Here is a 72,089-nt window from a genome sequence, read left to right as displayed (position 1 = left end):
TGGGCACTACCTTGAGTTTGAGTACTGCATATCACCCAGAGACTGACGGTCAGTCAGAGAGGACTATTCGTACTCTTGAGGATATGGAGATCTTGTGTGATGGATTTCGGGCTAGCTTGGCAGGATCATCTGCCACTGATAGAGTTTGCATACAACAACAGTTTTCATAGGAGTATTGGTATGTCTCCGTTTGAAGCATTGTATGGTCGACGTTGTCGTACTCCTCTGTTCTGGGAGGAAGTCGGAGAACGACAGGTCGAGGGTCCAGAATTGATTCAGCAGGCCATGGACAAAGTTCTTGTGATCAAACAGCGGATTAAGACTGCTCAGGATCGACAAGCGAGTTATGCGAACACCAAGCGCAGACCTCTTCATTTTGATGCAGGCGAGAAAGTGTTTCTCAAGGTATCACCTTTTCGGAGGATTCTGAGATTTGGACTCAAGGGTAAGCTATCTCCGAGATTCATTGGTCCTTTTGAGATCTTAGAATGTGTGGGAGATTTGGCCTACAGATTAGCTTTGCCACCGTATCTGTCTAGTGTTCACAATGTGTTTCATGTGTCTTTGTTGAGACGATACGTAGCGGATGAGTCTCATGTTTTGCATCCGACAGAAGTTCAGCTGAATCCGGATTTGTCTTTTGTGGAAAGACCGGTTTCGATCTTAGACCGGAAGGATAAGGTACTGCGGAATAAGACTATTCCTCTTGTCTTAGTGCAGTGGCAGCGCCGAGGTACTGAAGAAGCTACTTGGGAACTAGAGAGTCGCATGCGGTCAGAGCATCCAGAGTTGTTCTAGTTGTAGTGTTTTCAGTTATGATTGTAATTTCAGTTGTACTTTCAGTTGTAATTCATTCTTAAGTTGAATGTATTGTTGTTCAAAATTGTCATTTTTCAGACTCGATTTCGCGGACGAAATCCTTTTTAGGGGGGGAGAATGTAGTATCCCGATGCCTAATTTGAGTTAATTATTGGATTAAATATTATTTCGGTGGGTTCGGATCGTCCGATCAGGGTTCGGATCGTCCGAAGACAGGTGGCTGGACATGTGGAAGACATGCAAGGTTCGGATCGTCCGATCAAGGTTCGGATCGTCCGAAGACAGGTGGCTGGACACGTGGAAGACATGCAGGATTCGGATCGTCCGATCAGGGTTCGGATCGTCCGAAGTGTGCCGGATCGGATCGTCCGAAGTGGGTCGGATCTACCGATCGTTGTCTATAAATAGAGGCGCGAGGCTTCATTTGTTACTCGCCAATTCCGAGTGTTCCAGAGCGTTTTAGTCGTTTCTGATGGGTTTCTAGTCTTTTCCCGAGGTTTAGGCACTAGCGGGGAGCTACTGGTTTTGAAGCGGAATTGTGCTCTAGTTGGGAGCTAGCGGCATCAGTGGGCTGACTACGGACGCAGGCTTGATTCTAGGGCTGATTGCTAGGATCTACTGGTTTGAGGTACGAAAGTACTATCCGAGATAGCAGGATTGAGTATACTTTGCTATGTGTTGCATGTTTATATGTTGCATTATTATCTGTCATATGATGCATGGTTTATTATGCGGCATTTGCATAATCATGTTGAGCCTGAGATAGCCTGTTGAGAGGGTGCTCAGCCCTCGTTTGTTGTGGATGGTTGGACCCCGTTGGCCGACGGTGGTCAGGTCACCGGTATAACCACAGGTTTATTTTGGTATGGGAGCCACCTCCTGGTGCGACGGCGCAGAGTGCTACATACATTGACGTCATTTACCTGAGCAGTATTTCGCTATACCCAGATCCTGGTATCCAGTACATTTTGCATACATGCATGTCATAGTCTTGTATACTCATGCTTTCGGTGCTGAGCGTTTTATGCTCACGTCCTCGGTTTATCTCTGTTTTGGACACCCTATTCGATGAGGCAGGTCTCAGGTTGGACGGTCCAGGAGGGAGTGGACAGGGAGCTGGCAGAGGTTGACTTGTAGTTATTGGTATTCGTTCTTGGTATTTAGTTCGATCTGGTTGTTTAAGTATTTTGTACTTACAGATTCGATTGGGTTGTATTACTGTTTTTTTTCCGCTGTATTACCTGATTCAGTTTTAAATGTTAATTTTGCATGCTTAAGTTCTGATTAGTAGGTGATTCTGGAACGGGTCACTACAATTATACTAGGAACCTATTTAGAATATACAATACACTTCTTAATGAGTTTCATTATCTTATGTTTATTGGCATACCTCATGGTCTTTTATGCATATTTAAAGATTTATACTGCTTGCATGAGTATACAAATAAAGTAAACATCATAATTAGATAAAATCGTAAAATGTTATTAAAATAAAGATTTTTTTTTACATAAGAGTCAATAAAACTCAAACTACAAATTAGCTCGCATCTAAAAAATCCGAATGCTTTAAACTTTTTGATGATGTGGAAATCCACAGTCGTTATCATTAGATGCATATTTGGTAAACTTTCGGACAAACACAATAACTAACAAACCACTGTACTAAAACGAGTCTTTCCAACGTGCTTATGTCCTAGCTCGCTGGACACACGTATATATAATAAAAGATATCTAAAAAATCCGAATGCTTTAAACTTTTTGATGATGTGGAAATCCACAGCCGTTATCATTAGATGCATATTTGGTAAACTTTCGGACAAAAAACAATAACTAACAAACCACTGTACTAAAATGAGTCTTTCCAGCGTGCTTATGTCCTCACTCACACGTACCCTAGAAAACTTCTCAGGGCGTCACCTATCTCAAAGTTGCCCTAAGTCAAGCACGCTTAACTTTGGAGTTCTTATGTGATGAGCTACCGAAAATAAGATACACTTTCTTGATATAGTAGTACCAATCAAATCTTTTAAGTAATTTTCAACTGTATAGTTCCATACCTGAATAGTTTTGGAATCCCTCTTCTTCCGGTGTAAGATCGGTTCATTTATGTTCTTTCCGCCTAAAAACCTGTCAGGAGTCGTTCATTGTTCGTGCAACCTCATGGTACCGACAATCACTCCCTGCCCTCTTCGGCCCTGGACCTCATAACGTTATGCAATTTTTCAACTTTTTTTTATGACGCGAGAACCCATATACTGATACACTAAGTAAATATCTGAACTAACACAATAACATACCAACTTCGTTAATGAAATAAGCGATGCACGGGATAAATTATGTATGTCGTACTTCGCTTATGCTTTGACCATTTTATTTGGGTAACATGTTGTTTTGACCATTTTAAACCCATTAAAGTTGCAAATGCCACGTTATAAACTGTTAACTCAACCTCGGTGTAGATGTCACCAAAACCAAAAAAACAAAAAAAAAAATGGTAAATAAATTAAAGAAGACAAATCCCTTGCAAAAATTACACGTTTACCATTTAAATGGGGCATCAAATTGGATTAATGATATAATTATATAAATGACGAGTTTCTTTATAATATTTCCTCGTTAGCTTTAATCTTTATACAGGAAAAGGATTTAATTGGGTTATTAATTTTCCTTTCAATTCCTAGTTGACTTTATTATGTTTCTCTTGACGTCCCAAAACAACCATTTATTGTTTGAATCCAAAAACGGCATACACCACACATTTATTTATCACAAAAACTTTGGTAAGACGGTTTGTTAGATCAATCTTATGAGACGAATCTTCTATTTGAGACACTCATTAAAAAAAATTATTTTTTATTCTAAATATGAACAATGTTAACTCATCCCACGAATAAAGATTTGAATAAAGATTTGTGAGATCGTCTCACAAAATACTTACTTTTTATTTATATATATATAAAAACATATACTTGAAAAAATATATTTCAAAATAATATATAATATGACAAGGGCTATATTGATTGAAATAAATATTAAAATAATCTAATAAAAACCAATTTTCGGATACAATAAATGTTCTAACATAGCATGTAAAGCATATACATACATATAGGTACGTACACAAACTTTATATCTTTAAAACAAGAACAAGTCTAAATGGTAATAGAGTAGGTTTTTTGTGAGACGGTTTCACGAATATTTATTTGTGAGACGGGTTAACCTACCGATATTCAAAATAAAAAAACAATAATTTTTCATAGATGACCCAAATAAGAGATCCGTATTATAAAATATAACTCGTGAGACCGTTTCACACAAGCTTTTGTCATGATAATAAAACTAGATCATATATTACATTAAACGATGAAATTAAGTATGATTTAATATTTAATTATATATTATTTAAAATGATAATGGGGCAATGCGAGAGTGACGATAGAAATGGAAGGCGATTAGAATTTAGAAGAAGGGATGAATGCAAAACCCAAACACAATATTTTATTATAAATAACACCTTTTCCACCATTATCCTAAATTATTAATTGAGATTTGGGTTCAATCCGCCTCGATTCTGCGTTTGCTGCGTATGTAGCCGCGTACAGTATCGACCACCTCAACCGCATAAGCCATTGGATCGAGTTTAGAGGAGATACATAACGGGCTTTGATCAGATATTTTTGAGGATTGTTGTTGAATTTCAAATGGTGATGGAAGATAACGAGAGCTGTGGAAGTAGGGCGGTGGAATCGTCGCCGTCGGAGACCCGACAGCAGCGGAAGAAGGTGGAGGTTTACAATGAGGTTTTGAGGAGACTCAAGGAAGCCGACCACCCGGAGACGCGGGAGTCGGCTTTCGAAGATCAGCTGTGGGGGCACTTTAATCGCCTTCCGGCGAGGTCGGTCGCTTTTCTCCTTGTTTTTAATGGATGACACTTTGATCTTGTATTGTTTATAGCTCCATGTATACACTTTTTGCGCACGGGCGTGTGTAAAAGAAAAGAAAGTAGAAATACATTTGTATGGAGATTTTGTGCTTTTCTTTTTTCTCGGAGAGGAATACGAAAGCTTTTTATTTACTTGTTACTGGTGTAGTTGTTTATGTTTTGATGTTGTTGATTGTTATTGTGACGTGTAAGCGTGTTTTTCAGATCTAATCACTGTACATGTTCTGGATTGAAGATGTATCTTTTTTGTGATGTGTTGCATGTGGATGATTTTCGTTATTTTTCTGTGTATAACGTACTTATTAGCTATTTGATATGTAATTACTTTGTGATTCATGGTTTGGTTGTTTCGACATTCAAGGTATGCGATGGATGTGAACGTGGAAAGGGCGGAGGATGTAATTACTCACAAGCGATTACTGCATCTTGCACGTGATCCTGCTGAACAGCCTGCATTTGAAGTTCGCCTTGTGCAGGTCGCACCAGTCACTGAAGGGAATATAGGAGATTCAGTCCATTCACAGTCACCAAAAAGGGGGAGGTAATGGTTTCGGTTTAGAACAATCTCGAATGGCACCATTAATGATGTCTCATTTGCTGTTACATCCATTCAATTATTTACAGTAGTTAGTGCTTTATCTTTTATTTGATGTGCTGATTTACCACCATTTTTCGGTCAGTATCCATCCCCCACCTGCTTTTGGTTCTTCACCAAATCTTGAGGCTCTTGCACTGGAAAGTAGCAAATCAGAAAATCCAGATGGAGACAGTGCTGTAAATGGTGAAGTCAAGTTTCTAAGGTATACTCTTTTTGAGCTGTCACTCTATCAGTCTTGTACGCATATACTTGCTCAATCCTTGGTGTCAGCATTGGGAAATAATTTTCTAATTGGGTTTTTGATAAAATTAATCTGGAATTTTTTCCAGTCCCTTGAGTTCTTTCTCGCTACAATATTATTTAGCTTTGATTCGACTCTTTCTATGCTTGTTTGCAACTGTTCAAGCATACATGCCAATGAATCTCTAATGCCTTGTGCTCTATCTGGATTGACCTCTACGCGTTTTCTTAAACTGTTGATAATTGATCTTAAAGGCTGTACCATTTCATTGAAGTGACCAGGCATGTTTTGGAGTATGTATATTAGAACTTACTTCTCCTTGTAATCAATAATGTAGGCCCATGCATGAGATTACTTTCTCAACAGAAGATAAACCAAAGCTTCTGAGTCAGGTAATTAATACCACTTTGGCATGATCACTCAATGTTTGTAGCACTTGACTGAACTATTCACTTGTGGGCCTTGCAGCTGACAGCTTTTTTAGCTGAAATTGGGCTTAACATCCAGGAAGCACATGCCTTCTCCACAGTGGATGGATATTCACTAGATGTCTTTGTTGTTGATGGCTGGCCGCTTGAGGTATTCAATCGCCAGTTCAAACCCCTTCCTTCACTTTGCCTATCCAAATGCGTTTTTCCGGTTTAATCATCTTCACATTTTATGCATCCATTCATTTTCACGAACATTGTACTTTCTCGGAGATATGTTGTTTATAAATGCCTTGAACATTTTGAAGCTATCAGTCGTGAAGAACTAGTGATTGAAAGCGTTGGTTATCTTCTTGGTTTGGACTTTGCTTTATTTATATTTTCATTGATGCTTTTTGTATAATAATCTTAGATGTCTGCACATGTATAGTTTCTCCTTTAAAAGAATATAGTAGGTTTGAGAGTGTGTAATTTTTCTAAAATGAACTTTATGGAAGATCTGAAGTGTGCTTTTAATGCTGTTAGCCAAACTCTATCATAGGTTCTAAAAACAAAATGGTCTTCTCAGCGCCTTCTATTCATGAAGTGGTAGAATTTTGACCGACCTTTTAATATGTTCACTTTTCAGGAGGTTGAACAACTCCGAACTGCCGTGGAAAAACAAGTTTTAAAGTTTGAGGTAATTTTCTCTTATTCTTGCTTTGCTCATGGTTAGGCTACTATGAGAGTAAAAATACTGCAACTGTCATTTAGATGAATTGACTTTGCTTCTGTTCATAATATTTAATTTTGTATTCCTATTCATGTGCTGTTCAGTTATGTTTGCTACTAAAGATAGGGGATGAATGAAGCTTGTATTTGATTTTTAAACTGCAAGTCTTCTCTGATGCTGTTATCATGAACTATGTTTTATATTCTTGCAGAAAAATTCATGGCTCATTCCACAGTCTTCACCTCCTCTTGGTGAGCGTCAGAAAATGGAGATCAAAAGTGAATCTGATCATTTGGAAATACCCACCGATGGCACTGATGTCTGGGAGATTGATCCCCAGTTTTTGAAATTTGAATCCAAAGTAGCATCAGGCTCATATGGTGATCTGTAAGTACAAGATATGCTTCTTTTAAAGCTTATGCTTGCAGGTAAGCGCTCATTCATTTGAAAATTTCTTTCAGATACAAAGGTTCTTATTGCAGTCAGGAAGTAGCAATCAAAATTCTCAAGACAGAGCGATTGAATGCAGAATTGCAGAAGGAGTTTGCACAAGAAGTATATATAATGAGGTTATTTCTGAATCTTGCGATATATTTCTTGATTCGTCGTTCAACACTAATTTTCTGAAGTTTACGTATGGTTATGAGTTATTCTGAATTGAAGCCATTACTTTCATGGTCATTTTCCTTCTGGCTTTTTCTTTTATTCTCACTTTATCAGCATGTATTTCTTGCAGAAAAGTTCGGCACAAAAATGTTGTTCAGTTCATAGGGGCATGCACTAAACCTCCAAACTTGTGCATTGTGACAGGTACGTTTCAAACCATGACTTTCCAAAATGTAGATTTTATGACTTTTCAAAATGTTAATTTTGGATATGTTTTTGATTCTTGCAACTTGGAAGCTTGTCTAAAAAATATATTGTTTTGTGCTTCTTTACTTGCAGAATTCATGTCAGGAGGGAGCGTTTATGATTATTTACACAAGCAAAGGGGTACTTTTAAGCTTCCATCTTTACTTAAAGTAGCGATCGACGTATCAAAGGGGATGAACTATTTGCATCAGAACAATATCATTCATAGAGACCTGAAGGCTGCAAATCTGTTGATGGATGAAAATGAAGTAAGTGTTACGCGCTTCAAATGCATTGAATCTTCTTGACACTATTAATCTTAATTCTTATGACCATAATTTTATGTGTAGAATTCTGCTTGTTCACCTCACAAGTTCGTCCATGTCAATGCTGGGTCTTTGTGAAGAAATCTGCATAATATATTATGGGTCTTTGCATGATAACTTTTGTTTTATTGGTTTATCCTCAACTTGAAACAAAAAACCATTTGAGCTGAATATGATGCATGTAGAACGGAAAAAGCAGTTATTTTGATAATTTGTTTGTGACCTTGTCTACGTCTCATTTATTAGCTTTTCCAGTTAATTAGGCATTTCATCTTCTAAAAATTAAAATTGTGAAAAAGCTTTTGTCGGTACACATGCATTGTGTGGATTATCAAGTTTGGTGATGTCTTTTATGCTCTGTAGTTGTAAAGATCTCAAAGCAGCTTTTGTTTTAGGTCGTCAAGGTTGCTGACTTCGGGGTGGCCAGAGTGAAAGCTGAAACTGGTGTTATGACTGCTGAAACAGGGACATATCGGTGGATGGCTCCTGAGGTGTGCTATTCTTTATGCTTTTTCAACTCCACGATTTTCTAATCATTATTGTCGCACTCGTTCTGGTTGGATATTTTTGTGTTTTTGAATTCACTAACTAGTAATTATTCTCTTGAAGGTCATAGAACACAAACCTTACGACCATAAGGCCGATGTATTTAGCTTTGGCGTAGTTCTGTGGGAATTACTCACAGGAAAGGTACTACCTTGTTTTTTGAAATCTAGGAATCAGTATTTTTCTGGCATGCTCGGGGCTTAGTGTTTTTGTTTTGGCTTGCCAGCTTCCATACGAATACTTAACACCTCTACAAGCAGCAGTTGGAGTGGTCCAAAAGGGCCTGCGGCCAACTATTCCGAAGCAGACTAATCCAAAGCTTGCCGAGCTGCTTGAGGGATGCTGGCAGCAAGATCCAACTTTGAGACCCGACTTTTCTGTTGTAACAGAAATCTTACAGAAGATATCTAAAGAGGTAATTATTTCATTCAGTGCAGCCAACATGAATATTTGTGCTTGGTCACACGTTTCACTTGAGATCTTGCTTGAATGGTATTTTAGAGAATTTAGTCTGAGAGTTGAAACTTCAACTTGTTAAAAGAAATACAGGTAACATTTAGATTTTTTAGGAGGTTTAGATGTCATTCAATGGTGCATTCTTGTGTAGCCAACTAATTTACGCGCACAATGAGCAGGTGGGGGACGATGGAGAAGGCCGAAAGGAGAAATCTGGAGGATTCTTTTCTGCTCTTCGGCGAGGACATCACCATTGATGAGAAAACTTGAATTTAGAGTCGTTACCTATCTGATTTAACTCTATTTGCAATGTACAGAATGCTTCTTTCCATTTTATTAGATGTTTTTTCCTTCAAAGTAGAGGTTCCCAACGAATTTTTCTTTTAAATTTTCTGATGTTTTATCACCGAGGCTTGAAGATAAAATTTATCTTAGTAAAAAGGCTTCATGACTAATGTTCTGTTTTCGATTTTTCTTTTGTTTAACACTAAACTACTTTTTTATTATTTTGTTTACGGCTAATGTTTTTCTAAAATAAATGAAATGTTCCAAAAATTCTTTTCGTGATTGGATATATATCTATTTGTTTTGAATAGTGGAAATATAGGTGAGATATGTTTTATCCATCATTTAAGATTTCTATTTATAGAATATATTTACGGAGTTTGAATAGTTGATAAAATAATGAAATATAATATTTTATCTATTATACTCTTCTTAAGATGAATATCGACTCAACAAATTATTTATGAGAGATGTGGGGCTTAAATGTTCGTTAAAATTTTGACAGTAAAACTCAATGGAAAAAAACTGAACGAAAGAAAAAGAATACGATAATAAATAATTTTCATGACATCAATCATCTAAGATAGATACTCCATCATATATCAATCATCTAAGATATCTCAATTGATGCATCTCTATCGTGTGTATCAATTTCTTGAATGTTGAAGTTGGCAATGCATTTGTGAATAACTCAATTACATTCTCACTTGGGCAAATTTAATGGACATCAATATCACAATTTAGCTCATGTGTATAAAAGAATTTTGGTGAAATATGCTTTGTTCTATCACTTTTTATATAACATCATTTTAACTGTGCAATTCGAGCTACATTATCTTCGAACTGTCAGTATATTTTTGGTTGTTGGCAAACCATACAATTCTTGAATACGTTATGTCATGGAACTCAACCACACATACTCCCGACTTGTTTCATGTATTGCAATGATCTCATAGTTATTTGAATATGTCGCTGTTAAAGATTGCTTCACCGACTTCCATGATATAGCGGTGTCTCCTCGTATTAACACATAACATGTCTGAGATTTAGCTCTATGTTGATCAGAAAGATATCATGCATCTGCATATCCAACTGAAGAAGACTTTGATTTTGTCGAATAAAATAATTTCATATCAGTTGTACCATGAAAGCAACGAAATATGTGTTTACATCATTCCAATGTTTTCGGGTTGGACACAAGTTATATCTTGCTAAGAGATTAACAAAAAATGATATATCTGGGACAATTTGCCAGATATGATAATGCTCCAATCACACTTAGATATGATACTTTTGGACCAACAATTTTTTCTCCATTTTCAAGTGGTCGAAAATGATCTTTGTTATCATTAAGTGATCGAGCAAACATTGGTGATGCTAATGAGTGTATCTTATTCATATAAAAGTGCATTAATATTTTTTATGTATATGAAGATTGATTAACAAATATTTTTTCTTATAAATGTTCAATTTGCAATCCGAGACAAAATTATGTCTTTCCTAAATCTTTAATCTCAAACTCATTTTTCAAGTAATTGACAGTTTTAGTAAGCTCTTCTGGAGGGCCAATAAGATTTAGATCATCAACATATAATGCCACAACTGCAAACCCTCATATGCCCTTTTTAAAAAAACACATGGACAAATAGCATTATTTTTGTATCATTTTTTCAACAAATATTCACTAAAACAATTGTATCACATACAGTGGCGTAGACAAAATTATTTTTTCCGGTGGGCAGAATATTTTTAAATATTAACTTCATATAATAGAAATAAAAAAGAAGTTAAAGAAACATACTGAATTCTTATTTAAGCCAAATTCTGCGATTTTTCAATACATCAAACTTGTTTATGATAAATTCTGTATCAATACCCAGAGCAATATCCCTCCCTATATAAACAACCATGGTATTGGCCAAAAGGTCATTTTCCATTTTATTACGAAGTGGCGTCTTAATGAGTTTCATCCCTGAAAAAGCTCGTTCTGTAGTTGCTGTAGAAACTGAAAGAGTCAAAACCAATCGAACCAACCTATCAATCAAATGATAGATAACCGACTTCGTTGTTCTGGCCAATGTTTGGCACAAATGATGCAAAGAATCAAGATTCCGAAACTGCGCATAACGCGATACATCAAACTTATAATGATCTAATTCTCTCATCAAATCTTCTCTTTCTTCTTTGAAATTGCTTTTTGTTGCCGATAGTTCTGAAATAAAAGGAGATGTGTTATTTGGCCCATTTAAATCACTTGTTGAAGCTGATTTGTCATTTTTTTTTTGAAGAAATCAAATATTTTATGATTCTTCATCGCAATATTTCAAATGTAAATTGTAATTAAAATTAAATTTATAAGTTATAATTCAATTTAAATTGCAAATTCTGTATTTTTTAATCACAAAAGTTTAATTTTAAAATTTCAGCATAGTTCAACTTAAATTATGTGGATTTTTTTTAAAAAAAATAAAAACTTCACAAATTTTTCTTCTTTGAACAAATAAAAAATAGATATTAATTTCAATATTTACACATTTTCAACCCTAAATATGAAAGATCTTAAAATCCTCAATGTTCACTTTCAACCTTAGAAAGTTAAAATCCTCAATGTTCACTTCACAACTTGTACTCTTGTTCCACTTTGTATACTTCTGGGGCTAGTTTTCTACATACTTCACATCAATCTAAATAAAACTACACAACAGTAGGTTTCCCATTTGATAGAGAACAACAGAAGTTGAAGCATCAATCATCATATTAACATAATATTTACAAATCATGATCTATATTATTAATAAAAATAAATTTGAAATACAAACCTAGAAGAAATTTTGTTTCTTCAATTTTTTCCCAAGCTTTCTCGTCTAAGCGGCTGTTTTTTTTCTTCCCAATAATGGTTTACAATCTACACCTAATAACCCTTTGAATTATGCTTTAAATCTACATATTTAATTACACATTTAAAATTGGGCTTTAAACATTAATTGAACTTTAAAATTCAATGCATTTTTTAAAGTTTTTTTTTGTGAAGTGAGCTTTAAACATGTACACCTAAGCTTAAAATATAAAAAAAATCAGCTGGGCATAAGCCCAGATTTGCCAATGTTGTCCTACGCCCCTGATCACATATGATCAGATTGCTTTAATCCACATAAAGATTTATGCAGATTTATTGATAACATAGCCTTGAGTGCTTCATCATTTTCTTTCGATAGTTTGAAAGTGAACAATGAAGATAAGCAGTACCAAATCTATAAGTCGTATATTAAGACTTTCTAATACTACTAAAGTGATTAGGAACCAAAAATTAGTGGCATCCATCACAGGTGAATATGTTTCCTTATAGTCAATTCTAGGTCTCTGCAAGAAACCTTAGACTACGAGTCGGGTCTTGTATCTTACAATTTCAACATTTTCATTCATCTTTCATACAAAAACCCATATGTATCATACTGGGATCACTTTTTCAGGTGTTCAAACTACAGATCCAAACGCTTTATGTTTTTCTAGTGAGTCTAATTCAGTCAGTATGGACTTCTTCCATTTCTTTGTTGACAATCCTTAACGGATTATGATTTTGAGTATTCATTATGTATGATGTTAAGGGCGACATTTAGAACAAAAAAATTGTTAATAATTATATTATTTTGATTTCACAATTTTAGAGTTGATATATAATTTGTTGAAATCTCATTATTTTCATAAGAATTTGATTATTGAATAATATTATCCAAGTTTGGTTAATTGATTTATCTTATTATATCATCCAAGATTGCTTCTTCTGGAGCTTTTGAATTTTTTTTCTCTTGTACTTTTGTTTTGAGATACAGTATCCTTAGAACCAATTGGTCGACCACTTTTCTGGTGTATTTTAGATTTATTTGCAGGTTAAATAGTAGATGGTCTTACGAGAACATCAATTTTTACAAGGACATTCTCTGCATGTATATGTAACTTAGTCACATTTTTTTATTAACAAAAGCATCGGGCAATTGATTTGCAATTCCTTGCAAGTGAATGGTTCTTTCAACTTCTTGCTCGCATTGATTACTTGGACGATCATAATGAGATAATGTTTTCTCATTTCAACAATATTTTTTGCTCTTCGGGATACAACTTTATTTCTCCTAGATTTGGAAATTCCAACTCATCGTAGCGGCAATCTGCAAATCTCGTAAGAAACAAATATCTTGTTAAAAATTCTAAATATCTAATAATAGATGGTAAATCATATCTCATATAAATATTAAGTCTACGTTGTGGACCCATTTTGATTCATCGTGTAGGAGGGAAAGAGACTTATACTGCACAACCAAATACTCAAAGGTGAGATTGGAATGGTGAATATTGGTGATAACTAGTACGCCTTATACGAATAAATGATGCAATATGTATTATGACAAGGGCCCACACAGATTATGGAAGTTTTGTTCTCGTCAATAATGGTCTATCAATTAATTATAAACTCCCAATAAAAGACTCTGATAAGCCATTTTGTGTAACATATGGATCCCAATGCTCAACTAAAATTCCTATTGACATATAATAGTGTCATTAAATGTCTACGATTTAAATTCAGCAACAATATCAGGACGAATTTTCTTGATTGAATGATATGAGAATTGAGCTCGTAAGTTAATAATTTACGCAAATAATCTAGAAAAAGCTATATTTCGAGTAAAAAATAAACAACATATGACCATCTAGTAAACATATCAATCAATACTATGATATATCAAAATATTCCAAATGATGGGTGTATAGGCCCACAAATGGACTCCTGAATTCTCTCCAAGAAGATTGGGATTTCAGCATCAACCTTTGTAGGAGAATGCCTTATAATTATTTTACCTTGTGAACAAACTATACATAGGTAGTCATTGTGTAAAAGAATCTTCTGGTTATTTAGAGGGTCTATGTGAGTTAATTATTATTTTGAGCGTCATTGTTGCCCCAAGGTGACCAAGTCGACTATCTCATAATTTGAGGCTTTGTTTGTCAACAAACTTCTGGTTTGTGACAATGTTTTTTTCAACTATTTTTATTCTTATAAAATACATTCAAGAAGGGAGTGCACATAATTTTTCTTTCATCTACTTCTGGCCAGATATAATAGATGTTATGCAAATGTATTCAAAATTATTTTCATTAAATGTTTTAATATAATATCTATTTCGGTAGATATCTTTAAAGCTAAGAAAATTCCTACTGGATTTGTTAGCATAAAAAGCATTTTCAGCGTATAGGCTTGTATCGTTTGGTAAAATGATTTTTGCCTTTCCATATCCTTCGAAAATATTTGATGCACCCGATATTGTTGTAACATTATTTTCAGCTAATGTTAACTCCAAAAATACCTTTTATTTTAAGAATTTATCATGACATTTCAACATTAATTATTAAGAATGGTATGTGTTGTACAACTATTCGCTAAGCATCTATCATGACATTTCATCATTAATCTAAAATAAAATATAGCTCAATAAGCTAAATATGATATATAATATGTAAGACTTTCAAAAAAATATTTTATTAAATAATAATAAAAACATTTATTGAATAACAAAATAAACTTCCACGACAAATCCAAAACATGAACCGAACTTCAAAATAAAAATGATACCACAATAACATAAGAAACAATAGAAATCCAAAGTAGAAGCAAGACCAATAAAAACAATTATTCATTGTTTTCTAACACACAACCACCAATCAAATTATCTATGTTTCTATTTGGATTAGCAAAGAAATCAGAGACGTTCAAGTGAGTTATATTAATTGGATTATTATTGTCCACAAAAGTTATCTACATTTTTCGTTTTTCCTTGATTGAATTTTGGTAGAGATCAACAAGATGCTTTGTCGTACAAGAGGTACGAGACCATTGTCCTTCCACTCTAAATCTATAACATTTTTTTCCATACACTTTGGAACTTTTCTTCTTTGCTTCTTCATTATTGAAATTCCACTGCTGGTGACTTGTTTTATGTTTCTTTCCATTTTGGTGCTGATAATATTTTTTTTGGCCATGCCCAGGTCCATGTCCTTGAGTTGAATTAACATTTGCTTCAGGAAATGTAGTTTCATTTGTTTCAAGAAATCATGTGGATCCATCTGGGCGCATTTGGTGATTTTTCATAAGCAAATCATGGTTTTGTTCAACAACTAGTAAGCACGAGATGAGTTCAGAGTACCTCTGAGATCCATGTTCATGATATTACTGCTGCATGAGCATGTTCGATGCATGAAAAGTGGAGATTGTCTTTTCTAACATATCTTGATCAGTGACTTTCTCTCTACAAAGTATCAATATGGAACTAGCTTTGAATAATACAAAGTTATAATCACTTACAAACTTAAAATCTTGTAAGCATAGATGTTTCCATTCATATCGGGCTCTTGATAGAACTACAGTTCTCTTATGGTCAAATATTTAGATTTTTCCAAAGTTCTTGTGGCTCTTTCACGTTGAGATATTCGACTTTCAACCCATCATTGAACCGATGAAGAAGGAAGATGAGTGTTTTTGCATGGTCTTTCTAGGACATTTAATTTCCTTCTTTGATTGTATCTCTAAAATTCATAGAGACAAGGTGGATCACGGTATCCAAAATCCATGATAAATAATTTTTTTACAGTCAAGTAAAGTGCTGCAAATTCAAGTGTAGTGATGTTCGTTATTGCAACTTAAAAAAATTAGAATTATAACCAAAACATGTTAAGCAATAAAATATTATAACAAAAACATATTAGAATTGTAACATTTATAAAGTAAAATTGTATTACTATCATTGAAAATAAATAGTATAACAAATTATGCAAAAATAACACATGTTACCACTTTTACTATGCAATTTTGAAATTTCGTTATTGTATTTGGAAACTAGCATCAATGAACATAAATAACGAATTATTTTATTTAACCATGATTTAGTCTTCATTTGTACATAGAAAATATAAATAAACATAATATCATGTAGGTTATCGAATTTGATCTACATGGAGATGTGTTCAATTAATAATTTATATATCTATCTACGACTAAATCAAATTTCAAAAACCGATATATTATTTATCTTGTTCGCCAAGTAAGATATGAACATAGGAACAATCCATTTCAAAGTGAAGAAAATACATCATAAAATAGTAAAAAAAAAAACAATTTGTCCAATTAATATCAATTAGAATATTGTGATTGACTCAAAACTTTTCATAAATCTATTAAATATTTGTATTCACACAAATATTTTGGCCATTAGTTAAATCATCATAAATAAAATAATATAAATACCAAACATGCAAGCCAAAATATGATAAGAAAATTTAAATCAAAACAATAAGGTATTTCTATTTTATATTGAATCAAGATTTTTCATGAATATTGTTGAAACATATAACATTTTAAAAAAATTTAGGAATATGGTAACGTTATATTTTATATAAATATTATTAATAGATATTGATAGATCTTTATATTCTTAGATCAATATTTTTCGAGAATATTGATAAATCTTACATTTTTATATTTTATTCATAAAACTGTTAATATTATCAACATAAAGTCGTGTAGTGCTACTTCATAAGCATCAACATAAAATTAAAAGTCGTGTTTCTTCAGGAGCATCAATATAATCCTAGAATTTGTGCTACTTAGAGAGCATCAATAATAAAATAGTGCAGTGACGCACGCGTTGCTTACTTGTATAATCTTTTTTTATAATTCAATTGATTTATATTTAAATGAGGATCAAAATATAATTATAAGAAATAGTGAGGGACTACACTATAATTTTGATATATAAATAAAAAATAAATTGAAAAATAAAAGAATAAAAAAATGACCTAAGTGAGCATTGAACTTATAACCTAAACCCCAAAAAACAATGATTCTATCCGCTGAACTACATATAACTTGCATTAAAATTTTAACATATTATTAATATATATAATTATTGAAACAGATCATGACACAAAGTTAGTTACTCTAAGTGTCTCAAACTTAATGAGATAGTATAGATATAAATATCGTGCTTTTTCTATAGCATCCATACAAAACTAAGAAGAAATTATTTATGAATTTTAACTTGAAAAGCACTCATGCTGATAACATGTTATGAATAGTGGAAATACAGACACAGAAAAATGAATTGGAATGATTTATTCATCATTTGAGATCTCTATTTATAGAGTATATTTACAGAGTTTGAATAATTGATAACATCAATCATCTACAATACTTTATTATCTATAACACTATTGTTTATTTCAACCTATCTTGAGTGAATTGTTTTTATGATAAATCAATGACTACCATAGTATAAAAAATATCATGTGGAGTATTGACGCTAAATATTTTGATCATTAATAGTCGTTAGCAATGTTTTCAAAACCGGACCGGATCGGCCGGTTGAACCGGTTCAACCGCGAACCGGTCTCCAAACCGGTCCGGACATAAATAAAAACCCGGAAAACAGGTTTAACCGGAAAAAACCGGTTAAAACCCGGTTCAACCGGGAACACCGGAAACCGGCCGGTCTTCAGGAACCGGCCGGGTCTGTGAAATTATAAAAAAAATTGCCACAGATCGGCGACGGTTATTTCAAAATCCGTCGCTATATAGCAACGGTTAAAAATAACCGTCGCTAAATAGCGACGGTTTTTGCATCTAGACACTTTTTTTTTATAAGAAACTTGATGTTTACTACTTTTTTTATAATTAATCTTGATGTTTACTTGGACACTTAAACTTGGTCATCACTATTTGGTTACTTTTTTTAATAAGAAACTTGATGTTTACTACTTTTTTTATAATTAATCTTGATGTTTACTTGGGCACTTAAACTTGGTCATCACTATTTGGTTACATGTTATGTGTAATTTGGATTTTTGAATTTGAAAAGTGATGTTTATTTTGATATTTGTTGTAATTTTCATCTTAAAAATTAAATAAAAACTATAAAAATATAAATAATCAATATTTTACTATTTTATTTATTATATAAAATAAATAAAATATTAATTTTATTGATCCGGTTCGACCGTCCGGTCGAACCGGTTGAACCGGTTGAACCATTTTTTAAGGCTTGACCCGTTCGATTAACGGTCCGGTTATAAAAACACTGGTCGTTAGATCTGCTGTGAATACATACATAACCACGAACTCAATATAGTTTCTCTTGACATGCATGTATGATACATTAAAATTTATTTTTATGTAAATATAATTATTAAACTATAATTTTTGCTGACAATTTGTAAATGTTTTTTGGTACGTATTATTAATTTTACTACTTTATTCATTTATATTTTTATATAAATATAAATAATTATTATTAATATAACTTTGCAATTTTAAATTTTACATTTATTACAAGACATTTTTATTAATTTTAAAGAAGAAAATGATTAAAAAATAAAAATTATTTACTAAAATATATTAGAATCATTTGTGTTACAGAAAAAATAAAAAATCTACTACAATAATTTACATATAAAAAAAATAATTTTTTTTATAACTTCTGCCAAGCAAAACCTTTTTAATGTAAGAGTACTGATGTAACGTACATACCTTAGGACGATACACTGATGCTACGTAAAAAAATATTAGAACACAAAAAAAAACGAAAAAGATAAAGGGTTAACCCTTAAATTTGATAATAAAGAAATGACAAATTTCAAAAGACCAATATACAAAACCAAAATTACAATATTTTTTTGCTTGAAATTTGAATTAAATTTAAAGTTTGAATGAAAACTATGGTTCATGAATGTAGGAGTATCTTTTGGCTCTTCACGTTCTTGAGTTAGTTGTGACTCATTATCGTGGAAGTGTTTTTTGACTTTCCACATTCATGAGTTAATTAAAGACTTTTGACTCTTCATATTCTTTAGTTAATTGCAAGATTTATTGAGTTAATTAATATTGCATGACTTTTTTGGAGTTTATAAATAATTTGTTCATTTTCTCCACTCATATAAAATATATATATATACATTTTACAAACATACTCAAGATCTCACTCAAGCTTCTCTTGCATTTCATATTGTTAGCTTTCATCTGGCCTCCATTCAGTTTGGTAATAAGTCAAAGTCGGTTTTCAGTTCGCCGGTACAGCTACTTCTTGTTAAGTTGCTGCATGGTTTTGTCGTTGTATCATGAGAAATAGTTGTCTGTCCTGATCCTTGAAGCACCATCGGAGAGGACAAATCTGTTTTAAGTAAATCGTACTTCATATTTGTATCGGTTTGATCTACGAGTTTCCTATTGTTTTACATACTCGATATTTATACTTCAAATTCCATATTGCTTTTTTTAGTGCTTTGTCTGTATCTATACAATCCTGTTTTCATTTACTGTTCTATAATTTTTGTTTTCATACTTCTAATTTTAGCATTTTGGCTACCAATCTTAAAACAGATTTTGTTATACTCATTTTGTTGAAGACATGACTACTGATTCGAATGTGCCAAAAGTTAGTCCCCATCTATGGAAGTCATTGTTTCTTATGTGCCTATGAGCCTTCCTGATAAGCCAGAGAAATTCGACGGCTCAAATTTGAAAAGTGGCAAAATAAGATGTTATTCTATCTCACCATCTTAAATCTAGCAAGGTTTCTCACCGAGGATGCTCCCAAACCAGTTGAGGTTGACATAAATGTGCAGACTGCTAGTGCTATGCTTGCATGACACAATTCAGATTTCTTGTGTAGAAAATGAATGGTTCGGCTGATTAGCTTACAATGTGTATAGCGAAAAGAAGACAGCTCTTGAATTTTTTGAGTCTCAAGATAAAAAATAAAAAATTGAGGATTCCGGGGCCATTAAATTTGTTGTTGGCCGATTCTTAGACTGTAAGATGGTTGATTTCAAAATGATGATAAGTCAAGTTCAAAAATTCCAAGTGATCCTGGATGATATTTGTGGGGACCCGGACGCTAATCAAGTTCTTAATCATCTTTGGGACTAATTAATCAATTATAAAACATGGTCTAAAAATTTTTCTTTCAAAATGCGGAACGTGGTGAAATTAAAATATATATACATATCAGTAGTCCTGTATTACAACACATTTATTCAAACTAGGGTTTGACATCTACTATCCAGTGTTCAACCCTATCTTTAGTCCAAGTCCGGTGCCACCACTCTAATCACGATCTCTCTCTTCATCTCCTGTACCCTGATCCTGTCCCACCTGTTGTCAAGTACACATACAGACAAGACAACAGCCGGATAAACCGGTGAGAATATACTCCCAGTATAAATCAACGAAACATGCAATCATATAAACAATATAAAGCATGTAATCAGGTAACAACAATATGTATCAAAATCTGAAACATAATCAATATCAAACTGTCGACAATACTCGTAGCTACGTCATTTTAAGACTAGACTCAATCCTAGTCTAGGGATCCCGGTTTCCAGATGTGGTATTCCTATATCGAATTCCGTAATAGGAGGAACCGTAATTCTATTACTCGATATAACCCTATCCGGTGTTCCTATATCGACTTCCGTAATAGACGAATTCCTATTCCCTGTTACTCGATATAACCAAACATCCGGTGTCCTGACCTAACCGTCATGGACTGTAGCTCTATCGCTAATATCCTATCTTGAGACATCGTGCAATGTGCCGTGGCGATACCACCACTATCCGGCACTTCTGTCACAAGATAACTCGTCTAATACCTGTCATCTAAATTCAAGAGAACAAGTACAGTAATCAATGTAATGCAAATATCCATGCAATAAAATAAAGTATGTGATTTAGGGAAACCCAAGTCTAAACCGACTCGAGTCCATCTCCCAATACCACATTGACTTATACCTTTGTCTTCCCGGTTTGACGAAGACGACGTCTCGTATTCTGATCGGTCCATACCGGTCTGGCAATGACAATCACATAAATACAATATCAGTATATAACTCAATTCAAAACCTGTTCTGATCAATACTCAAATCAGTATATAATCTGATCCATATCTGAACAAGGTACAATCTAATTCATATCAACGATCTCACGTTACAATCGAAATCATTACTGAATCTGGTCAGTCTAATCAACTGATGTTTTAACGGCATAACAATACAGTCTTGATATCCCGTCAATCTCAACATCACAGATATACTACCAGAATTCATAATCAATATCAGTACATTTCATAATCTCAATATCTGTACACTCAAAATCAATATCAACACCATTCTGATATCAAATCTCAATCAATTTCACTCTGAAATTCATAACAATTGCATAATCAGTCTATTCTTAAATCTGACTTCGATTCTACGTTGTCTAACATGTCAAGAATAACATATATGACGTGTATTTAGTTCTAACAACATCATAATTTCAGAACATGTTAAAACGTAGTAAAACTTACGTCCAGTTGTAGTCTACGTTGCTAAGAACACAGTACCGAAATCGGATTTAAAATCTAACGGACGGATTGATCGCACGTTGAATTATCAACTCAAGAACTTGAATTGTTTTCTCAAAACCTCCGTTCCTTCCTTTCTTATCTGAGAGAATTGAGGTGCTTGCTATATATATATATATCATGTTTGCATGTAAATAAAACGTGTCACTTTCTCGCATCCTGGTCGGCGCTCGGGCGGTAATAATGCACCGCTCGAGCGCGGCCCTCTCGGCTCAAGCCCTTCAGATTGCCCCTTTGGCGCTCGGGCGGTAACAATCTACCGCCCGGGCGCCAAGTCTTCTGCCCGCGACGTACTACATTGGCGCTCGGGCGGTCATAAACTACCGCTCGGGCGCCACTAGTTCTGTCCCCAACTTGTGTAGTTTAATTGCCTTGGCCAATCTGGTCTCGTAATAGCCCGTCTCTAATTATATCAATTCAACTTCAATAATCTTTGCTTAACATGATATAAAATCTAGGGCATTACATTTCTCCCCCTCTTAGATCTGAGTTCGTCCTCGAACTCTAAACAATCAATTCTGATATATTAGAAGAAATGTATAACAGAGTTTAACTCAATTCGCATCTCACTGAATCCATTCTGAAATCTCGTTCTTGTATCAACTTCTGATTTCAAATCTGGAATAAAACTTCATGAAGTATATTATCATAATACTTCTCAAATTAACTCTGACAAAGTCAATCTGGCCATGTTGGTTATACAACATCCGTATAAACCACTCCATAGTCTATAATAATTCAATACAGCCAACTATCATCAAATCTGTTGCTCTCGGTCTAGGACATATTCAATCCTCGACTTCAAATACCAATCATCATCATCCGATGTTGGTTATAACATATGTTCATTCTGAACTATCTTCATTTTCTTTCGAATTTTCTTCAAAAGAACTAGAAATCTGTAGTATTCACGGTATACTGTCCTGACTGAAACTCTCTCATCACCAATCTGGTAGGCTGATAGGTATTATCATGCAGTGATAATAAGTCAGATCTATTAGTGTTAACATCCAGCACTCTATAATTCTACCAAGATCTTCCAATATCTGGATAACATATACCCTGACTGTCTGTCAATCTGCGATAAATCTAAGGAGCAACTCATGATATACTCTGTCACAAATACAAAGTCAACCAGAAAATCACATTCTGATATATTCTATCTCAACATTCTGTTGATTCTGATCATTCCTCTAACATCAATCGGTGTCATCTGGTTCTGTTTGTACGTTATCTGGTACAAACTAATAGATATAGATTGATTAATCTGTCAATTATAATCATATCATATCACAATCTGGAGAAAATGGCAGTAATGTCATTACAAAAGCCATAGAAATGCACTCCCATTTCTATTCAGAAATATACCATTCTGTAATAAATCTTCTGATTTCTATCTTTCTGCTTATTCTGTTAGCGATTCAGACCTATCCGTATGATTTCTGCCAACATTTCAGCATAAATTCTGCCATAACTGATCAAATCTGTCTATACCAAAACTATCTGTTACCCGAATAAAAACTGCATCCATCACTGTGCGTGTCTGACACTATCTGTGATATCTGATTCGAACTATTCGGTACAAACAAATCAGTTAATAATATAAATTAAAGAAGAAATACCTACCTGGTATTCGGCTCTGATTCTTAATGTCAATTCTGTTATACAATTCTGAAACATTCTGACACATTCTGCTCTCATTTCTGAACTGTTATAACTCTCGAAGTTAACGCTGATACAAGTGAACTGTATATAATCTCAACGGTTCACAATAAGCTTCTGGCATTTCTGGAATTTCTGACCTTTCTGATCTTTCTGACATCGATATCATGCTCTGTCACTAATCTTAATTTCAACTGCATCACATCAATTTGTATACTAATTTCAGATATCGCATATTCTGAATACAATCTGTTTCAAGCGGAATTCTTATCTGAATAATTTCTGTATATAATAATCACCGTTCTTTGAATATTCAACAAAATCTTTAAATATTCAATATCATTCTGTACTGAATCTAACAGACAAACAATACCGGATTGTAACTCAATTCTGAAATCTATCTACAAATCCGAAATCTTATCTAGGCAGATATCGGCCGACACGTATATCACTGGCGAATCTGCCAATGCTAGGCTCGATTTCAGTGGATCTACTGAATACATAAGGATGCAATCTGCTCCTTTTTGTACTAATCGAGTCATATACAATACAGATATCAAAGGAATTCTAAATCTAGAATCCTTACTGTGGTATCTCCACTAATCGGTCAACTCTGATCTGAATCTTACCATTTCTGGCACAAGTTCTACAATATTTCTATCTTTCTGTACTTGTTTAGCATATAATTGTCAATAATGCATTCAAATCAGAAAACACAAGTACATCATAATCTGTCTCTATTTCATTCTCATCTTACTGTAGTATACAACATGTTCAGAAATCTCTGATAATAATAGTTTCCTTACAAGTAAGGGAATCAATCCTACAGTATAATCAGATCCAACATATAATGCATATCTCCATGCAACTCAATCATAGATACTGATAACGAATGCATTAGTACATATCAATACATATGAAATATAATCATAAAGAATAGTACCTGTTACTGTGTTACCCAGTATGACCTGGATCTGTCCCTCGATCACCATATCCAGATGGTCCAGCCCCCTGAAATCTTCGAGGACCTCTCTGGGGACAAACTCTAGCAAAGTGTCCTCGCTGTCTGCAGATATGGCAACTACCAGACACTCCCTGGCATTGCTCTGTGGGGTGTCTCCCACCGCAAGTCCTGCAATACACTCCAGTATTGCTGGGACTAGGACTGCTGGAGCTAGCGGAACCACTTCCCAATTTCTTAAATGACTTCTTTCGAGCTTTCAGCAAATCTTGCTTTCCACTCGTACTGCCTCGATCGAATCTAAGAGAGGATTGGTGGGTTTGGGATGGCTTCATGCACAACCTCCCTAGCTGTCTAATCAGACTCGCCTCAGCTCTCTTTGCTCTACCCAAAATATCAGCAAAATGATAAGGTCGCTGCAAATTCATCAGTGCAACTACCTCCGAATTCAATCCTCTGATGAACTGATTCACTACAGCTTCATCATTCCCAGCTAAATGAGGAGCAAAACGCAGTAAAGTAGAGAATTTAGCAGCATATTCATCAATATTCAATGGGCCTTGTCTTAAATTCTCAAATTCTGCTCCTTTATCCTCCCGATAGGAAACTGAGAAAAATCTTTGATAGAATTCAGCTTTGAAGACTTCCCACGTGATCGCATTACCACGTTGTGCTAAAACTCTTGTAATTGTAATCCACCAACTTCTGGCAGCCTCTTGTAACTGGTGGAATATCAATTTAACTTTCTGTTCATCTGTACAGTCAATTAGATTAAACAATATTTCTATGTCATCTAACCAGTTCTGACAATCTTCAGATGTCTCGATACCACTCAAAATCGGCGGCTGAAATAACTGAAACTCTTTCAATTTAATTTCCATCTGAATTTCTGATACATCTATCTGATCAGACGAAGTACTACCCCTTTCTGAAAATCTTCTACGAGGTATATCTGATGATCGCAGGAATCAGTAATCACAAGAGATAATCAATCCCAACCCCTTTCTGATCAGCTTACCTTCTGATCAAGAATTGGTTCTGATTCATTTTCAAATCAGATATATTACCAAATCAATTCAGATATTCAGGTAACATACATTTAAACGCAATAAAACATGCTGGCATGCTAGCATACTCAATGTAAATCAACATAATACTATATCACATGCTAGCAATCAAAAGTAGGAAAGAAAACTCAGTCTACCCCGCTCACTCTTTCTATCTCAGTGCTAAGGAACCTACACTTCAAGGACCTATAGCTCTGATACCACCTGTTGTGGGGACCCGGACGCTAATCAAGTTCTTAATCATCTTTGGGACTAATTAATCAATTATAAAACAGGGTCTAAAAATTTTTCTTTCAAAATGCGGAACGTGGTGAAATTAAAATATATATACATATCAGTAGTCCTGTATTACAACACATTTATTCAAACTAGGGTTTGACATCTACTATCAAGTGTTCAACCCTATCTTTAGTCCAAGTCCGGTGCCACCACTCTAATCACGATCTCTCTCTTCATCTCCTGTACCCTGATCCTGTCCCACCTGTTGTCAAGTACACATACAGACAAGACAACAGCCGGATAAACCGGTGAGAATATACTCCCAGTATAAATCAACGAAACATGCAATCATATAAACAATATAAAGCATGTAATCAGGTAACAACAATATGTATCAAAATCTGAAACATAATCAATATCAAACTGTCGACAATACTCGTAGCTACGTCATTTTAAGACTAGACTCAATCCTAGTCTAGGGATCCCGGTTTCCAGATGTGGTATTCCTATATCGAATTCCGTAATAGGAGGAACCGTAATTCTATTACTCGATATAACCCTATCCGGTGTTCCTATATCGACTTCCGTAATAGACGAATTCCTATTCCCTGTTACTCGATATAACCAAACATCCGGTGTCCTGACCTAACCGTCATGGACTGTAGCTCTATCGCTAATATCCTATCTTGAGACATCGTGCAATGTGCCGTGGCGATACCACCACTATCCGGCACTTCTGTCACAAGATAACTCGTCTAATACCTGTCATCTAAATTCAAGAGAACAAGTACAGTAATCAATGTAATGCAAATATCCATGCAATAAAATAAAGTATGTGATTTAGGGAAACCCAAGTCTAAACCGACTCGAGTCCATCTCCCAATACCACATTGACTTATACCTTTGTCTTCCCGGTTTGACGAAGACGACGTCTCGTATTCTGATCGGTCCATACCGGTCTGGCAATGACAATCACATAAATACAATATCAGTATATAACTCAATTCAAAACCTGTTCTGATCAATACTCAAATCAGTATATAATCTGATCCATATCTGAACAAGGTACAATCTAATTCATATCAACGATCTCACGTTACAATCGAAATCATTACTGAATCTGGTCAGTCTAATCAACTGATGTTTTAACGGCATAACAATACAATCTTGATATCCCGTCAATCTCAACATCACAGATATACTACCAGAATTCATAATCAATATCAGTACATTTCATAATCTCAATATCTGTACACTCAAAATCAATATCAACACCATTCTGATATCAAATCTCAATCAATTTCACTCTGAAATTCATAACAATTGCATAATCAGTCTATTCTTAAATCTGACTTCGATTCTACGTTGTCTAACATGTCAAGAATAACATATATGACGTGTATTTAGTTCTAACAACATCATAATTTCAGAACATGTTAAAACGTAGTAAAACTTACGTCCAGTTGTAGTCTACGTTGCTAAGAACACAGTACCGAAATCGGATTTAAAATCTAACGGACGGATTGATCGCACGTTGAATTATCAACTCAAGAACTTGAATTGTTTTCTCAAAACCTCCGTTCCTTCCTTTCTTATCTGAGAGAATTGAGGTGCTTGCTATATATATATATCATGTTTGCATGTAAATAAAACGTGTCACTTTCTCGCATCCTGGTCGGCGCTCGGGCGGTAATAATGCACCGCTCGAGCGCGGCCCTCTCGGCTCAAGCCCTTCAGATTGCCCCTTTGGCGCTCGGGCGGTAACAATCTACCGCCCGGGCGCCAAGTCTTCTGCCCGCGACGTACTACATTGGCGCTCGGGCGGTCATAAACTACCGCTCGGGCGCCACTAGTTCTGTCCCCAACTTGTGTAGTTTAATTGCCTTGGCCAATCTGGTCTCGTAATAGCCCGTCTCTAATTATATCAATTCAACTTCAATAATCTTTGCTTAACATGATATAAAATCTAGGGCATTACAATATTCATACAAAGGGTATTGTGCTGTGTGAAACTTTCCAAATGGCGATTATCATTGAAAAGCTGCCTTCGGCTTGGAATGATTTCAAGACTTATCTGAACCACAAATGAAAGGAGATGATGTGGAAGAATTGATTATTAGGATTCGTATTGAATAAAACAATAAGGTGCCCTGAAAGAAGCAAGATAGAAGTCCATATGAATTATGGAAAGGAAAAACTCCTTTCTGCCAATACCTGCGAGTGTGAGGTGTCTTGACAAGATAACGATACTCACTCCGAAGAAGGTAAAGATAAGAATGAAAACTGTTGATTGTATTTTCATTGGGTATACATAAAACAGTAGCATTTATCGTTTCCCTGTACATAAATATCAAATAACTGATATTCACAAGTACGATATTGGAATCAAAAAATACTTTGTTATTTGAACATGTGCTTCCATGTAAATCTAAAGAACCAAGTCATCCAAAAGATCACACGAGACAGTGGAAAATAACAAGAGGTTAACCATGAGGTTGAACTTAGATGTAGTAAGAGAGCTATGACAGATAAATCATTTGGTCCTGATTTAATTACTTTAATGATGGAAAATGAACCTCAAAGCTTCAAAGAAACAATTAATTTATCTGAGGGGCCTCAATGGAAAGAGGTTATCAATTGCGAAATGGAATTTACAAAACCATACATGAGAATTAGTGGATCTTCCTCCGTGAATCAAACCACTAGATTGCAAATGGATTTTCAAACACAAAATGAAATCAGAAGGAGCCATAGATAAATATAAAGTCATATTGGTAATTAAAGGTTACCATCAATGTGAAGGGCTTGATTACTTCGACACTTATTCTCTTGTAACGAGAATAACCACTATTCATGTAATATAATACTTGCGATTGTTGCCTTGCCAAATCTTGAAGTAAACAAAATGGATGTAAATATAGCTTTTTCTAAATGGATATTTAGAAGGAAAAATTTACATGGAATAACATGAGGGATTTTCTGCGAATGGGAAAGAAAATAAAGTTTGTAAACTTGTGATATCTCTATATGGCTTAAACAAGAAATACAAAAATGACATGAAAAATTTGATAAATCCATGATAGAAAGTAGATTTAAATCCAGTGAACGCTTCAAATGTGTATAAGTAAAGGACGCTGAAAATGGTTATGTCATTTTATGTATTTATGTAGATAACATGCTTATCAATGATAGCAATGATATGATGATTAAATTCACCTAAAAGTTGTTGAACTCAAGATTCGAACTGAAAGATTTGGGCTTATCCGATGTAATCTTTTGAATTAAAATTCATAAAACATCATAAGTGCTAGTTCTACAGTCACATTATGTGGAAAAAATCTTTGATAAATTCAATAAAAATGACTCTGCAATGTCTAGAACCCTGATTGATACAAATCAACATCTATCAAAAATAGAGATGAGAGCATCACTCAATTAGAATACTCTCGAGTCATCGGAAGTCTGATATACTTAATAAGTGGTACAATACCAGACATATCTTATGTAATGAGCAAATTGAGTAGATTCACGAGTGATCCAGGAGTTAAACATTGGAAAGAGATTATCAGATTGCTAAGGTACTTAAAGCACACTCGTGACCATGAACTGCATTCTACTAGATATCCCGCTGTTACTGAAGGATATAGTGATACAAACTTTATATCTGATATGAAATATTAAATGTAAAGGCCCGTATTTCGTATTCATAATTTTACGGAATTATTAAAATTTTCTAAATAAATAAATAATCTTCTTGCCTCATTTATAAAATAAACATGTAAATAATTTTAACTTTAAAATAACATCGAAAGTAAATAAAATTTTCGAGCAACAATTTAAAAATAATCCAACGTAAACAAAAATTTATAAATAATCCAACGTATTAAAACTGAGTTTGAATAATAAAAGATGCATAAACTAAATCATGAAATCATGAGGTCCTCGGGTTTACTACTGCTGTCCCAAGATCGCTCACTGGTCTCCGCCCGCGGTCTCGACCTCATTAACACCTACAACAATCAAGTCTAGTGAGTCTAAAGACTCAACATATATATATATCGTGAATAACAAGTAAATATATCATAAAATCGCATTCAACGTAAAAATAAAGTATCGTAAAGCGTACGGTGAAAATAGCATCATGAATAATTATAACTACGTGCATATCTGAAAATTCATACGTAAAAGCTTTGCTCAATAGAGCTCTGTCATAACATATCATAATTTTTCTGGTAGAGATAATTTTTCTAAGAAAGTGGCCCATAACATAGCGTAAGCGCCTGATCAGACTAAACCACAGTATACTGGGCGATAGAGATCAATCACAGCCCTTGGACTGGATGTCCGTACCCATACATAATCATAAACCGGTCGTAAGTCACCGGACGGAGAGGTCCTCGGTTGTTCCTACCGACTTCCAAACCCATAAGCATAAGGTGGCCACAAGACATATCGCATATATATCAAAAATAAACATTTTATATTTTAATGCACGTAATATAATTATAACCTTATTTTACCGGATGAGTTGGATCGCTCCCAGTCTTGCTGCGACTTAATTCTAATATGTGACACATGCAATAAATCTTAACATGCCCAAAACTTGACAATTGAACTAAAAACGAGACGATTCGGACCAACAACTTGATTTTTAACCATGGCTTCGTACCAACCCAAACCAACATTAAACCGACGTTTAACCATGATTAAAAATACCTCAAACATACTGAACTCGATTCTAAGCTGTTGTTTACTCTGATATCTCTGATATTTTCGAAGGTAAGGTTATGTAGGAGATGTAGATATTAAAGGGGAAGGTTCAAGGGGTGTTAAAGGTGCCATAATATGCATTAAGATGGAGGTTACAAGTCAAGAAGTGGAAGGGTTTTGAATTATTCTTCTCCTCCTAGCTGGCCGTAGGTTTTGTGGCATACTCACGTTTAATTTACTTGGTATTTGTTGAGGAAGGATTAAGGTTAATTATGGTGTATGTATTACCCATCATTATGGAGATTAAAAGTAGAAAGTGAATGTACTATAAACCATTTAGTGGTAAATTTGAATGAGGTTTACTACAATTTTTGAATTGTCTTAGCCAAATATTATTACTACTTCTTGCATGGTATAATAATGTTTTAAATCTTGCATTTTAAATTCTTAAGGTTTAATACCCTCATTATATATATTTTTAATGAATGACAAATTAATTTAGAGTAGAACATTGCATGGCATGCTTGACTTAAAATTTAAGTATTTAAATGTTATGTTTAATTTCTTGAATATATTAGACTTAGATTAATTTATCCTCATTTGTTTATATTTTTTTAAGCTTTAATTAAATATTAACCAAAAGAACTTATTTACCAACTTAACTCTAATTAATTTATTAAATCCCAAGGACATTCTTTTTCTTTAAATTAAATTATTCTTTGACTTAACTTAAATTTAGGAATGTCTTTCTTATTATTAATCTTATCTCTAGTCTCCAAACTCCGGTCCGGTCTCGTGTATTTATTCTGGAAAGATAAATCTAAACATCTACTTTTAAAATAAATGATAATGACCTAAAATTATTAAAATAAATCAAATACTTCATATATTTATAAAAATTCATTTTTTTATTTAAATAGTAGCAATTATGCATGGCTTATACGTAATCTGATTTTTTTGAGTTCTACAACTCTTCCCCCCTTAAAAGAAATTTCGTCCTCGAAATTCGCTTATCCTTGATAAACAAAAAGTTTAGATTCTTAGTTCTAGAATCCTAATAATCCACGCTTCCGATGCGCTACTCTGATAAGATAAATATTAAGTTGTCCTTACGTTTCCTCAATCTTAAATAAATTTGTCTACCAAAATCCTCGTTTGTGAATCGCAACTTAAAACAACTTATAGTAACGTAGTTCTATTCAACTATAGCCCCGAATTTTGACGTATCCCGCAATTCCTCATACTAGAGGTGGATGTCCAAATTTAACGCGCCTTACTTTCCTTATAATATACTCAAGATGTTCATTGACCTATTATATTCCAATATTGAAATCTTAACAGCATCCCTTCTTAACTTTATTGAATTCAAGATATGTTAAAGCTTCAAGTCCAAGTATTGGCATTCATGCAGTTCGACTTAGGAGGTCTTAGTAAAACACTTAAAAGTTTAAACCTTATCTCGATCCCATAATAATATTAGACTAAGATCATTGAATCGAATCTTTATCTTACAGCTCCAAACTTACATAACTTAACTATTTAGAAGTGCATCCCAATATAACGTTGTTGCAAATCTTAAGTTCGAGTGGTCTTAATCCATAAAACCCAAAATATACGATACCGATCTTCCACCTTAATAATAAAATTATTCTAGCACAAATTACATGCTTAAACTATTTCCTTTTCAATTAGAATAAAGTTGAGACCTAAGACCTTGTGACTCTCCTTATTGAAGCGAACGTCGCACCCTTACGTATCACAAATGCGTAATTAATACTAGCGTATAAACTTAATAAGTTAGCCCATGGTAGCATTAGACTAACTCTAATAAATCAATTTCATTTATAATCCATAGAATTCTAGAATCCCCATATCAAGCTTTTGGATTCTTTACTTGATAAAAATCTTAATATTCATCAATTGATAACTTATATTGAACACAACTAATTCCCTTTTGTTTTTATTTCACTCAAAATTTTCGTATGGACAACTATCCCATAAATTATAAATTAAAACTTACCTAATCCAAATAGCTTTGAATAAAATAATTCCAATACACATATCCGTTTAGTCCCAAGTTTGTTAATGACTTCCAAAGTTTCTCAAGACAAGGTGTCTACCTCACCTCTTACGTGCGTCTACAAATTAAACTAACCATCATCGTACCCAACCTTCCTAAAAATTTTAAATTCTCACAAGGTATAATCTTAACTGTTAAGATCATGACTAAAACTTGTGACACATCAAACTTATGTTCCCAAAAATTTACTAACTCAATGTTTATCCTTATAACTTAACTAATCGATCAAATTTACCTTAAATCGGCATCACTTTAAATCTTTAATTTGCCACAACATGATTTCACTAACGCTTAAATTTTCATGCCTAAGATTGATTCATCCTACAATGTCCTTAGTTACCATTCATTATAACATTATAATCCAAATATCTAAATGTTCTATATTTCTTTTGATCCTAAATAACCGAAAATTACTACCATTTAACCCGTTCAATTCTCACTTACTGCTAGATAAGTTCTCCAATTTCTTAAAATTGTAAAAATAATTCTTACTTTCCTCGAATATCGTCCAATTTTTTTTTTCTAAATCTCGAAAATTCCACAATTACACATTAGTCCTCAGTATTCCCAATTTCATTTTATAGATTTCCCGCATCATAAGCTTCAATAGCCTTAAGTTTATTAAATCCAAAATTTATTCCCATAACACGTCTTACATTTCTATAAATACTTAAAACTCAAATTCCTCAAAAGTTCGCATTTAATCCTTAAAATTTTGAAAATTACAATATGACTCTTACAGTTCTCCAAATTTACTTTTTGGCCCTAAAATTCTTCGAAAGTTGCATCATTGTCCTCATAAAATTTTCCATCTTTACCTCATTAAAATTTTAAATTCTCGAAATTAAATCCCAAAATTTGGTAAATTCAAAAATAGTCCCATAGAATTTTTGTTTTGCACTTAGGTCCTCAAATTATTATTTATTACCATTAGGTCCCTAAAATTCTCAATTCATGCAATTCCATCCTTAAATCTAACTATGTAGAGCATGCATCCTAAATAAATTCTCATGATTAATCTTACATTTCTATAGATACTTAAAATCCTCAAATTGTACATTTATAATCCTAAAAGTTGTCGTAGTATTCGAATCGCTATTGCTTATATGAAATCCTCAAAAATTTACTCGACTAGCAACCAAGAACCATCAATAATTTCTTAGAATTTCTACAAGTCCCAAAAGCATTCATAATTTTCAAGATTAACTTATGACTCATAAGGAGGACATCAGTACTACTGACCTAAAAATTAATTTAGTCAAATCATTTTCAACTTCTCCTAAAGCCCAATATTCGAATTCTTAGACATTTCCAATTCCAACGTAACCAACATGCATAATTACATTATTTCTTTAAATTTAAATAAATACTGCATAAACAAAATCTGAACGTAAAAGATTTCATGAAAACCTGCTGTTAAAATATTTCATGCTTTAAATAAAATGCGTAAATTTAAAACTTACAGACCGAAGACGTGACTTCATGAGCTTCTCGAGAGCAGTAGTAGTACAACCCTTTACAAGATCATAGGCTCTGATACCAACTGTAAAGGCCCGTATTTCGTATTCATAATTTTACGGAATTATTAAAATTTTTCTAAATAAATAAATAATCTTCTTGCCTCATTTATAAAATAAACATGTAAATAATTTTAACTTTAAAATAACAGCGAAAGTAAATAAAATTTTCGAGCAACAATTTAAAAATAATCCAACGTAAACAAAAATTTATAAATAATCCAACGTATTAAAACTGAGTTTGAATAATAAAAGATGCATAAACTAAATCATGAAATCATGAGGTCCTCGGGTTTACTACTGATGTCCCAAGATCGCTCACTGGTCTCCGCATGCGGTCTAGACCTCATTAACACCTACAACAATCAAGTCTAGTGAGTCTAAAGACTCAACATGTATATATCGTGAATAACAAGTAAATATATCATAAAATCACATTCAACGTAAAAATAAAGTATCGTAAAGCGTACGGTGAAAATAGCATCATGAATAATTATAACTACGTGCATATCTGAAAATTCATACATAAAAGTTTTGCTCAATAGAGCTCTGTCATAACATATCATAATTTTTCTGGTAGAGATAATGTTTCTAAGAAAGTGGCCCATAACATAGCGTAAGCGCCTGATCAGACTAAACCACAGTATACTAGGCGGTAGAGATCAATCACAGCCCTTGGACTGGATGTCCGTACTCATACATAATCATAAACCGGTCGTAAGTCACCGGGCGGAGAGGTCCTCGGTTGTTCCTACCGACTTCCAAACCCGTAAGCATAAGGTGGCCACAAGACATATCGCATATATCTCAAAAATAAACATTTTATATTTTAATGCACGTAATATAATTATAACCTTATTTTACTGGATGAGTTGGATCGCTCGCAGTCTTGCTGCGACTTAATTCTAATATGTGACACATGCAATAAATCTTAACATGCCCAAAACTTGACAATTGAACTAAAAACGAGACGATTCGGACCAACAACTTGATTTTTAACCATGGCTTCGTACCAACCCAAACCAACATTAAACCGACGTTTAACCATGATTAAAAATACCTCAAACATACTGAAAAATATGCAAAATAACTGTAAAACACGAAAATAGGTGAAAGGAATCCAAAAACATAAAACACTCTTTCGAGAGTCATTTTGGCACCTTTCATCATAAATTTTCGTACGACCTCTAAACTCGACCAAATCACGAACGGTCAAAAACACGACTTTCCTAACTCATTAAGGTATTGTCCAGTCCAAGACCATGGGCTAAAAGCCAACCAAGAACTCAAACCAACCTCAAAACCGAAGATGAAAGTTGCTGTAAAAAAAAACCAGCAGTGGCAACTTGTGTGTTTGTGGTGTAAACTCTGAAATTTATTGACCAATGGCTTGAACCACCTCCCAAGGACTCTTACCAACATCCTAAGGCATGGCTTTGACCATGGGTACGGGCTAAAAGCCAACCACAACCCAAGCAAACACCTAGGACATTACCAAGCTTCTACCGAGGACACAAATTCTGTGCAGTGATATGTATTAAATTGTTCTATTGTCTTGTGTTGTTCCAGTGATCATTTGATCGACCATGGCGCGATCTAGACACGATGGAGAGTTGTATGAACCATGGCTATGGGCTAGAAGCCAACCACAATCCATTCAAACTCCCAAAACCGAAATAATACTCGTACAGAAAATCAAACTTTTAAAACCGAAGAGCTCCTGTCTTGTTTATGTAAAATCTGAAAGATCCGTGAATCAAGCTTGGAAAGGACAACTTGATCACGTCCTAGACATGTTAAGGGAGGGTTCTAACCATGGCTACCGTCCTTAGGACAGCCATGATTCGAACTCTCATCCCAAACAACCAAGAACAAAAATCGTGACTCAATTCTGCAGCTTATGTAAAGTTTGCTGTCAATGCTTTGTTTGTGCATGTAGGGACTGAAACAAGTGACCCAAAAGCACCCTAACATATTCTAAATTATGCCTAGAAGCGGCCATGATTGCCTGGAATCAAACAACTACCTGTAATCCAGAAAAGCAACCAAACCGTGAAGTTGAACCCAAAAGAGCATAGAAAAATCTGTGCAGATTTTTTTGAAAATGTTGCTGCCATAAATTCGTTTTGCCTCATGGATCTTGAACATATAATGTTTAAAAATATTTATAGGACTTTATTGAAGAGCAAAGAAACAACATATACATGCCTGAAATTTGTTTTGAAGAAAAACAAAACAAAACGACAATACGACGCGACGAGATCGGAGTTGGCTTTTCTTTCTTGTTTTTTTGCTGCTGTAACTCGATTCTAAGCTGTTGTTTACTCTGATATCTCTGATATTTTCGAAGGTAAGGTTATGTAGGAGATGTAGATATTAAAGGGGAAGGTTCAAGGGGTGTTAAAGGTGCCATAATATGCATTAAGATGGAGGTTACAAGTCAAGAAGTGGAAGGGTTTTGAATTATTCTTCTCCTCCTAGCTGGCCGTGGGTTTTGTGGCATACTCACGTTTAATTTACTTGGTATTTGTTGAGGAAGGATTAAGGTTAATTATGGTGTATGTATTACCCATCATTATGGAGATTAAAAGTAGAAAGTGAATGTACTATAAACCATTTAGTGGTAAATTTGAATGAGGTTTACTACAATTTTTGAATTGTCTTAGCCAAATATTATTACTAATTCTTGCATGGTATAATAGTGTTTTAAATCCTGCATTTTAAATTCTTAAGGTTTAATACCCTCATTATATATATTTTTAATGAATGACAAATTAATTTAGAGTAGAACATTGCATGGCATGCTTGACTTAAAATTTAAGTATTTAAATGTTATGTTTAATTTCTTGAATATATTAGACTTAGATTAATTTATCCTCATTTGTTTACATTTTTTTTAAGCATTAATTAAATATTAACCAAAAGAACTTATTTACCAACTTAACTCTAATTAATTTATTAAATCCCAAGGACATTCTTTTTCTTTAAATTAAATTATTCTTTGACTTAACTTAAATTTAGGAATGTCTTTCTTATTATTAATCTTATCTCTAGTCTCCAAACTCCGGTCCGGTCTCGTGTATTTATTCTGGAAAGATAAATCTAAACATCTACTTTTAAAATAAATGATAATGACCTAAAATTATTAAAATAAATCAAACACTTCATATATTTATAAAAATTCATTTTTTTATTTAAATAGTAGCAATTATGCATGGCTTATACGTAATCTGATTTTTCGGGTTCTACAACTCTTAGCAGGATTGCTGCCAAGATCTATATAAGTCCAGGAGGTATTGGGTTCTAATCCTGGGAAGGCAAAAGCTCCAGTGTCTGGGCTGGAGAAGTTCTATGAGTAATGGGTAATGGGATAACCGTGAGGGGACTCAAGCCCAATCGGGAACAGCCCATGTGCATTACAAAAAAAGGGACTAGACATCCTAAGAACTAGGTTCGATGGAACACCCTAATCGTACTGATTTGGTGGATCATTGTGGGAGTTATCTTTAGTCTATTACTGTTATGAAACAGTGAATGTTGAGGATAAGCATATGACTTTTAATGATTCTGATGACAAAAAATAAGGCATCACTTATGTGAGAGAAAAGTGGGGGCCACTTTCAAAGAATTGTTATGTTCAATTCTAGACCTTCTCACAGAACCAGACATGTGTTCATGACAAAAAAACGAACACAATCATGATAACATAATTGTATAAGGGAGATATATATGTGAAGTATATCTTAATTTACATAAAAGACAGAAAATTTCAAGGACGTCATATCTACTGGTCAGTTAGTAAAACAAATATATTTCACAAGAAAAGGTTCAAAAGGTAACATCTACCTATTGTATTCAAGATCCAACTGTAGAACTTTATCACCAAGATTTGTATTGGTTTTCATTCATGTGGGGGATTGCTGGAAATTTGAATTATATTATAAGTTTGATGAAAATTTTTTCTCATGAATATGATATTGTCTTTTGGCTTTCCACATATTGAGTTAGTTGTAGCTCATGATTGTGGAAGTTTGTTTGGCTTTCCGTGTTCTTGAATAAATTGCAGACTTTTGGTTCTTCATATTCACGAGTTAATTGCAAGCGTAATTTTTGGTGTGTATTTCGGAGTTTATAAATAGCTTATTAATTTTCTCAATCCATATATAAAAGAAATACATTTTATAAAATACACTCAAGATCTCACTAAAGCATTTTTTTGCATTTCATATTGTTAGCTTTTTGTTTGGTCTCCGTTAAGTTTTGATGATAAAATGAAGGCACATTTTCAGTTCGCCGACGTAGTTACTTTGTGCTAAGTTACTACATGATTTTGTCGTTGTATCTTAGAAAACAGTTGTCCATCATGATCCTCGAAATACCGTCGGAAAGGACAAATCTATTTTAAGAAAATTGGAGTTGTTTGTACAGGTCTCGATTTGTTTTTCTGGTTTCCTGTTGTTTTACATACTTGATATTTATACTTCCAGTTGCATGCTGTTTTTTTAGTACTCTATTTATATCTATACGATCCTGCTTTCGTTTGCTGCTCAGTAATTGCTGTTTTCATGCTTCGAATTTTAACATTTTGGCTAACATTTTTAGCATATTTAACATTTTTTCATTAAGTATTTTAATATTATCCTACTATGGAATGTACAAGAGGTGTGGATGAAATACTATTTTTAGGTAGTAACTTGTTGAAAGTGGAGGCATTTCGTAAGTTACTTGTCAACTTTTCACTCTTTAATGCTACATACAGAGAGGTGATAATCCGATATTTACCAATGAGTTGAATTCAAAATCGAGGCGGTTAGTTCCACTCACAAATCAATTGATATTGGATGTAGATGCGGGTTACAATATCACCAATAAAAGGTATAGTGCGGAAGCCGTGATTAGAAATTCTGGGGGACAAGTGAATGAGTGATGGGAGCTAAGGCAGGTGTTGCTCGTTCTTCGGGCCTGGTACTAAGTGTAGAATTGGAAGCAATTCGATTCGATATGGATTTCTGTTTATATTGTGGGTTATCCAATATCTGTATATGAATAGATTTATTGTGAGACGGTCTCACGAATCTTTATTTGTGAGACGGTCTACCATACCGATTCACAATAAAAAGTAATACTTTTTCATTAATGACCCAAATAGAGATTATTCTCATAAAATACGATACGTGAGACTGTCTCATACAAATTTTGCCCTATTCATATTCATATTCTCTTTCGGCGGTTCGGAAAACCAAAGAAGAAAAAACATACATAATATCCACATTAAATTATTCATCTATATGCATGGTACTAAATCCGAACGAAATGAACTAATTAGTTTTAGTCCTTTTTTGGTGCTTGTTCAATAATTATGCAATGCATCAAATTTAAATTATTTTCAACCTCAAAGATTAATTATATATACTAGTTACTTTGCACACGCTATGCGTGTGTGTATAATTTTTTATCATTATTGATGGACTAAAGTGAAATTCGACAAATTATGGAGGGATTAAATTGATATTTGAATGTTTAAAATAAAAATAAAAATAAAAGTTTGTGTTGTAATTTTAAAAAAACAAAAAACAAAAGTAAGGGTAAAATTGGAAAAAAAGTTGGTGTCCTCAAAGGTAGTTATTCTAAGGCCCTCACATTTAATATAATAGTATAGATTATTTGAATAAAATTCGTATATCCAATTAACGTGGAAAATAAAATATGTAAACTTTACATGTGAGTGTGTGTCTGTATGTATACGCACGCATCAGTATGTATGTATCCATCATGTAACCTTGTCAAAACTCGAAACCGAAGAGTTCTCGTCTTCCAATCTTGATATATAGACAACCAAAGAGGGAATATCTATTCTCAATCTCCATTTCCCTATTGGCGATTCTTGATTAATTTTTGTTTGCCACTGATGGACTTTTCTTCGTCTTTCAAGAATTCATTCAAATCCCATAAGCATGGAAGAAGAATTTCTGCAGGCAGTGTAACAGAAGACGATGCGAAATACGAGAATCAGCCCATTTTGTCGGATCATCGCCGCGAATCATCCGACTCCGCCTCCCACAACCACATGCCGGGATCTTCAGAAGTCATCGTTAAAATCGATGGTGGCAGTGATCGACCAGCCGCCACCGCAACCCTCGGTGACAAGAACATTTGGAGGGAATCGAGCCTGGAATTCTGGGGTGAAGGTGGAGACGGTGCCATGCAAAAAGGCGGATTCTCTTTTGGTGAGGAGCCTTCAGTGAAGCTGATTGGCCAGTTCTTGAATAAGCAGAAGGCTGTGGGAGGCGAAACTTCCCTGGACATGGATTTGGAAATGGATGAGCTTCGCCATGGCAATCAAAGTAATAATAAAACAGGCCCTCTTAATTGCAGTTCTTTTAAGGATCAGAATAACAGGTTTGATGAATATCGTAGCTATCCAACTTCAAAGGAGCTTAGAGTTTCTTTCCAGGACCATCAAGACTCTGGAGGTATTAATGTGGTTGATATAGGCCCTGATGAGCAAAGGAGTTCTAGAAAAAACAATGGATCCTCTTCTGATGAGGATGAGAATCTAAATCACAGAAGGGTTAACAGGAGGCGATCGATGAATGTGGCGAATAATTTTGAAAATGGTGGGGGTGATGAGGGTCAGGTATTGAGGTGCACCTCAGTTCAGAGGAGAGTTACTAATCTAGGCAGGTTGAAGACTAGGTCTAGATTGATGGACCCGCCTGAGATACCCGATAGAAGGTCCGGTATCCTCAAATCAGGCCAAATCCGATCTGGGATTCTAGGAAGGGCATCCGGGATGATCACAATGCCGAGGGATGATGAAGAGGAAGACCCATTGTTCGATGAAGATCTTCCTGATGAGTACAAGAAGGCTAAATTTGATGCATTGACAATAGCACAATGGATCAGTCTTATTCTTATTGTCACGGCTTTGGTATGTACTCTTGTGATTTCAAAGTGGAAGAGAAAGAAATTAAGGGGATTGAGTTTATGGAAATGGGAGATGCTGATTCTTGTTTTGATATGTGGGAGACTGGTGTCTGGTTGGGGGATTAGGGTAGCGGTTTTCTTTGTTGAGAGAAATTTTTTCATGCGTAAAAGGGTTTTATATTTCGTTTATGGGGTCCGTAAGGCTGTTCAGAACTGCATCTGGTTGGGGTTGGTTCTCATTTCTTGGCATTACATGCTCGATCAGAAGGTTGAGGGGAACAATGAGTTTCTTCTGTATGTAAACAAGTTGATGATATGTATGCTGGTGGGGACTTCGCTGTGGCTGGCGAAGACCCTTATGGTAAAAGTTCTCGCTTCTTCATTTCACGTAAGCACGTTCTTTGATCGTATCCAAGAAACGCTGTTCAATCAGTACGTGATCGAGACATTATCTGGCCCTCCGTTGATAGAGATGCAGTGCCGCCAGGAGGAAGAAGAGAGAACTATGGCTGAGGTTTTGAGGCTTCAAAATGCAGGGGCGACTCTTCCACCCGAGCTTAGAACACCATCTTTTCTACCTTTAAAGAGTGAAAAGTTCACAAGCAACTTACAGGGAGGGCTGCCCCCAAAACCGATAAAGGGGGCGAGCTTCAAGATTTCTGGACAGACACCCAAAAACCAAGAAGATAAAGGTCTGTCAATCGATAAGCTTCATAAATTGAATAACAAGAATGTTTCTGCTTGGAATATGAAAAGATTAATGAATACTGTGAAGCATGGGGTTCTCTCGACTCTGGATGAACAAGTGCTCGATAGCTCACAAGGGGATGAAGCTGCCACACAGATCAAGAGCGAATATGAGGCTAAAGTTGCAGCCCGGAAAATTTTTCGAAATGTGGCCAAGCCTGGTGCCAAGTGAGTCTAATTACACACCTGTTCTCTTTGTTTAGATGGTTAATTCTGCATTGTTGTTTAGCAACAATTTCCCGTCTTCCTAGATAGTTATCTATGTGACAACAATCAAAACGTGAAATATTGGTGTCATTAGGTTTAAAAGGATTGGGTTACAACAATACCAATAGCTATGACTTCTCATATGATGGCAGTCACTTGGTCTTCCATAGCAAGATTAGAAAAGAACTCTTGGATTACTTGAATCTAGTGTAACACAATTTTTCCAGCTTGCTATTCAAGGTTAAAGTACTTTATATTCTGCCAGGTTCATCTACCCGATAGATCTGATGCGTTTCTTGCGGGAAGAAGAGGCTTTGAAGACCTTGAATGTGATTGAAGGATCAACCGAAATTGAAAAAATCACCAAAGCATCCCTGAAAAGTTGGGTGGTACGCATAATACATGACCAAAATTAGATCTACAACAACAAAAATTATTCATATTGGTGGTTCCAGAATATTTCATGATGAAAAATAAATATACTCAAGCCAGTTTCATGATGATCATGATTGATTGTGCAGGTCAATGCCTTCCGAGAAAGAAAAGCTCTAGCCTTGACATTAAACGACACAAAAACAGCAGTTAACAAGCTACATCAGATAGTGAATGTTATAGCCGGCATCATCATCTTCGTGATCTGCCTCGTGATTCTTGAAATTGCAACAAGCAAGTTTCTGCTGTTCATCAGTTCCCAGATCGTGGTTGTGGCATTTATATTCGGAAACACTTGCAAGACGGTCTTTGAAGCTGTCATATTCGTGTTCGTTATGCATCCTTTCGATGTAGGTGATCGATGTGAGATTGATGGAGTTCAGGTAACACAAAAGAGAAAACAGCTTAGATAAGTTTTTTCTTCCACGTTCTTACTGGAAAATTTGTCTCATTTTCGAATATTTCAGATGATTGTGGAAGAAATGAACATATTGACTACGGTTTTCTTGAGATTCGACAATCAAAAGATATTATATCCAAATGTAACTCTCGCAACAAAGCCGATAAGCAATTACTACCGTAGTCCAGATATGGGCGACTCGGTCGATTTTGCTGTCCATATTGCTACACCAGTAGAGAAGATTGCTGTGATAAAGCAAAGAATAACAAGGTAGATATCGTTTCATCCTTTATTATTGGCTCATGAAATTTCAGGAATTCCCTAGACATGGTTGCGCAATTCGAATTCTTTGTTATGCAATTGCTTACTGTTGTATCTTAAGTAAATAGTATTATAGTGTATATATTCCAAACTCTGTCATATGATTTCCAACATTTACCTCACTTTTGCTAACGCAGTTACATTGAGAACAAGAGTGAGCACTGGTACCCCTCACCAACAGTAGTATTGATGAATCTTGAAGACCTGCATAGATTGAAACTCTCGGTATGGATGAGACACCGAATGAACCATCAGGATATGGGAGAAAGGTGGAATAGACGAGCTCTTTTCGTGGAAGAGATGGTAAAGATTTTCAAAGAGCTCGACATACAGTACCGTTTGTATCCAGTCGACATCAATATTCGAGCAATGCCTCCTCTTAACTCCGGCAGGATCCCTTCAACATGGCCCCCACCTCCAGTCAACTGAAATACTTTTCAATTGCTGCAATAATAGCAAATAGGAAAATTTTGTAAGATTTTCAAATTGTAGAATAAACATATGCTTATCTCCTGAATGAGAATGATGGTTGCTTACTTTTGTGACAGAGATCGAATACAGATTATCTTTTTTGTTTCTCTGTTATTCACTTACAACATTTACACTGCGTATAATCTAGAAAGTGCTTAGTATTTGCTTTCAGTACTTTGAGAAGGATCAAGGAATTGTGTTGAAATCCTCGCGACATAACCAGTCCTTGAATATTTTTCCTTTGGCGATGAAACACCCAGTGTTCTTCCTATCAATCCTCAACGGGCATTTCATTCTAATCATCATTTCCTTAACCAATCCTTTCACAGGCGGTTCTCCTTTTGTAGAACTGTGCTTTCCGGACCCACAAACAACATATATTTCACTTGGGGTCCCATAGTTTCCACCATCAAACCTCAGTTTTAGCTCATCAAACCAATGTAGCAGAATCAAATACGCGGCACTCAAATGCATTCCGTGCAAATCGAGCTTCAACTCAGAAGAGCTCCACTCCATAGCCTGATCAAGAACTGATGATTTCACTAATTCAAGAATCAAATCAGCCTCGTCTTTATTCAAATTATCGACCAACTCTTTGATTGACAAAGGTACATTTTTCAAATCTCTAAGCAAGAAGATAATGTTTGGACATGAATTTAGAGCAGAATTATAAGTTCTAATCGATGAAACAATGCCTGAACTTCTCATTTTCTTCAACCATGAGAGCATATCAGAAAGGTTATTTTGAGCTCCAAATGATGAAAGCATCATATTACAGCAAACTGTATCCACGTTGAAACCGTCGTTCTCCATTTGAACCACGCATCGCTTCATATCCTCAAGACATCCCATTTGTCCATAGCCATATACAAGAGATCTCAACTCAAAACCAGACGGCTTTAAGCCCATTTCTTTCATTTCTTGAATCAAGTTCTCAGCTCTATCTGGAAATCCAATTTCACAAAACCCCCCTATCATTGACTCGTAACCTCTCTGCTTTATATATACAGAAGATGATTGAAACACGAGCTGACTTAATTCTTCGCATAAATCAAGAAACCCTTTAATGGACTTGTGCTTAGCATGAAAAGCTACTAAATTACAATAAAACATACACAGATCCCTCTCCTTAAACCTCAGTTTTAAAACTGTTTCAGAGAATAAATTTTCTGCTTCATCGAACCTTTCTTGCTTGTATAGACAAGCAATCAATTCCGCCACCAGCTTAGCATTCCAGATGAACCATGTTTCTTGTCTAATCATCCGGTACAGCTACATTTGCATTAACACAATAAATTTTTGTACAAAAAAATTACCAAGAATTAGACAGAGAGTCACGAATACAACTTACAGGAAAAGCAAGATTGCGGAGGCGGGGCTGGGAGGTGGACGGTGAGAGGAGATGGGAGAGGGTGTTGAGTGCCACGTGCTTGGAAGAAGAGGCAACGAATTTGCGTAGTAAGCCAGTGGATGCTGTAGCATCTTCGGCGATGACGAGGGCCGTGAGTAAGTGCTCACCTTGTTTCGTAAGCTTGCATGCTACCGGCTGTAATAGGCACCTCCGGCGGCGGAAATGAGTGTGAACTGGTGCTGCAGATAGCGGATACCCGCCACCGCCGATTATCATCCGTTTAATGAACAATCTTTTTCCCCCCTTTCTTTGGTTATCATTCTTCACCAGTCCACCTCTGACTAATTTATGAATTGTAAATTATCAAATTTTCGGGTTAGTTTGAAATTTGCGGATCAAACCTTTTTTATTAATTATTTGGCGATATTATTTTAGTTAAATGGGATAATTTAAAAAAAAAAAAACCCTTGATTTTAGTTGCACAGTATAATGTGGAAGATAAGTTACAAAATTTGTGTGAGACGATCTCACGGTTTGTATTTTGTGAGATAGATCTCCTATTTAGATCATTCATGAAAAAATATTAATTTTTATGCTAAGAGTTATTTTTTATTGTGAATATTGGTTGAGTTGACCCGTTTCACAAATAAAAATTCGTGAAACTATCTACCAAGTGACTTACCCATAACGTGAAAAGCTCATTTACATGACCATTGTCTTCATTATCATATGAGTAAATCTTATTTGAAGGAGAAAATAAAAAGGTAAAGGAGAACGAAGAACAACCACATGATAAACAAATTTTATTAATCGCCAAATTTTCTTGTAGAACAACAAATGCAGAATCACATAGCATACGCCATTATAATATTTACACATTCTTCTCGACATAAATAAATGGAATCATCATTTACAAATTCCAATGGCATTATGACTTCACGAGCCGATGAAATACATGACAAAAACAAAAATATAATGTAAACCTACTAGTCGCATACGGATAGTAGTACTTAGGCCAATGTGCATGGCTGATTCCGTCGTCTTGACAAAACTGGAAGAATCTTGATCATTGTACTTAAAAGGAATCCAACAAACTGCACATTATAACATAATAGCAAATGGTTAGCATTTTAAATTTCAAAATTTATTGCAAGTTTGAGGCCAAGAATTGTACTTACCCAAGAAAGTCCAACGCAAAAAATGCTGAAACCAGGGAAATTAAATGGAGCCGATTCGGACAAGAATAATGCTGGATATAGAAGCAGAAGTTTAAAATGTGAGTTTGAGATAGGTGTTTACAGCCTTCTACCTACGTGAGTAGAGAATAAGAAAATAAATATTTTTTCTAGAATCACCTGAAAGAGGACTGAAAATCAATGGAGATGCGACATTGGCTAATGCTGATATGCCCAAAATGCATCCTTGAGCGATGCCCTGCTCGTAGGGTCCAACTTGTTTCGAAATAATGCATCTTATCTGTGTGTTTGGGAAAAAAAAAAATCTTTTCATCAGCATTAAGCTACCATAATAGTGAAAACAGTGCAATCGATATGTATTATGAGCAACTCACGCTAGGACTTGCAAGGCTAAGGAGTAAGCCCAACAAAGCAGAAGCGTAAGGTACCCATGGTGCCCAAGCTATGCTGTCGAGTAGCATCTGCACAAAACCAGAAACCAAAACGTCATTTCTCTGTTATTAAATTAGCCACACTTGACAAAGTTAACACAAATTTATTGCTGTAAATAAATAGAGGGCTTAGTGAGTTGAAAGGAGTGGTTACATTGACGAATCCAGCAAAAAGTCCAATACAAAGCAATGCCTCCTCTCCAAGGAGTGAACCCAAAATGGGCGTCAAGACCATCTGCACAAGTTTCAATAATTATTGAGCAAAAAACTTCAGTGCATCAAACAAGTACCACTTAAAATTTGGTGAGGAAACACGGACAATTACGGCATAATATATTACAAATGGCAATTTGAAATTACATTTGATATGGTTGCTGTAATGTAGGTAATGAGCCATATATCAGCAAATTGGTCTTTGTTGAAGTGGAAACGTGCCTTCAAGAAATACTGCAGTAAAAAATGGTAACAACAATGTAAACACTAAACAAAGAGATTTTACACCATATAACCATAAATTATCAGCACAACTAGCAACAGTCTTTATGTCTGATTAATGTAGAGAAAGAGAGTACCATCAAGAAAGCTTGAATCCCCGCCTCTGCCAGGCTATTGAAGAAAGCAACAAATGATGCTAGCGAAAATGTAACACTGCAATGAGGATCACAGATTATATTGAGACATGATTACCATTTCAGTACACCAATAACAAAGATCCATAAAAAACACTATCTTCAGATTCTTTACATGGCAAAAATCTGAAATTTCACGTTACCTGCTACTCAACAAGCGAATTATATGCTTTGGCAAAGATATTTTCTTGATGATCTCTGTGTCTTCCAATGATTCGTTACCAGCTTCGGTGTTTTCGTTCCCTGGTTTCAAGATTGGTTCCTCTAGAGGTTCGATATCACGAGGCGCGTCCTTGAGAAAAATTCTCATGTAGACTAGTGCAGCTATAGATGAAACTGCTGCTACCTGAATGGTGATACAATCGGAAGTTTAGATCAATCAATTCATCTTGAGTTTGCCCAAATGGCGTGGCACATTACTTGGTTCAGTAAAAGTTAACTCAATATGTGAAATAATGAGAGAAGAAAGACCTGATAAATTTGAGCAGTCGGAAGTAATCGAGCGGCTAATGTACCAAAAACTGTTGCAGCAGATATTACACCGGAAAACAGTCCAAAAGCCGAAACACGCTTCCCCTCTGATACGTTGTCCGCCTGAAATAATATGTAATTTTCTTGAGATACAAACACAATTGGGTAAAAATCGCTCGCAACTGGATTAATACTTTCGCTCTTGCAATGGAAAAAAAACAAAGAAATATCCTTAACAATTACCACATAACCGAGAGAAAGGCATATAACGCCGCCGTCGCAAACCATGGATGTTATAGTCTTCAAAGCATAGTATACATAGAAGAACTCAGTAGTCCTCTTCAACGCCAATATCGCTGCACATAAATCAAAATTTTGAGAAAAAAAATCCTCAAAAATTGAAAACAACTACAACAATCGAAAATCAACTTCACGAGCTGAATTAGTGCCAAAAAAAAGTGGAAAAAATAAAGATTACGTACTGAAAGGAATAGGGGAGAGGATCATGGGGATCGTGAGCAAAATTTTCCGACCATAAGCATCGGATAAATTCCCCATCAGCGGCGTCATAATCACAGAACCTAATCCTGCAATCTGCATTTTACAAAAAAAAAAAAAAAAACACGAAACCATTAGTTTCACCACCACATTCCACACTATTATTTGTTTCATGATCATCCAAAAATTAAACCAATACTTCGAATCGAACAAGTTTCTCTGATTTTGTTCATCGGGAAATAGTGTAAATTCACCGGAGTATGCTTCCACTTTCTCGTGAAAATTTTTGTTCTTCCGCGCCGCGCCAAACTCGATGGATTACATCAAGTTGGGCCAAGTTCTCTCTTAATGGGCTTTGTTTGAGCTAGGCTAGGGCCGCAAATTGTTAATAAAATAAAATTACTGAATTTTATATTTATTTTTATTTTTATATTTATTTTTATTTGACTGTGTCTAACCGTTGAAGGATTCAATGATACAAAACTTGTAAGCATGTAAATAAATTAATAATTGAGCAGTTATTTAATCACAATCAAGTAGAATTTCCTATTCATTCAATTATCTTTGTCATTTTAACAATCATATGAAGACCCAGTCAAAAATAGCTGGATAATATATATAAAGTTCTATGATATATCCTAAGTTTTATTTCAAAAAAATAAATAAATATTTTTATTGTCCGCGCAAACACGATAACCCATTTTCGAAACCCATAATCTTGCTAGGGTATCGATTTCGGGAAAAAAATCTTCTCCAACATTCTCTGTATCATTCTGTATAGTATTTTTAATTAAGGAGTTGTAATTCTTTTAACTTTTCATAATCAATACATACGATAATTTTCGATCTATTGGTGATAGTACTCCTATTGTTATACAAAAGTGTTTAGAAGATTTCTTCTTGTGAATTACCCATGTGAAGAGTTCTAATTTTATAATATAATGGACTTGATTAAAAAATTTGATGTTCTTCACCTATTTTATCACAACGTATATGATAGTAGGTCTTGTGAGATGGTCTCACAGATCTTTATTCGTGGACGGGTCAATCCAACTCATATTTACAACAAAAAATAATATTTTAGACATAAAAATAATATTTTTTTTAATAATGAATATAGCATCGATATCTGTCACACAAGAGTTTTTGCAGTGTGCACGCGCATATATATAGAGGGCGTGGTGAATGTTGGTGCCGGCTATCAACTTATCAGAACATTCAAACATTGTAAGCACAAATCCAATAATGTGCAGCTGTGTGTGTGTTTGCGCGCGCACGAAAATATATGAACAATAGTACTCATGCATACACACACAAACGCACGTACGAACAAACATACCGCCTGTTGGAAGCCTGTAAGATAAATGGCGAGTGAGCATTCATCTTGTCCGGGGCAAACCGCCTCAAGGGTGACGTCCGCGATCGTTGGGTTCACCAGTAACGACGCGAAATACGATAGAAATAATGTCACGAAAAGGTGGATCAAATTCTTCCAGTTATCCATTCTTCGATATATTCAAATATTGAAGAGAATACAGTAATTCAGTAACCCTTGGTATATATATTCAAAAGAATGGAAAATGGCCGGAGAGAATTGAAGAAACACCTTTTTGCTTAATATAAATATTATAAGTGGTAAAAAAAGAACAGTGCAATGAAGAAAACAAGAATATTGAAGAGCTTGAACGAAGCAGAGGGTTATATATACAGCCAGCAGCTGCCGAAAGAATCGGCGTGGGGTTCTCGCAACGCAACATAGTTGAGAAATATTATTTTTAAATAAACAAAAACCAAGTCATATTATTATTAATTGGTAATAGCAGTAGGTTGACCTGAGTTTGGTCCTAACAAATTAACCTGAGATTTTTGAAGTATTCTTCCTACGTAGTGGTGGTTGGTGAGTTGAATTTTTTGCCATTCGTTGGCCTTCTGCGAATCTGCGTTCGTGTTCCAGTACTGTTTGTTTGGTGTTTTATTTAAAAAATTATTCAACTAGTTGTTCATCTAATATATGAAAAGAGAGGTAGGGAAACTGAGAGTCAGGACTCTGAGAATTTTGTGCTCGAGCTTATAAGGTATTGAGGATTAAGCCAGCTCGAGATTGATCGGAGTTCATTAGTATTTTTTTTTTAATTAGAGTGCTAACATGACATCGGATATTATTAATATATATGATATTGGGCAAAAACTTGCGTGAGACAGTCTCACGGGTCGTATTTTGTGAGACGGATATCTTATTTGGGTCATCGATGAAAAAATATTACTTTTTATGCTAAGAGATTATTTTTTATTGTGAATATTGGTAGGGTTGACCCGTCACACAGATAAAGATCCGTGAGATCGTCTGAGTAGATCACTGCTAACACGTTTGACGACGTCTAATAAGTATTCCAGTAGGAAAAAAAAAGTAGAATTACAAATAAAGCAAATTTATCATATAAGCTACAACTTGACTAATTAGATTATCATGTTCTATTGAGCTCGTGTCGATCAGGTTCAAAACCTCGTGCGTACATTAGAACCTGTTCGATTTATTTTACTTGGCAAATTAATCAAATCTAATTAAAGAATGTGGATGTAGGAGTTAGGAGGAGTTGTTTCTACAAAAGAAATTTTGATTTATATTAAGAAACTAATTAAAATATTTTCTTTTTCCTTTGTCTTTTCAAATTTATGTTATAATATTATCTTAATAAAAATTTTACTCTGTCTCATCGTGCTTTATTTTAAAATGTTGTGCTAGTATAAAAAAAAAACACAAAAAATTTTATAAAATATGAGACGGTTTTTTTAGTCAATTTTGTGATACGAATATCATATTTATGTCACTCATGAAAAAATATTATTTTTTATTCTAAAAATATTGCTTATTATTGTACATATGAACATTATTGACATGTCTTACGACGATCTCACAAAAAACCTACTAAAAAAATATATATGCATGAATAGTGCTGGCAAAAAACCCGGAATTCCCGTCCCTACACGATTCCCATCCCATTCCTAGGGGTGGGCATAAAACCCGAAAAACCGAAAAAACCGACCGAACCGAATAATTCGGTTTAAATGGTTCGGTTTTATCGGTTTTTTCGGTCGGTTATGGTTTTAAAATTTATGAAATTCGGTTTTTCGGTTCGGTTTCCAGTTTTAATCCCCGAAAAAACCGAAAAAACCGAAAAACCGAACCGGCCATATTATTGTTAAGTATAAGGTTTTTATGTATAATGGGTCATATTATTATTTAGTATAAGACTTTTTATGTATAATGGGCCTATTAAGATTTAAGAACTTAGTATCATTAACTCTCAATTTTCAATCTGATCGTTTTTTCTTCTTTCTCACCACTCACCAGTCGATGTTTTCTTTTCTTTTCTTTTCTGTATATATTTCTTTAATTTTTTATATAAAAAATTAAGTCCCACAAATTAAATGTTTGAAAAATACTATGATTTAGATTTTAAAGGTATAAAGTGACGTATAATTTTATTTCGTAACAAATTTTAGCTAACCGTATATAACCGGCCGTATAAACCGAACCGAACTATAAAAAACCGAACCGAACCGTAATAAAATGGTTCGGTTTTAGACTAGAGATATTCAAAACCGAAAACCGAGAAACCGAACCATTGTAGAGTAAAACCGGATCGAATCGACCGTTGCCCACCCTTGCCCATTCCCTTCCCGCAAAATTCCCGACCCGCAGGTTCGGGATTTTTCCCGTCCCGATTTATTTCGGGACAAGGGTAAGGTGTATAATCTCCTCCCGACGGGATTCCCGTCCCGACCCCAGAAAATATTATTAAATTTTATATTATTTTTAATTATTAATATAATTAAAATTAACATTTTCATTTCCCCCCTTTCATTTCATTTTCCCGATTTCTCCTTCGCCCAGGGTGTCAAGAATTCAAGAGGCTACAGAGCGACCGATTCGTTCCTTTCAATGTTTCAATTTTTGATCTTTTTTTTTGTTTGTTTGGAAATCGTTTAATTCTCCTGATTGTGTCCCCCGAGGAAGGTGATGATAGTGCATTTGTCGCTCCAGGATTAAGTTGCATCGAATCGTAGATGTAATGTGGTGATTGACATTTTTATTTGATTCCTCTTTGTTAGATTTGTTTACATATCTCGTTTCTACTGTTTTTTGGTTCATTACCGAAGGGTCTGGGTCTTGATTATTCAGAGGAGCAGGAAGAGGAGTGATGATACTTATCCACCTATTCTGTAATTGAATGATGATCTACAAAACATGCACTACCATATGATCTCGCTTGCTCATCTCAAGATTCGATATCATGCATTTTCTTGAATTGAAATTTCGTGTTTTTGTTTTTATCATTCGTGAACTCTGTTCATGTACTCAATGACGACGTTAACAGTAGTTTTTGATTTTTATATTGAGATTACTATTATTTGGTAATTATATTTCTTATTATTGGAATATAATGTACTATGATTACTAATATTTGTCATTTGTTATTAATTAGGAGAACATGGATGAATAAAATGGAAGTGGCGGTGTTCCTTCCACCACTCAACCTCAAACATTATCTTCATCAAAAACACCAATAATTCATGAAGAAGTAGTAGATATTGGAGCCAAAAGAAAAAAAAGTAGCGGATGTGTGGTCACACGCCAAGAAAATTATAAGGAGAAATGACAAAAATGAGGTCATTGTTGTTGTTGCCGTTTGTAAGTATTGCAAAACTGAAGTTTCTGCCCGTAACAGAACACATGGGAATAATGGCATTGATGGACATGTGAAAAAATGAAAAAAGAATCCTCATAACGCGGTGAAGTCAGGTTCTTCTCAACCGATCTTAACACAGTCGTCCATGAATAATGTTTTGACACCTCATATCTTTAGACAAAAAAAACTTGAAGATAAGGTTGTCACATTTGTTGTTAAAGATGAAATGTCGTTTAAGGTTGTGGAAGGGGCGGCGTTTGTAGAGATGATGAAGGAAGCTCAACCTCAATTCAAGAATCCCAACCGAAAGAAAATTGCAGCTCTTGTATGGGATTTATATTCATCGGAGATGGCTAAGATAAAGAGTGTAATTGGTGATCAAAGGGTAAGTATAACTATTGATACTTGGACCTCGGTTCAGAATATCGACAATATGGTAATTACTACTCATTTCTTGGACAATGATTGGAAGTTGCATAAGCGAATAATAAATTTTACCAAGATCACCTCTCACAAAGGAGATGACATTGACAAAGTTTTAGAAACATTTTCAAGAGTATGGGAGATAGATAAAGTTTTCACTATAACAGTTGATAATGCTAGTACGAACGATAAAGCGGTAGAGTACATGAGAAAGAGGCTAAAGGAAATGGGCACTCTATTATTTGATGGTAAGTACTTGTATTTGAGATGTTGTTGTCATATTATAAATTTGATTGTCAAGAGTGGGTTGAAGTTTCTTAATGAGTCAGTTGAGTCCATTAGAAACTGTGTGAAGTATATTCACTTTTCCGAGGCACGGTTGGACCAATTTAGGGAGTGTGCTATCCTATTGAAGATGGATAAAATGTCGACTGTTCCAATGGATGTGCCTACTAGGTGGAATTCCACCTATACAGTGCTTTCTGTTGCATACAAATTTAAGAAAGTTTTTGATAGGATGACAGAGAATGCACAATTTGTTGAATACTTTGAACAGGTAGAAGGTTTAGAAAAAAAAAAAAGAGTGGGACCTCCTACGAAAAAAGATTGGGAGAAGGTACAAGTCTTTGTGAATTTTCTCAAGAGGTTTCATGATACTATATTGCAACTTAGTGCTACCAAGAAAACTAAATCACCCTTGATTTGAGAGGAAATAGTTGCAATGAGGACAATAATTGATGAGACAATATTCGACACTATGGATCCTTCATTGCAAGAAGTTGCTAAGAGAATGGAGAGTAAGTTCAGAAGTATTGGGGTGATCTTGAGAAGGTGAACAAGCTTGTTTTCCTAGGTCACATTCTAGATCCTCGTTATAAACTTCAAATGATTGGGATCCATTTGGGAGATAGGAAATTGGATGCTACTAAAATACAATCCTTTGTCGATGGTTTAAAGAATTGTCTAATGGAGTTGTGTAATGCATACAAAGGTAATTCTCCTTTAGATCATATTAACGAGATTGATGATGGTGATGTAGACAAAGATTTGATGGAAATGTATAAGAATGATCCTGTTAAATTGAACTATCATCTGAAAATGGCTCAAGTTAGAAAAACTCAAAAGCAAACAGAAATAAGCAACGAAGTGAACAAGTACTCATCAGATCCTTTTGTGAAATGGAGCTCAAGCTTTGATATTTTGGAGTGGTGGAAAGGGAATACAACAGCATTTCCAATCTTTTCTAAGATTGCCAAGGATATTTTTTCAATCCCTTCATCTATTGTTGCTAGCGAGAATGCTTTTAGCCTTGGGAGGAGGGTTGTGGATCCATTTAGGCCATCGTTGCTTCCCAAAATGGTGGAGGCACTAGTGTGTACCAGTGATTGGCTTAGAGGTGAAGAAATTAACTTATACAAGGAGCCAACAGAAGATGAATTCAACTTTTATAAGGATTGTGAAGAGTTTGTCACAAGTAAGTTAATATTTAACTTGTTTAGTAATTTTTATGAGTACTTTGATTCTTTTTCTATCATTATTTTCCGAATCAAAAGATAAATTGACTTTTACAAAATAAGTTATTTTTAACATATGTGCATCTATTTATTTTAGTAATTGACATTCATGGAGAGGAATGTAGCTCAGTAAGTTGGAGTTGGGTAAGTTGGTGCTTGGTATCTATTTATAGTTTTATGTAATTGTTGTATTTCTAGCTACCCCTTAGTTGGTTCATCTTACTTTAGTTTTTTAATTGTAAATTTTAATCTTGTTATATATTTTGATTATAGTATATTTGTTGTTTTTGTAGGCACGCTCATGCCCACAACAAAGTAATGCATCTTCTTCAAGTGTAAACTCCAAAGACCCCACGGTAGAAAAATATGTGGTTGATGTGGTGATTTAATGTGACATTGGCTTGATATGTGAACTTTTTATTTTGGATTTGTTTTGATTAACCAAGAATTTATTTAAGCTCCTATGTGAATTTCAGCTTCTTTGTCACTTTGTTTCAATTTAATATCTAATGTATATTCTGAAATTTCAATTTCAGTGTCATTTTCTCCATTTAAACCGATTTTTCCACCGATGACTATGAAACAAACTTTGTTTCTTTTTATTTGATTCATTTTGGTTTGATTAGATACATGTGCAGTAATTGCAATATTCTGTTGAATATATTATTGTTCACAATATAATTGTACTCAAGCTTCCCACTAGCAACTATTTGCTAGTACATACGAGGGAACATGACAGGGCAACCATTCATGAAGCTATGGAGCAACAAACAATAAGTGTAGCCAAGTTAATTTTTTAAGCAATCATTCAGTAATGACTTTGAAGTCATTATCCCTTAGCTATTCATTTCAGCTCTTGATTGATGAAATAAATATGTTGCCTTGATCAACACAAGTGTACTTGCTATATTGTTGTGTTGCAGTATTGATTTTCCTATATTTGAGTATTTGACCACTGAATTATAGATCTCGAGAGATTTCAAAAAAACTTATTTGGGATATCACATCCCTATCCGACGGGATCCCGAACATTCGGGTCCCTACACTTGTCGGGTACGGGATAGGGGAAAAAAAATTCTCAATTTTTATCGGGACGGGGATTGTGTATGATAGTTACGGGACGGGTCCCTACCCGATCCCACCCCTATGCATGAAGTGTTACTCAAGTTTTCATCGCTTTTTTAAATAAAAAAGAAAATTAGTTATCATATTTATTTCAAAGATCTAATTAAAATAAGGTAATAGATTGATCCACACCATAGTATTAAATTAAATTGTAGATAAATAACTAAACCAAAACATAAATTTACCTTAACTTCTTAAACCCAAAAGTTTTATTTAAACTCCCTAAAGCAATGAAAATTACAAAAATACCCTTATTTGTTGATTTTAATTGATTGATTTGTTGGGGCTAGAAAATGTATCATAGTCTAGGTAAAATTATTTCAAACAAATTGAATTATTTATTAATGTATAAATAAATTTTGAGGAGGAGATTTTTCTCAAAAAAATGGATGCAAACACAGGTTCGAGATTAATTATTTGAAAAAATTATTCCAAAACTTTGGAATATTTAAAAAAAGTAAATCAAACCAAGGTTAGATTTCGAGAGGAAGATGAAATTTATCAAAATCCAAAGAAAAACACAAAAAAGAGCTTAGCCAACTAAAAATAATTTGTAAAAACCTTCCAAAAATGGTTATCCATCAAGATGCAGATGATTTAGTATTATACACAGATGTCATTGATCACTGGTGGATAGTAGTTTAACAAAGCTCACAACAGAAGGAAAACAACCATGCAAATTTATTAACAAGAGATGGACAGTGATGATATCGATGTCATCATAAAAATGCAGAGACCTCTGCATTTGAGAGAACATCTTGAAATGCTTCAAAACACGTTCAACAAACTTGTCCTACATGCAGAATTTGTGGATATGCTACAACAAGTCGATAAGAAAATTGTCGATGGTCGAATTAGAGGATATTCTACGGTCTGTAATACATAGGCCTATCCTCAAAGGCATTTAGAAACCACTGGTTTTCCAAATGGAGAGTTTTCAATTAGAGGACTCTATACCCGAAGAAAGGGATTAAAATAACCCTAGCACAAGTGTTAAGTCGGGATCATCTCCAGATGAGTCGGCTAAAACAAAAATTGAAACTATATATCCTTATCTCGAGTCTTCACGTCAACCTTTCACCTCGGGGATTGAATAGAGAGATCAACCTTATACCTCACATAGATAAAGGTAATTCTAAGGTTGTTATTGATGAATAAGCAGTTTCTCCATTTCATATATATCAACAGAACTGGAAGAAATTGATAACATGAATACGCATTAACCAAGCTATAATTCGGGTTGATGTAGCATGAAAATATCTAAGGTATGAATGAAACCAAATTCATATCTAAAGGAGGTCAAGGCATGATATGAATTCGAGGCTCTCATCTCAGTTTATACTACATCACCCAACTTCTCAAAAATTTCAGGATTACATCCAGAAAGCTGATCATGAAACATGACCAAACAACGACTATTTGTCGATATCAGACATTTTGGAGATATAATTTTTCAGTACAGCACCAGAACCAGCCGGAAAAAACTCACATGAATCCTTTCATTTTATCAAGCTAATGAGACCATATACGAATGTTCAAAAATTTAACAAGGATCCTCCAAAAGAAGTAGCACCCCTTGTTGCTTCAATAGCTGAAGATGGAATGTCTTCTAAAAGAGGGTGGGGTCTATGGATATGTCTAATCAAGATAAAAAAAGTCAAGTTTCTATGTAAGTTTTATCATAATTATGTAAATGGATATTTTCTGTTAAACAATATGACAGGAAAAACAATAAGTTTTGCAGAAGACCTATTTGAAAAGAATAAAAAAACTTTTGTGGAATAGAAAACTATCGGAGAGCTAAAAAAGTCATCGTAAATTTATAATATGGTTCATGTGGAAAGATGATGAAAAAGCATCTGCCCAGAATACCCAAACCAAAAAGAGCCGTAATTCGAGTGAGGTTTTCGACCAAGGTATAACCGAAAAGCATAATGCAGAGATAAGTCCAAGTGTTGAAGGACCACACAAAAAACAATTTCATCGGGAACCATGCAAAAGCAGAAGATTCCTCGACAAAGATAAAACAGGCATGTGATCCAATCACTCCATTAATAGAGGATGAACTACCACTAAAAGACTATTCTACTAACTGGAGGAAAGATGGATCACTCAAACACACATAAAGATAGAGTCACCAACTAATAGTTTAAGGGACCACCACTCACAAGATATCAGCCACAACTAGTAGAATAATTCACAAGATTTGAAGTTCAGATTTCAAATCCACCAAGACTTCTAAAAATATCAAGACAGAAAGAAGACGAAGAAATCATTTAACCTTCTTTCAAATAAATTGTAATATTTCTCTTTCTAAATTTAAATGTTGTATTCTGGCTACTATAAGTAGCTAAACAAGTTCGTTATCCTCTAGAGCAATTTACTGTGTAATAATAGTTGTATGTTTGAATTAAATGATCAAGGCTTATTACCACCCTCTTGTATTATTTTCAAATTGAACTGTAATACAACTTGAGGTAGGAAACGAAACAGGATTGTGCTAGGTGATGTTGAAAGAATCTATGTCAGGAATAATCTGTTGCGACTGCGTGGTTAGGCTGTGAGGAGCAGTCTGTAAAACCCAGTTGATACAACCTGACGGTACTTCGGACAAAGAAAATAAATGTTCAATTTATTTTACGGAAGCATGATGAGCCATATGTATGTCTGTATGTGTGTGTTTATATATATATATATATATATATATATATATATATATATATATATAGGCTGAAATCTTACGTGACTGCGTGGCTTTGAGTTATATATCTTTAAGAACAGACTCGATAAGTATAACAATGTCACATACCATACTTATTAAGATTGAGTGTAGTTATGAAATTTTTGAATTATTATGGAGCTCGAACAAACATTTGAAAGAATAATGAGTAAGGATAAAATTATATTTGGGGATGAGAAGTTATTAATATAATTGTTTGTCTTTAAATTAAATATTCTCCTAAATGATCAGGCAAAAACGTAAGGCATCGTCATTATTAATAACAAGGAAAAATAATAAAAGTGGGCTGGTGATAATTTCGGGCTTCCAATTATTTAAACTTCAGTTTTAGTCCAATAATTTTATTTCATTTTCAATTTTAATCCATTTACAATATCTTGTTACATCTGATGTGACTGATGTCGTATTAGCACCCTAGCTGAAAATTGAATATACTAAAATTGCGAAATGAGCAATGTTATTGAGTAAGATCGAAATTTGACTAGTTAGATGATTTGAACTTGTAAGTGAAGAACAATCAACCTAACAATTTATCTGAAAAGTTCTCATAGACGCCGTCTCACTAGCACAATATTTTCAACCCAATCAAAAATATTTATCACATAAAATTAGTTATTTATTCATTAGAATTATCATCATAATTAATTTTTAAGGTCTTTGTCTCCTTTTAATATACAAATCCCAAATCTAAAAGAAATATTTGTTTATGTATGTTTAATTATGTTTAGAGGCACAAGAAATATGTATGTGTGTTTATATATATATTTGAGGCAAAAGAACTAAAAAAAAATTGTTATTGATGTGACATGGTAAAAAAGGGTGCAAGATACGTGGACAATTTCATCTGGTCGGGTTATGCAAATGATGAGGGATGAGAGCACAGCGAGATGTGTCCAAATCAAATATTTTTTCCCGAGAAAAGCTGGTGCTGATACGCAAACACGTGAATGAGCGGTGTAAGGATGTCCGACGTAGCCACTCTGATACTAAAGTCATCAGGTTTGTTGGGTGCAATAATTGTCCTTGCTTGGTAGAGCGATCGAACCATGGTGCTTGTGCTGCTGTGCAGTTTAAAAGATTTGAGTTGCGCCATTACTACTAGCTATAGCTTTTGGTAAAGCGGTAAGCACTCGGTCCTACAAGGTTAATGAGGAAAACCAATGTAGTAAAGAGAAATGTTGTCAATGGTATATGAAAATCTAGGGAGTAAATGATGTGGGAGATATATACGTGAATGAATGCCTTAATGTTTAAACAGACCCTGTATTTACAGAAAAAAGTCAATGATGCCTAGTTTTTAGTACATACTTACTAATTATGGTAAGATGATTGCTCATACCCTACTTTTCTGACACATCAAACTGTCTCTTTCGCCTTGTCAAATTCATGCGATTTTGATACTAATGATTACAAAGATAAGGTATCACATACTTGTACACTTGAGTGAGGTACTATTATCGAGGTAAACCAGGTAGAGAACCATCAACTGGGAACTCGTCTAGAAGCCCGGCTTCTGACAGTCCGAAAAGATGATGTCTCGGACAGTCATTTGTCCGGCTATTATCGAACCGTCCCAAAGCTTGTCAGGACCTAACCCACCACCCAGGATCATCCGGTACCCAATACCCCGGCCTCCCCGAGGTATCACCAGTTATAATATGTCTAATTATGTTTAGAGGCACAAGAAAAAAAAAAAAAAAATATATATATATATATATATATATATATATATATTATATTATTATATATATAATATATATACACACACGTAACTTATATAGAAGATATGATTAATTATATATAAGTGCAAAATTCATTATTAATTCTGGGTAATTATTTATCGAGCGATGATGGAACACTTTAACATGAAGATTACGTTTTACATAGGATGCATTAATAAATTGTTTGGTAAGTGAAAATTCCAATTTGATGATTAAATAACTAAAAATCTAGCTCCTATGCCAAAAAAAATTTAAAAAGTTAATAATATGCAAGTTAAGTCAAACTTATACTCGGAAAAGATCGCTCGCTTCTGGTAAAGAAGCACATCGAAAATTCAAATATTGATAAAAATAATGTGAAAAAGATTTTAAAGTCAAATATATAGTTTAAAATGTAGAATAGATAACAAGATAAGTATAAATATAAAAGAATAAAAAGTAGGTCTCTTGTGAGACGTTCTCACGAATCTTTATCTTTGAGACGGGTCAACCCTACCGATATTCCCAATAAAAAGTAGAGTAGGTCTCATGTGAGACCGTCTCATGGAGGTCAACCCTACCTATATTCATAATAAAAAGTAATACTTTTAGCATAAAAAGTAATACCTTTTCATGGATGCCTCAAATAAGAGATCCGTCTCACAAATATGACCCGTGAGACCGTCTCATACAAGTTTTTGCCTAAAAAGTAATACCCTTAGCATCAAAATTAATACTTTGTCATTGATGACCCAAATAAGATGTATGTCTCACAAAATATGACACATGAGACTGTCTCACACAAGTTTTTGCCAAAAATAAAATCCTTACTTGAGTTATTATTTGAATTATTTGATTATAAATGGTATCCGGATTACAAATGTGGATAATTATTTGAAATAAGTGGCTAATGAAAGAAATATAATTCAAATTATTGCAAAACAAGAGTCAAACGTTAAATGAATAAACATACAAAAATATACGAAAACTCTATTGAGATCGTCTCACGAGTTAATTTTATGATACAGTCACATTCAACTTGATCTATTAAAAATTATTATCTTTAATGTCAAAAATATTAATTTTTTTTTATTTTTAATATGTATTTGACCGATCCGTCTCAATATATAAACATATGAACGGCACACATACTAAAAAAAAATCGTCCAATCATTCGTACGACGATTAGTCCTATATTTACCAAACTCCCAAATACGAGAGAGACATAAAATTCAAAAACCATTCACATATAGTGTAATTCATTCATAGGAAAATTAATTAGCCCCAACTGTACTAGGAGAAAATTCACGTTGGTCCATTCTTCACCTAACTAAGCCATCAAGATTTAGGTTCTGACCCGCGGAACAATTTCAACACGTACATCGAGTTGAATTTTTAAGTGAACTAAATTAGTAATTGTTATATATATATATATATATATATATATATATATATATATATATATATAACAGTTTTCATTTAATAGAATATGTTAGATTCGCGTAAAATTTATATTTTATTTTTTTATTCAATAATGACTTTTTGCCTAGATTCACACCATATTTGTAAAAAAATTATATGTTAGAATAATAAATTGTTGGATGTAACGAGGAGTGAGGAGAAGTATTCTTCACCGCGTAACATCGATTTAATTAAATAAGTCAGCCTTTGGATTTGAGCAAAACTTGGACTTTTGGTATTATTTATTGGGTAAATTTTAAATAAATCTTCAAATCTTAGTTTATTTAAAATTTACTCTTTTATCTATTAATAAAAGTTAGTCCAAGCTCACTGCTATATTTATGATTTTGCAAATCATCTTTGAACCCCTTTTCGGTGTGTGACATTGTTATACTTATCGAGTATGTCCAAAAGCATAGGGTTATACAAGATTTCCAGTATATATATACCATGAACTAGGGTTTTTTTAATAGCTGATCATCATATTTTCGTCTAATAAATTAAAATTTTTACCTTTTTGACTGGAATGTCGTCAAATTGTATCCATCGATTTTTACAGACTGCTCCTCACAGCATAACGACGCAGTCACAACAGATGGTTCCTGACATAGATCCCTCCGACAGCACTTAGCATAACCCTATATCGCACCCTGCTTAGCACAACCCAATATTGTTTCCTATCTCATAATGTATAATAAAGAATTTTAATTTCGAAAATAATACATGAGAGAGTTTATAAACATTGGTTATTTTATTCAAACATATATCATATTATTACATAGTAACCTCCTATAGATGAGGAGAAACTTGTTTTGTTACTTATAATAGCTGGAATTACAACATTCATAAACAGAAAATATTAAAAATTTGTTTTGAAAGAAAATGAAGAAATCGAACGATGCTTTCATCTTCCTTCTGTCATGATATATAGAAGTCTTGGTGTATTTGAAAGCTAGACTTCAAACTTGTGAAATGTTTTTCCAGTTGTGGCCGACAACATTTTTAGTTAATGACCACCAGTTACTGGTCTGTCATGTTGTAGTGGTTGAGTGGTCCATCATCCACTAATAGAGTGGTTGGATCACATGTCTTCTTTACCTTTGTCAGGAAATATTTTGTTTTTGTATAGTCCTCGAGGAAAACATGACTTTTATGGACCTCCACCACTTGGAATTTTCTCCGCATTATGTTTTTGGTCAGATCTAAACCAAAAGCATTTCCCAAATTCTGGCTCGTTCTGGTTGGACATTGTGGGGACCCAGACACTAATTCATTTCTTAATCGTTCTTGGGAATAATTCAATCCATTAAGATAAACAGGGTCTAATTTTTTTTAAAAAAATACAAGTGCGGAACGTAATGGAATCACTCTAATACAAACATCGATATAATGTACAAATATTGTACAATTATATTACAAACAGACTAGAGTTCAACTACTATGTATCAAGTGTTGAATCCTAATCTATTTCTGATCCGGATCTCTACACTAACTTGTCTTCTCTTATCCTCTTCTTGACCCTCATCCTGTCCCACCCGTTTTCATGCACATATACAAACACGACAACAGCCGGATAACTCCGGTGAGAATATAATCCCAGTATAAACAATGAATAAATGCAATCATATAAAAACATATATAAAAGCATAAACAGTCATCAATAACATGTATCAAATTCTGAAAATATGAATTGATATAAACTGTAACTCGGCTAGTGACTCGTCATCTGAGACTCGACTCATATCTAATGTAGGGATCCCGGTTCCTGGACATCGTCACATATATCGAATCTCAGTGATAGGAGTCGGTCTACTCCTAAGCAACATCGATATATTTCAATCATCTAGTGTCTTGTCATATCTGCCACAGAATTGGCTTATCCGCCAATGACTAGGCATCTCCGCTTATGACTCAATACACGCTTTGCTATAAATCAATAGACTAAGCATATAAATTTCATTCAATTGCAAACATCAATGCAATAAAGTAAAGTATGTGGTTTTTGGGAAACTCAAGTCCAATCTGACTCGAGTCGATTCCCGGTTAAAACTGATTTATACCTTTCTTTCTGTCAATCTGACTCTGTCGAAGTCTCGGATTCAAAGCCTGTCAATATCAATCTGGCAATGACAATCAAATTTACTGTATCAATATACCATTCAAATCAAGACATCTCAGTCTTATCAAATTCTGAAGGCACGACAGTATAATTCCAAAGTACCGGTAATACAAATCAGTATATACCAATCCCAATAACTCATAATCGATAACAACACAAATCTAATATCAAATCTCAATCAAATCTATTCGGAAAATCAAAACAATTACGGTATCTATTCTTCAGTCCGGGTTTCAATTATACGATGTTTACTATGTCAAGAACACCATATATGAATCATGTCCGATTCCTTCAATATCATATTTTCAAATCATATCCAAACATAAGAAAACTTACATCCAGTTGAAGCTCTTGTCGATAGAAATACTATAATGGCCCGAAATTTCGTGTTTTAAAATTTGCGGAAAAATTAAAAATTTTCTTTTTAATTAATTAAAATGTCTCATTCATAAAATAAACTGATATATAAAGTTTAATGTTCAAAGTGGCAGCAGAAGAAATTATTGTTTTCAAAATAACAATTTGAAATAATCCAACAACGATAAAAATGTTTGATCATAAAAATGCTAAATGCTGAAAATGAGGTCCTCGGGTTGCACTACAGCCGACCCAAGCTAGCTCACTGGTCCCTGCCCTCGGTCCCGACCTCATCAGTATCTACAACAATCAAGTCTAGTGAGTCTAAAGACTCAGCATGCATATATCGTACATAACAAGTAAATAAATAATAAAATCGCATGCAAAGTTAAAATATCATGTCGTGAGGCATAACGTAAAATATCGTGTCATGAATAATTATAATACGTGCATAACTGAACTGAAAATCATAAGTGATCTGTTTGCTCGATAGAGCCCTGCAATAAGATAACATGTCATAATTTTGTTGAGATTATGTTCTACGCAAGTGGCCCATGAACTGAACTGAACTGAATCGCCTGATCAGATAAACCACAGTATACTGGGCGGTAGAGATCATCACAGCCCTTGGACTGGATATACGTACCAATAAATGAACATGACCGGTAACTGACGACCGGGTGAAGTAATAATCCCATAATAAGCTGCTATCCCATGAAGTACAGTGACCACAAACAATATTGCATAAATCTCAAAAATGAATATTTTACATTTTATGCACGTAATATAATTAAATAACATAATTAAATATCCTGTATAAATTTTACCACATGGGTTGGATCGTTCCCAGGCTCGCTGCGACTTAAATCTAACATGAAAAATAAGCAAATGATTTATTTGGCCAAACTATGTAATTAAATCCGAAAACGCGACAATTATGCCCAACGACTTCGTATTTTATCATGACTTCGTACCAACCCGGACCAACACCGAACCATCATATAGTCATAATTAAAATACACCTAAAATGATGAAATAATGCTCCTAAATTTACAGTACTCGAAATTTAGTGAATGGAGGCCAAAAACGTGAAACGCTTTTTCGAGAGTCATTTTGGCACATTACACCGTAAATACTCGTACGACCTCTAAAATAATCCGAATCACGAACGGCCAAAAACATGACCTTCCTAACTTGATGAGGCACTGTCCAGTCCAAGGCCATAGTGTAATAGCCGATCGTTCATTTCTTTTATTTTAGATTATGGTATTTTATGGCGATGGTTTATGGCTTTATGTTATGATATGAATGGTAATGAATGTCAAGAATGGAAATTTATGGTTTTTAGTATTGTTGTTATAGTTGTTGTGTGAGTTTTATTGTGGCGTTGATGCGATATAATTCATGGTAAATGGTATGTTGAGTCGATTGGTTTGAGGCTAATGGGAATGGTTAGATAAGTCTTAGAGGTGTAACTTTCATGTTGAGTGTATTGCTTTATTATGATGAGAAGTGGTGTTGAAGTTCTATTTTAGTTGTTAGTTGGTGTTTAGGCCGTGGCTTCACCGCACCCGCGGTCGGGCAGCGCACCCGCGGTCTCTTTTGGAGCGCACCCGCGGTCGACAGTTTGGATTGTTGGTTGAGGTGCCGAAGACATAGCGCACCCGCGGTAGACATGGTACCGCACCTGCGGTCTGTGAACAGTAAAAACGTGTTTTCGGGTTTTAAGTGTTTAAATGCAAGAGTTGGCTTCATTTCTCTCATCTCCTCTCCACTCTTCTCGATTTTTCTCTCCTAGAAAGCTAGGGTTTCTCATTTTCTTCTTTGGAAACCTTTGATTCAAGCTTGTGATTGGATATTTGAAGTGAGAAGAAGATTATTTTGGGTTCTAGGAGCTAAGGTAAGTGATTTGTCTACTTGTGCTTGAATTATTGAAGATGGTGGAATTAGGGATTGATACTTGTGTTGAGTTTATGGGTTTATTGATATGGTTAGTTGATTATTGAGATGTTAATGGTTCAATATATGGTTATTGTTGTAGGAATTCCTCAAAGACTTGACAAGAACTTGTGTATTGGGTAGTAAGTAGACTTTTCCTTTGAATGTATCTCATGAACTATGTATATGGTAAATGGTGTTTTAAATGATGTTAGCTCCTTTAAATCATTGATTATATATATGATATGTATTGATATGTTCCAAAGGAATTGTAATTGGAGTCAAATGGCAAGGTAAAGGAGCTAAGGTTTTAACACGCACATCACGTGTTTGATTAAATAATTAAATGAATGTTTTTATGGCTTGATGGTTATATGGTATTGTGGTGTTACCTATGGTAATTCTAAACCCACTTGACGGAAGTTGATCAACATAATGACATGTATTGTGACTGATTTTGACTGAGACGTACATGTGTACCATTGATTGATGACCTATCAATGCCATACAAATGAAAAGAAAATGAATTGTTCTATAGATGCCATCTTATAATTGTTATTTATGAATTTCATTGATTGATGGTATTTCACGGTAAACAAATGATATGGATTCTTTCATGGCACTACGATATATATGTACTTGTTATTTAAAGGTCTACTTGCTGAGTTTTTAAAACTCATTTCAGTTATGTTCATGAGATGCAGATGCAGGTAAACGGGATTGATACGGTGTGGTGTCAAGACAGAAGAAGAAAATGTGCCAAGCTTGGAGGAAGGAGGTTTGGGATGTAACACAATTGGTATATTTTGGGAGTGTAACTTGACTCAATATTTTGGTGATCAAAGGGTTCTAATTTTGTATATGTATATGATTGTGTTTAGTTGTGAAATTTTATGGCGTATTGATTTTATTTCTTGAGGCAGATTAGTAATTCTTTTTACGGGGTAACTTTGTCAAATCTTTTTAAAGTTCATATTTCCTCCAAGTCTTTTTTTTTCTTAAGGTTTCTGCATTATAGAGTCTATTTCCTTTAAAACGGGTCAAGGTGTCACACATAGGCTAAAAGCCAATCAATTACCCGGGACATGCCTCTGAACCGCGACGTCACTTGCTGTCAAAATACAGCAGCAGTGCCTTTGATTACTTGCGTCGTTTTCGAGACTACCGGCCATTGGGGCTTGAACCACCGACCAGAGCCTCTTCCCAAGATTATAAGGAGTGGCTCAGACCATGGCTAAGGGCAAAAGCCAGCCACAACCCCAGCAAAACCGTAGGACAACCCGAAACTCCCACCCGAGGAACCATGTTGCACGCGTGGGGAGTATGACTGAACTTGTTGTCTTATTTCATTCCACTGGCCATGTGATCGACCATGGCTTGATCTAGACATGATGAGGTCTTGTATGAATCATGGCCAAGGGCTAAGAGCCAACCAAGATCCACCCAACCTCATAAAAACCGAAACAAGATCCACCCAACCTCATAAAAACCGAAACCAACTAACACGAAGGAAAACAGAAAAATGAAACCGAGAGACGCTTGTGTTGTTTATGTCCAAACGACTTGGGACATGGTTCAAGCCACTTATGGACGACTTGACCACGTCCTATGCTTTTTAGGGAAGGGTCCTAGCCATGGCTACTGGCCCTAGGCCAGCTATGACTCGAACTCTACCCCAAACAAGCCAATGACAATAAATGAAACCCAACTATGACACTTGTTTCTTGCTTGTTGTTTGGAGCATCTACATCACGGTTTTGGGTCTTGAACCCTTGATCAAACTTGACCCTAACACACCCTAGAACATGACCATAAACAGCCTTGGGATCCTGGAATCGAACCACACCCTGAAATCATCAAAATCATGCAACCTGTGAAGCATAAAAATGGAGAAAAAGCTGTGCAGAATTTTTTTAAGATGTTGCTGTCATATTTCGGTTTTGCTGTTAAAATCATGAACGTGAGATGTTTAAATATACTTATAGGACTTGATTGAAGAGCAATGAATATTATAAACATGCCTTGGATTTGTTTGAAATTAAAACAAATCAATACAACGACGCGGCGCGACGGAGACGGAGTTTTTTCTTTCTAACTTAATTCTCTTGCTGTTTCACGATTTGGCTGATGTTTTACACACGGTTCTTGCTGCTGTTTTGTTCTGAGATTTCGAATGAGAGGAGGGGAAAAGATACTCAGAAATGAAGGGGGGTCTACTAGGAAAAATAAAAGGGGTAATGCTATGTAATAAGATGGAAGGTGCAAGTCTTGGGATTGATTGGCAATTCAAATACCCCTTCCTTCTTGCTGTACGTGAACTATGGATGGATAGGCTAGGATGGTGGTTTGATTAGGAGCATAACGGTGCTTAAATTATCACTAATTGATGGGTTAAATGAGAGGAAATTATTTATTCCTCTCATTTTATGGGGTTGCCGAACTTGCTAGGAAATTCCAAGGAAATTTGTTGATAAATTCATGGATTTTAAAGGTTTAGGGTTTTTAACATCCAATATATATTTTAGTGACTTGATACATTAAATTAGGATAAATTTTCATGCAAGGCATAGTTGGTCTTAAAATGAATTACTAAAATGTTAGATTTTAATTTCTTAAATAAAATAGGCCTAGATTAATTTATCCCAATTGGTTACCCATTTTAATTTAGGCTTTTAATTAATTATAAAACATAAAAAAATTAGTTAATAACTTAAATCTAATTAATTAAATAAAATCCTAAACCTTCTTTATCATTAAAATAAATTATTTGTTGGCTTAAATTAAATTTAGGAATATTTTCCTATTAATAATCCTATCTCCAATCTCCAAACTCCGGTCCGGCCTCGCGTAATTAACTGAAAAGGTAACACTAAACTTCTGCGTAAAATAAATAATCATGACTCAATAAATTTAAAAGAATGAATTTAAAATCTTCATGCATTAAAAAAAATTCATTTTAATTTAAATAATAGTAATTATGCATGGATTATACGTAGTCTGATTTAACGGGTTCTACAAATACGGCACTAAAGTCGGATTAAAAATCGGACGGACGGATTTCACAAAATCACAATTCTAGTATCAAGAATTGAAACTTTTCCCCGGAGCTTCTCGTTCTTCTCTTTTTCCTTTTCTGAATGCTGAGGAATGAAGTTTGTATATATATCATGCATGGTGAGGGGCAAGTGGCTCATTCTTGGTTCAGCACGTCTCGCGCATATGCGCGACCCTCCACGATGCATATGCGTGAGACCTACTGGTCTCGGCCCTCAACTTCTCGGCAGCTCGCACATATGCGCAAGGTTCTCTGGACTTGGCATTTGGTTTCCCACACAGCTCACGCATATGCGCGTCCTCTCTCGCGCATATGCTCGAGGTCCTCTGCCTGCCTCGCGTATATGCGCGCTACGTGTCGTGCATGTGCACGAGAGGTACTGTCCTGACACATCAAATCTCACACACAAACTCAAATCAAGTCTCGGAGCGATCCTTTATAATCCTATCAATTAATTAATCAATAATCGTAGATTAGCATGATATAAAATCTCGGGCATTACAAGCATTCTGGGCAGATTCCTTCTGGCCATTTTCCCACATGAGCCATATTATAAAATTTCATACGAGTTTCTTTACTCTCCGACAGCTTAGTGTTCTATATAAGATTTCTTTTCTTTTCAGATATTTCTTTTAAAAAGCTTGTAGTTTTTCATGTCATGGTATTTAACAAAAAAGATCCATTTATAGAATTTTGATGAAAAAACATAAACAGAAAATTGACTTTGTCCATCTCTGTGAGACAAACCCATATTCCTCGTATTCGTGTAGTGGAGATGTCGTCTTCAGTGAATGATGAAACAAAAGATGTTTAGGCAAGGGCCTCAAATTTATACAATGTCTTTTTACCTCATTGGGATATGAATTTGATTTCATCCATATCCTATGATATTTTTCTACTATATCAACTCAGATTGTGGCTGGGTTGATACATATTTTTTTCAATTTCTCTCGGTTCTGTTGATATACTTGAAATAGAGAAAATATAAGCTCATTAGTACTAACCTTAGGTTTTCCCTTGTCATTTTGAGTTCTAAGGTTGATCTCTCCTTCTTAAAAATCCGAGGTGAAGGGTTTACTTGAGGGCTCAAGATAAGGATCCGGAGCTTCAATTTTTTCTTTGACCGAGGTGTTTTGTTCTCCTGTATTAAGAGAGTGTGTGTTCTCTTTGGAAACACAGTGAGTGAGTTGTACACCACAAAATATTATAGTGGAATTCTTTTCATCTTGCCCGTGGTTTTTACTCTAATAATTTTTAGGGGTTTTCCACGTAAATCTCGGTGTCCAGTTTATTCTTTATTTTCGAATTTTATTATCTCAAATTCCGCACGTGGGACCAACATTGAATACCTTCAAAAGGGTTTATTTGCCGCAGCCATTAGAGTCAAGGAGCATCCAGAACTGTCCAGAAGGGATAGTGAGTGAGCAATCTTTGAGAATGGGTATGACTTGTGTCTATGGTAGTGTGCGCTAGGATTAATTACAAGCATGTTAATCTCATTAAAACCATTGATAATGATCTTATTACTAGATATTCGATTCGAGATTAGAATTTAGTCATTTGAATCAAAACCACACGCCTATCTAATTTGGATTCATTTTCTGCAAATGCAGGTTTTTGGATCCTAGCATAATCTGAATTAAAGCATTAAAAACTAAGGAAAATATAATTTAATACTACAAAAAAATTAATTTGATAGTACATTGTATTTGTTGTAAATGAACAATAATACTTCCATTAATCAGAACAAAACAAACTAAATGCAGAAATAAATTTGATGGCAATGGGTACAGTACTGTGTGGATGATCGTTCATCGATCATTTGGATCGAGCTGTTTGCACAAACCCAAATAAGAGAGATAAAGCACGCGATCTTTGGCTGCCGTGCGATGATTCTTTGTGTGTTTGCAGAAGTATTTGAGCTGTTCAAAAGTGCACCAACCCAAGAACAGACAGTTGATGGATTTCTTCTTATCTGCGATTATGGGCTTCACGCCATTCTTCTGTTCGCAGAATTTGCAAGTGGGTAGTGTGGGGTTCATCAAGATTTTAGGGGCTAATTCGTGCATAATGGATTTGATTTGGGCGATGAAAGTCCCGATCTACATGAACTTCTGCCGCATATCGTACTCCATGGAGTAGTGGCGCTCGCATTTCACGTCGTCGCTGATGGAGGAGATTCGCTTGGAGAGGAGGTAACTGAGGCTGTAAACGGTGGCGCGGCGGTTGGTAACCCAGGGGTACTGTGGCGGGACTAATTCGCTTTTCCCTTCTCGGGGGGAGTACTGGGAAGTACTGCTCCGCCTGGCTCGCTGCTTGGACGGGTGGATTGGTGAAGAATGAAAGCGGCGCAGGTGAGAGCTGCAGTAGAACCGGAGACTGCGGCCATGGACGAGACTGCCACAGCGCCACGGCAGCGGCGGAGGTTGATGCTGCGCTGTGGAGAGCTTACCAGTGATCTGGTGAGGGAAAGAGGACAAAAAAGAGCTAACAGATCATCATCATTTTCACTCTCTTGTTTTTCTTGATCAGGAACCGGACGGAATATTCTCGGGCTAGGAAAATCCTGGCCGTTGATCTTTCTCTTCCTGCTGATCTCTTGGTCGCTAGCCATAGTCGGAAAGAAGAAGAAAAACAGCTAGGGTTTATGAAAGAAGAAGACAAACGGATATAGTTCGTTCGAGATATGAGGGGAGTCGTCCGTTGGGTTTTGTTATAATTTAATGGAGATTATAGTTTGCTTTTGTAAGGTTGTGACGAGTTATTCCTGTATTGGAATAGGATAGGTTTTTGTGAGACGGTTTTACGAATTTTTATTTGTAAAATGTGTTAACCCTAACGATATTCACAATAAAAAGTAATACTCTTAGGGTGTGTTTGGTTGAGTGGATTAAATAAGAATAGATTAATAGTCAAATATTTATCGTTAAAATTTTAAGATGTTTTAATAATCATTTTGACCCGGTTTAAGATCCAATTTTATTAATCAAATAGTTATCCATTAAATTGGATCTTAAACC

At 34.7% G+C, this 72,089-nt stretch overlaps 4 protein-coding genes and 2 non-coding genes across 9 annotated transcripts; 4 read left to right on the top strand and 2 right to left on the bottom strand.

Annotated features, from left to right (window-relative positions):
- Positions 1-4,240: 4,240 nt before the first annotated feature.
- Positions 4,241-9,364, top strand: LOC140820829 (serine/threonine-protein kinase STY46-like). Of its 2 annotated transcripts, XM_073181196.1 has the most exons (15): positions 4,241-4,420; positions 4,491-4,714; positions 5,124-5,303; positions 5,443-5,562; positions 5,939-5,993; positions 6,070-6,180; positions 6,658-6,708; positions 6,953-7,128; positions 7,203-7,310; positions 7,478-7,551; positions 7,687-7,862; positions 8,315-8,410; positions 8,529-8,609; positions 8,692-8,880; positions 9,101-9,364. In XM_073181196.1, exons 2-15 carry the CDS (start codon positions 4,521-4,523, stop codon positions 9,176-9,178), a joined length of 1,689 nt encoding a protein of 562 aa, XP_073037297.1. In that variant the 5' UTR covers positions 4,241-4,420; positions 4,491-4,520; the 3' UTR covers positions 9,179-9,364. The 2 variants fall into 2 exon arrangements, with proteins under 2 accessions (XP_073037297.1, XP_073037296.1); XM_073181195.1 differs by having other exon boundaries at positions 4,241-4,714.
- Positions 9,365-39,704: 30,340 nt separating this feature from the next.
- LOC140820827 (mechanosensitive ion channel protein 6-like) lies at positions 39,705-43,328 on the top strand. The gene is made up of 5 exons (XM_073181192.1): positions 39,705-41,707; positions 42,012-42,135; positions 42,268-42,561; positions 42,646-42,848; positions 43,037-43,328. Exons 1-5 carry the CDS (start codon positions 39,774-39,776, stop codon positions 43,326-43,328), a joined length of 2,847 nt encoding a protein of 948 aa, XP_073037293.1. The 5' UTR covers positions 39,705-39,773.
- LOC140820826 (pentatricopeptide repeat-containing protein At2g17033-like) lies at positions 42,856-45,030 on the bottom strand. 2 transcript variants are annotated; one of them, XM_073181191.1, is made up of 4 exons: positions 44,722-45,030; positions 43,437-44,642; positions 43,236-43,343; positions 42,856-43,103 (listed from the first exon to the last, which is right to left on the bottom strand). In XM_073181191.1, the coding sequence occupies exons 1-2, from the start codon at positions 44,995-44,997 to the stop codon at positions 43,557-43,559; spliced, it is 1,362 nt and encodes a 453-aa protein (XP_073037292.1). In that variant the 5' UTR covers positions 44,998-45,030; the 3' UTR covers positions 42,856-43,103; positions 43,236-43,343; positions 43,437-43,556. The 2 variants fall into 2 exon arrangements, with proteins under 2 accessions (XP_073037292.1, XP_073037291.1); XM_073181190.1 differs by having other exon boundaries at positions 42,856-43,343.
- A 483-nt stretch (positions 45,031-45,513) lies between these two features.
- Positions 45,514-49,619, bottom strand: LOC140820825 (uncharacterized). 2 transcript variants are annotated; one of them, XM_073181188.1, is made up of 12 exons: positions 49,286-49,619; positions 47,931-48,042; positions 47,692-47,804; positions 47,449-47,571; positions 47,121-47,323; positions 46,921-46,996; positions 46,709-46,795; positions 46,503-46,583; positions 46,292-46,378; positions 46,077-46,197; positions 45,900-45,970; positions 45,514-45,815 (listed from the first exon to the last, which is right to left on the bottom strand). In XM_073181188.1, exons 1-12 carry the CDS (start codon positions 49,448-49,450, stop codon positions 45,732-45,734), a joined length of 1,323 nt encoding a protein of 440 aa, XP_073037289.1. In that variant the 5' UTR covers positions 49,451-49,619; the 3' UTR covers positions 45,514-45,731. The 2 variants fall into 2 exon arrangements, with proteins under 2 accessions (XP_073037289.1, XP_073037290.1); XM_073181189.1 differs by lacking the exon at positions 49,286-49,619 and adding an exon at positions 48,146-48,286.
- A 2,341-nt stretch (positions 49,620-51,960) lies between these two features.
- Positions 51,961-52,048, top strand: LOC140820834 (small nucleolar RNA U31b). The gene has a single exon (XR_012115596.1). It is a non-coding gene; the product is annotated as a small nucleolar RNA U31b (small nucleolar RNA).
- A 90-nt stretch (positions 52,049-52,138) lies between these two features.
- On the top strand, positions 52,139-52,217 carry LOC140820833 (small nucleolar RNA Z195/SNORD33/SNORD32 family). The gene has a single exon (XR_012115595.1). It is a non-coding gene; the product is annotated as a small nucleolar RNA Z195/SNORD33/SNORD32 family (small nucleolar RNA).
- Positions 52,218-72,089: the final 19,872 nt, after the last annotated feature.

Source organism: Primulina eburnea, unplaced genomic scaffold (genome assembly GCF_022965805.1).
Source record: "Primulina eburnea isolate SZY01 unplaced genomic scaffold, ASM2296580v1 ctg186, whole genome shotgun sequence".
NCBI lineage: Eukaryota > Viridiplantae > Streptophyta > Magnoliopsida > Lamiales > Gesneriaceae > Primulina > Primulina eburnea.
The sequence above is the reverse complement of the archived record's forward strand: the minus strand, read 5'-3'. Positions and strand labels throughout refer to the sequence as shown.

What these genes read in the sequence shown, in the direction of transcription:
- LOC140820826 (XM_073181190.1), bottom strand. Translation starts at nt 44,997, where the DNA reads ATGATAATCGGCGGTGGCGGGTATCCGCTATCTGCAGCACCAGTTCAC. An exon ending in TCCGCAATCTTGCTTTTCCT is followed by an intron (nt 44,643 to 44,721) that starts GTAAGTTGTATT and finishes ATGCAAATGTAG; the next exon opens with CTGTACCGGATGATTAGACA.
- LOC140820825 (XM_073181188.1), bottom strand. Translation starts at nt 49,450, where the DNA reads ATGGATAACTGGAAGAATTTGATCCACCTTTTCGTGACATTATTTCTA. An exon ending in TTTTTGCTGGATTCGTCAAT is followed by an intron (nt 46,379 to 46,502) that starts GTAACCACTCCT and finishes GGTTTTGTGCAG; the next exon opens with ATGCTACTCGACAGCATAGC. An exon ending in GATTTTCAGTCCTCTTTCAG is followed by an intron (nt 45,971 to 46,076) that starts GTGATTCTAGAA and finishes TTCTATATCCAG; the next exon opens with CATTATTCTTGTCCGAATCG.
- LOC140820827 (XM_073181192.1), top strand. Translation starts at nt 39,774, where the DNA reads ATGGACTTTTCTTCGTCTTTCAAGAATTCATTCAAATCCCATAAGCAT. An exon ending in GTGAGATTGATGGAGTTCAG is followed by an intron (nt 42,562 to 42,645) that starts GTAACACAAAAG and finishes CGAATATTTCAG; the next exon opens with ATGATTGTGGAAGAAATGAA. An exon ending in ATAAAGCAAAGAATAACAAG is followed by an intron (nt 42,849 to 43,036) that starts GTAGATATCGTT and finishes TTGCTAACGCAG; the next exon opens with TTACATTGAGAACAAGAGTG.
- LOC140820829 (XM_073181196.1), top strand. Translation starts at nt 4,521, where the DNA reads ATGGTGATGGAAGATAACGAGAGCTGTGGAAGTAGGGCGGTGGAATCG. An exon ending in AACCAAAGCTTCTGAGTCAG is followed by an intron (nt 5,994 to 6,069) that starts GTAATTAATACC and finishes TGGGCCTTGCAG; the next exon opens with CTGACAGCTTTTTTAGCTGA. An exon ending in CAAGAAGTATATATAATGAG is followed by an intron (nt 7,311 to 7,477) that starts GTTATTTCTGAA and finishes TATTTCTTGCAG; the next exon opens with AAAAGTTCGGCACAAAAATG.